This window comes from Nicotiana tomentosiformis, chromosome 9, assembly GCF_000390325.3.
Source record: "Nicotiana tomentosiformis chromosome 9, ASM39032v3, whole genome shotgun sequence".
In the NCBI taxonomy this organism is placed as follows: Eukaryota; Viridiplantae; Streptophyta; class Magnoliopsida; order Solanales; family Solanaceae; genus Nicotiana; species Nicotiana tomentosiformis.
In genome coordinates this window covers 40256635-40328723 of record NC_090820.1, presented here as the reverse complement: position 1 = coordinate 40328723, position 72089 = coordinate 40256635, and the positions used below count along the sequence as shown (strand labels likewise).

At 37.3% G+C, this 72089-nt stretch overlaps 3 protein-coding genes and 1 long non-coding RNA gene across 4 annotated transcripts; 1 reads left to right on the top strand and 3 right to left on the bottom strand.

Annotated features, from left to right (window-relative positions):
- Positions 1-1407: 1407 nt before the first annotated feature.
- LOC104088833 (protein FANTASTIC FOUR 1) lies at positions 1408-2433 on the top strand. The gene has a single exon (XM_009593575.4). It carries the CDS (start codon positions 1408-1410, stop codon positions 2431-2433), a length of 1026 nt encoding a protein of 341 aa, XP_009591870.1.
- Positions 2434-5452: 3019 nt separating this feature from the next.
- On the bottom strand, positions 5453-6246 carry LOC138899568 (uncharacterized). Its single transcript, XR_011411278.1, has 3 exons — positions 6177-6246; positions 5954-6085; positions 5453-5718 (listed from the first exon to the last, which is right to left on the bottom strand). It is a non-coding gene; the product is annotated as an uncharacterized lncRNA (long non-coding RNA).
- Positions 6247-33633: 27387 nt separating this feature from the next.
- LOC138898646 (uncharacterized) lies at positions 33634-33960 on the bottom strand. Its single transcript, XM_070184726.1, has one exon. It carries the CDS (start codon positions 33958-33960, stop codon positions 33634-33636), a length of 327 nt encoding a protein of 108 aa, XP_070040827.1.
- Positions 33961-36780: 2820 nt separating this feature from the next.
- LOC104090160 (mitogen-activated protein kinase kinase kinase NPK1) lies at positions 36781-44965 on the bottom strand. The gene is made up of 17 exons (XM_009595213.4): positions 44462-44965; positions 44299-44340; positions 43968-44033; positions 43776-43886; positions 43484-43564; positions 43307-43384; positions 43140-43222; positions 42256-42337; positions 42054-42154; positions 41793-41832; positions 41538-41597; positions 41407-41453; positions 41086-41308; positions 40762-40998; positions 40138-40472; positions 39988-40049; positions 36781-37314 (listed from the first exon to the last, which is right to left on the bottom strand). The coding sequence occupies exons 1-17, from the start codon at positions 44789-44791 to the stop codon at positions 37220-37222; spliced, it is 2073 nt and encodes a 690-aa protein (XP_009593508.1). The 5' UTR covers positions 44792-44965; the 3' UTR covers positions 36781-37219.
- Between the last annotated feature and the right edge of the window lie 27124 nt (positions 44966-72089).

The window sequence follows — 72089 nt, the reverse complement described above, 5'->3', positions numbered from 1 at the left end:
AGTGGAGCCCGACTCATTCCTATATTTATTTAATTAGAACAATATTGTACATGCATGTTGAGATCTGAATGAATTGTTGTCGATCATTCTAAAGATACTTTAAAAGGTCCTTTTTAATTATCCAGGCAACAGCTGCAAGCAAAATGAACTATGAAATAGCAAGAACAAAGAAATTAAATTTTGTGTTGCAGCAGATTTCCTAGTGCTTACTGTGGAAGTCGCACATAACAATTAAATTTCGACACTGCAAACGAAGAAAATATCGAAAATGATGCTAAAGCCTGAAGCAATTATTGAGTATATTTTTGAGATTTGTTGAATCAAATAACCCTGCACTAGCTATACTATAGTACTCAATATATAAACTAAGTATATTATAGTACTCAATATATAACCTAAGTCAAAAAAATTTCATCAAATCAACAAAAAGTCCAACAACACGGTTTGACTAGCATATGACGTAAACTACGTACCTTTTATATTTTGCTTCATTTATATTGTTCCTTGGCTTTCTGCTGTAGTCTGTTTCATATATTTATTATTTCTTAGATTCAATCATGCAAACTGAAGGGGATATTTTGGTGAATGCACACATGCGTAGAGAAATGAATGATATACACTTCACTTCCAAGAAATTGCAAGCTGGGCTGTGATCGATGTTTGATAATCTTCAGACATGAAACATAGATTTTGACTCTAATCTAAATAAGTATGAAACCTACATGAAGGAATGGTCCTTCTTCTTTATTCTATTTATTTATTTATTTTAAGAAAATGTAAAGTCAAAATTGTACAAGGGGTGCTGTCTTTTTCAAAAAATATACGGGAGAATCCTTTTGTTTTCTGGCTATTTGTAGCTTTCTTTAGGATAGACGGGGAAAATTACAAATTACTTTTGGTGTTATTTTAGGAGCAAATGATAAAATCGACGTGTCCTTGTTATAATAACGTAAATATATTTACGCACTTCGAAACATCCTCATGAATTTTCATTTTCTTCCTTTTTGGTACTATATGTAGCACATAATATAGGAAATACTACATAGGAATATTTTAATTTCATTCATTTGTGATTGTTTATTCTTTGTTCTTTCTCTTGTTTTTGACATCAATATATATACTAGTTGTACAATTCAAGTGGTGCAAAAAAGCACATGCCCCCACACCCCCAACATCCCCACCCCCTCTCCCCTGTCTGTGGAACTTTTTGAGCACTACAAATTCACATCGCCCCCTTCACTTATCCTTCATTCAATCTCCTATCTTCTCCTTCACTTCTTAATTCCCTCTCCCTTTCAAAACCAAAGAACTAAAAGAAAAACTCACAACTCCATATATATATATATATATATATATAGCTATCTCCTATTCAAGATTAATTCTTGATCATTTCCCAATCCCTCTAACATGTCAACCATAGTATATCAAGGTACTTTGCAGTCATGTTTTGAGTCCCAAATCATTGAAACAACAACCTTAAAGCTCAAAGTGCCAACCCCATCTACTATAGAATTTGGTAGAGGACCTTGTTTGATAGAAAACAATATAGAAAATCTTAAAGAAAAATGTCAAAACAAGCCCTCCTCTACAACAACTACTAGCAATCTTGATTTGGGTGGTAGTTGGAGTTCTATTCAAACTCTGTCCAACATTTCTAAAGAAGAAGGCAGCAATATTTATGTGCACCCTTTATCCAAGCGATCTTCATATTCGTCAAGACTTAGTGCAAAAAGCCTTGAATTATGCACTGAAAGTCTTGGAAGTGAAACTGGAAGTTGTAATATCATGGACAGCAGCATTTTCTCCTCTTCATTTTCTTCTTCTTCTTATTCAACAATTGAAAAGTCACCATCTTCAATTGAGTCATCGTCATCATCCACGTGGTCAAGAAACTGCAATAAAAGTCGTACTAAGAAGAAGAATTCTTGCACCAAATTTCCACCTCCTTTGACAACAATAAGAGGTTCGTATTCTCTACAGTTTAGACCCCACCGTGAAGATGGTAGGTTGATAATCAAAGCTGTTGAATCCCCACTTACACATACTTATCTTCAAGCTGAAAGAAGCAATGGCCGACTTAGGCTCTGTTTTTTCAAAGATGGAAATTCCCATTTTGACTCTGTCACGACCCTTGAAGAAAATGAAGAATTGGAAGTAACTGAAAATGACATGTTTGAAAATGATAATGAAGAAGAAGAAGAAGAAGAAGAAATGGAGGAAGAAAAATTAAAAGAAGAGGAAGAGGAGGAAGAAGAAGAAGAAGATAGTGACGTGTACAATGTAAAATTGGATATAGATGGAAATAATTTTGAAGTTGAGGGTGAAATGGGAATGGAGAAATGTCAAAGCTGGCTAAGTAGGTGCAAGGAAGGTGGCCAAGGCAATAAGGTTTTTTGTGATTGGAGGAAGCCCTTATGGGTGGCTACTTCCTAAATAAAACTTTTATTTTGAATCACTTAATTATAGTTTTTGACATTTCCATATATTTCATATGGTTTTGTTTTCCTAGTCCTTTTACTACCTGTCTTTTCTCCCCTTCTAAATCTAACGTTTCCGCGAAAGAGGACCATTCATTAATGGTTCTACCTGTATAAAACTGTCTTGTGCACTTATTAATTCGTATTTTCTTTGATTTTGTTAGAGGGGGCGAATTTTAATTATTATTATTATTATTAGAATACTCAAATTGGTGAAAAGCTTGATCAACACCTCAGGCAAATTAGTTATAGCCCAAAAAAAGAAGATTCGGTGTGATTCTTCACTTACTCAATTAGAAGTCCAGTGAAACACTCAAGTATCGATCACTTATGCTCATGAAAACGGTTGGCGATAGTCTTTTTTTTTTCTTAAAGAAAATATTATTATTGTTTGAAGAGCCAGACAAATGTTTACTCAAAATTTGATATCAAATATTAATTTTAAGTATAACAACTATAAAATATTAATTTTAAGTATAACAACTATAAAATATTATGAAGTACAATATTTTACTTAAATTTATAAATAGTTTAACTTTTGCACATTATACTCCACAATGTGTTTATTCAAGAGAGGAAATAATAAAGATGCCTTTTGGTTGGTCGTTATTATGGTTATTTGAACATGGCCTCTCAAAAGTTTCACAAACTCCTATAAAGTTATCTTGTCATCCTTATGTAGTAAAGTAAAAAAAACAAAACAAATACTAGAGATAACCAATGGTAGGCTATACAATTCCGAAGGGCACAAGAATGAGACAAGAATGATCACGTTAGATTGCTTAATTTAGAAGGGCATTAAAGATTCTGGTCATTAATTAGGTGCACATGCCCCGCTTCACTTATTTTGATACATCATTAGACTTTATGTGATTATAATCATAGTTATGAAATTTTTCTTCAGATGCTATAATCATTCCTTATCAAGAAAAGAGCCCGGAACCCAAATAGTATCTAATTAGACTCAAGCTACTAAATTATATAAAAAAAAATAGATATAACACATTAATTAAATGTACTATGTCCCTTTTTTTAACGGACGATATTAACATCCATCTCCCTCTTTCTTTCTTTTTGAAATACACATAGCGTATGAAAAGCATATAAATAAAATTTAATGTACTAAGAGATAAGGAGAGTGTTGGGTGGTGCAAATGTGGAATGGTTAAAGGCTAGTTTTAAAGTTGATTTTGGTCTTGAAGTCTAAGGTTTGGTTTTCTATTTCTTTTTCATTTTTTATTTCTTTTCATTATTTGGTTTAAGTATTTAGATATAAATACTTTAATATTTATAATTACTTTTGACTGTAATTAATGGTAGGTAAAAATTACTTTAATATTTTCCGTTGATGTTGGAAATAATGGTAGGGAAAAGTCAGTAAATGGATGCATAAATTGGGGGGTTTAGCCACCAGATCAGTGTAAGATTGCCGAATATCCATCCACCAAACATGACAAAATGTTAGAAAATGTCAAATCCAACGTAAAGAATAACATGTCTCATGTGAATTTCAATCCTGAAGTACTGTGCCTTAAATTGTATGCATCTTTTAACATGAGATGAATCATGAATGCGAGTATGCGACAATAAACTATGGTCAAAGATTTTGAACAATTTTTGTTTATATATTTATAGTGAATATTTCTATAGATAGACAAGACGTTTCTTAGATTAGTAAATTCAGCAATGTTTAAGAAATATGTGCCGCCAACATATAATTAAATGAATTCGATCTAAAGTAACTTTTGTTTGTTCCTTTTCTCTTCTTAACTCTAATAATAAAGTAACCTTTGCACTACGACAATTATGGCTGTTGTTTTAAAAGTTAAAGGAAAAGAAAGAGAAATAATTTTCTTATATTTGTTTGTCTGAAGGTTAAATAAATAAATAAAGTAAGATCTCCAACAACTTTTTACAAAAACGTCAATTCTTGTCCAAAATCTACTACTACCATTATCAGAACTTTCATGATTAAATTCAAAAGAAAAGAAAAACATCCGACAATTTTTCTTTTCCTTTCCTAACAACCAAACGGTAAAGCTAGGTGCAATGTCAAATTATCGAGGCAGACTGTCTAATTTATTATTGCATTTTGAGTTTTGAAGCTGGCCCGCATATTATAACTCGTGAAGAAAATGAGAATTGTTGCATAGTTTGTAAATAAATATGAAGTAGCACTACAACAAATTTCATTATCAGTGATTAATTATTCTGTCACCTAAAATTCATATTTCGTCACAGAATGCTTTTTGTGAAAAAAAAATTTTTGTCAAACTTTCGTCTCTAAAACACCGTCACTAATAGTATGCAACGACAACTTTATGTTTCGTCACTAAATAAAGTTATATTAACTACAAAATCTGTTTTTGCCTCCAAATACATAGTATTTATGATAAACTTGTTTGTCATAAAAAGTGTAAAATATTTGTAGTTAAAAGCATTGTGCCGTCGCTAAAAAGATCTTTAATACTAACGAATCTATTTTGTCACTAATTATCATTTTAATTGGTGACGATGTCAATTGTCTTAAAAGCTATGCATAATTTGTAGTTAAAAGAATGTGATTTTGTCACTAAATGGTTATGCTTTATGTACAAAAGAAAAGTTTCGTCTCTAAATAGATAAATTAGCGACAAATTTGTTTGTCCAAGGAAACAATTTCGTAGTTGAAAACTATTTTTATGTCTCGACAAATGATACTATTAGTGATAAGACTAATTTGTCATTATATATTGTCTTAATTAGTGACAATTTCAATTGTCATTAAATATTAAGTTAATTTGTAGTTAAAATATATTTATATTATTAATATGAAGGCCATTTCTGGAGAAATAATTTTTTGTTACTAAATGTTTTTTTGCGAGAAATTGCATATATATATTTATCGCTTTGTAATCGCACTATTCAACACTATAGTTAAATAGTTTGTTATTAGTTTCATGTCTATTCAGTTTTTTAAAATTAGCTTATGCAAATTTAAAACATCACAAAAATAAAATAGAAAACGTAATACCAAAAATTCATACAAAATCAGATACTAATACATCTATAATTATTGTAAGATAAACATGTGACTACAAATTCATTGAGTAAATAAAGTGAAATAACTAAAGCATAAAAAGTCTAATTGAAATACATGAACAATGGTAAACTAAAAAAGACAAGCATGTTGCTTCCTCATGTGCCAATGCAGCGTCCCTTATCTACAATCTTCCCAGACACTTTTTAGACCTTCATATACCTGTGTGTAAAGAAAAAAATTTATAAATACTTTTGATTTCATTATTTTAAATAAAATATATCTTCAAACAGAAGTCATAAAACTAACTTTAATTAGTGAATCAATAATAATAAAATAAGAAAGAGATAGTAACTTCTATACAAAATCGTTAACTATACAACATACCCTACATAAAAAAATTTGAAGAACAAAAAAAGTATTTTAGAAAAAAAAATCTATATCAATAGAAATTAACCTCCTCATCAAAAGAATATCAAGAATTCCTTCCTTAAGCCATAAATTAAGGCCCTCAATTATAACAAAAGACGATTTTCTCAGCAAAGGATTGTGGAGTTGCTCCTTGTGTTATTCAACTCCTGCATATAAACTAAAAAATAGAACATTGGTAAATGTTGTTAGAAAATTTTATTAGGTAGAGAAATTAAGAAAGTCAAAACCATAGAGAGGAGTTGGTTTACCTGGTTATAGAGGTCGGGGATGATGGCACCTGCGATAGTTGGATGTGGATGGGCATTAATTGGGATAACAGAAAGCAATTGGGAGAAAAAGAAGAAGAGGTAGAAAATAAATGGTACGAATTTCTCCTTCTTATTGGAGTCTATGTAGTTGTATTTGAGTTGGATACCTCAAACTTATCTAAGTAGGAGATTGTTCGTGGTTTATAGGGCGGGAATGGATGAGAGAGGGAATTTTACACGAAAATATTGGAGGGAAGATAAAATAATTGAAAGTTAAATTTTGTTATTTTATTTTCCCTCCAATATTTTCATGTAAAATTCCCATAATTATGACTTCCTTAAATATTGAGATAAATTATTTTTCGCGTTAATTCTTACCAAATATAATGATGGAATTATGGCCAATTATTTTGAAAAAATAATTCAAAGTTATACAAGAAGAAAGAGAAGGTTAAATAAAGAAGAAAATCTTGAAGGGTGGAAGAAGTAGCTTGTCACCATATGAGAATTTGAAATATAAACACTTTTGGTTATAGAACACTTACACACTTCAAAGTCATGAAAATCCCTTTTGAAATCGCCCAAATCTGAGATTTAAAACTAAAAAATGAGTAAAAATGGCGACTTTCGAATTTATGGGCTCTACCTAGTCATTTTCGCATCTGCGGATAAAAGTTTCGCATTTATGGACTCGCATTTACGATGCCAGGCTGCCAGATGAAGTTCTGCATCTGCGGACATTCCTCTCGCACATGCGACATCCGCTTTTGCGCAATATTGCCGCACCTGCGAAGACCCTAGGCCAGCCCAGTCTCGCATCTATGCAATTTTCGTCGCACCTGTGGCATCGCACCTGCGGCCAAGACCCTCGCAGGTGCGATTACATCAGAGGCAGAAAAATTTCAGAATTTGCTTAAATTCACAATTTGATCTGATTTCGATCCGAATCACACTCAGGGTACTCAGAACCCCCGTCTGAATATACCAACAAGTCCCGTAACATAATACGAACTTACTGAGGGTCCCATATCACGTCATACAATGCTGAAATTACAATTCACACCTCGATTCGAACTTTTGAGTTTTAAACTTTTCAATTTGCAAATCTTGTGCCAAAACATATTAAATGAATCTAGAATGACTTCAAATTTGGTACACAGAGTGTAAAGCACGAAGGGTATTGTCGTGCCATTTGTGAGTGTAAAAGCACGAAGGTTGTTGCCGTGCCAATTGTGAGTGTAAAAGTACGAAGGGTGATGCCGTGCCAAATGAGAGTAAAAGTACGAAGGGTGATGCTGTGCCAAATGAGAGTAAAAGCACGAAGGGTGGTGTCGTGCCATTTTTATATTATCAATTGCTCATTTTATTGTTGATACATTAATTGGCTGCTAAGTGACACTTCTCCTGCTGAAATTATTATATCCTTCCCTTTCGCATGTTCCCGCCCAATTTATAAATTATTATTTATTGTATTATTGTTACTTCGTATTTGTATATAATTGTACAAATTATTTATGTACGTGTCTTGTCATAGCCTCGTCACTATTTCGTCGAGGTTAGGCTTGATACTTACCAATACATGGGGTCGATTGTACCGATACTGCACTTTACACTTCTTGTGCAAATTTCAGAGTTGGTCCTAGCGGCGTACCGTAGATTTGCCCGGATACAGCTACCAGTGGAGACTTGAAGTATAACTGCACAACGTTCGCAGTTCTGAAGTCCCCTTCTATATTGTCTCAGATGTGTATTATATTTCAAACAACTTGAATTTTATTCAGACCTTTATTTGTATTTTTATAGAAACTCGTACACTTGTGACTCCAGTTCTAGGATAGTATTTAGACATTGTTATTAATATGGATTATTCACTACATTGCAGACCTTACTTCCGCATTTGTTTCCTTGGTATTAATTAATTTAAAATTTTATTAAAATGGCTAATTATATTCTATTGGCTTGCCCAACAAAGTAAAATGTTAGGCGTCATCACGATTTCGAATATGAAAATTTCGGATCGTGACAAAGGGGGGTTTGAGTTTCTCGAACTTGATAATTTTGATAAGATGGTTATTTCAATCACAAGTGAAATTAGTCGTAAAGAAGTAAGTATATGTATCATGCATGCATACACTTCAAATTTATAGTTAAATACGAAGTATGAGTTTTTGATTTTGAACTACACATTTTTTTGTAGCCAATTATTGCATGATTCAACTACAAAGTTAAGTCGTAGCCATTTAAAATTATATATTTTGTGACAAAATTTTATTGTGACTGAATTGTAAATTAAATAGAGACAATAAAATAATTGTCACTAATTGCTTGCACTATTAGTGACAAAAATTAAGGTCACAATTAAATATAAAATTTTATCGCTGAAGTTTACAATGTTTAACTACAAATTCTAATTCGTCACTATTACAATAATATATATTTTGTGACGAAAATTTTTCGTGTCCAAAAGTTAAATAGTTCTAAGACAAATAATGGTTCGTAACTAATTGAGTACATCATCAGTGACAAAATAATTTGTCATCAATAACTTTAAATTTGTGGCTAATATTACTCAATAAATGGCGCCAACTCATTTTTTGGTGGGAAACTTTAATGGACGAAACTTTGCTACGAATTTTTATGTTTCGTCACTAAAAGTATGTGATTCATATATTTAAAGACAAATTATTATTTTTGTCACGAACAATGAACAATTAGTGACAAATTTTGTATCGTAACTAATAATTTCGTAGCTAAATTTCACATTTGTTGTAGTGTAGGATTGTCCCACAACGAAATAAAAAATAATTGTGAAGACATTATATATTAAAAGCCTTAGTATTTTTTGTTTAGGTTTTAAATTTAAACAAACGTGTGTTATTCATGATATAAGATAAACGAAGGTCCCTTCGTGAAGCGGCTAAGTACATATGTATATGCCATACACAATGACTTTGTTATATTATCTCACTTGTGAGATTTTATTGCGTCGTTATTATTGTCGTAATTCTTTTATTATATCCTGAAAGGACTTATACATCTATATTTCTCAAATGGTACTATACGAATAATAACCCGGTTCATGCCTCAATTTTATTTTATTTTTAATTTTTTCTTTCCGTTTTTCTAAATTAGAATTAGTTAACCTTAAGACAACATAATGAGTGTCCCACCACATGAGGACCACTTATACAACTCATATAAAGCAACTACACATTTTTATATAACTCAACAAATTTCCAACATGATACAATGGTATAAATACTCAACATTTGAGTTGAGCATAATTACTAATTGTAAGTTAATAAAGTTTGAGGTCCTTTATTTAACTTTGAGAAACCCGCTATATTTCTTACTAGCCCCACAAGGCAAAATGACGAGTGCATCACTCTCTAAGGCAGGTAAAAAAGAATATATGTGTTTTTGGCGACCCAAATAGCAAAATTACAAATAATGAACATATATTTCTGTACTAACATAATTTAGACTATTGTATACTTAGAGCCCGTTTGGACATATGATTTTTTTTATTTTTTTTCGAAATCATTATTTGGCTATAAAATTTTCAATTTTTATTTGAAGATGAATTATAAAAAATTTCAAAAATTTGAAAAACTCCAAAAAGCGATTTTTTAATTTTTTCACTCAGATCACTCACAAAAATTCAAAAATATATAACTCAAAATTATATTCATGTCCAAACACAACTCTAGTTCTCAAATACCATTTTTTTTTTTTAATTTTACAATTCTTATGTCCAAACGCCCACTTAGTAATAGAGACAAGCTTAGTATCAAACATAAAAAGATTCCAATTATGGATCAGAAGAAAAATTGGAAGCACACGACTTTTTATCACCACTTTTCAAAGTTTCAAAGTTGTAGCAGGAAAAAACTGGTGCGAAATTTATGGAACTTTTTGTGAAATAAAAATGATATTTATATAAATATATATCCGGACAGATTTACTGTTTACTTTTCTTAAATGATATACATAAATTATATTATATATGTTAACTTACACATCCGCCTTTAAGTGATTATATGAGCTAACTATTTAAATGATTTATGTAATAAGAAAACAAGTGAATGCCGCCCCCTTATTTTCAAGAAATGGTAACATGACTGACCAAATATGATTGTCACATCATATCATCATCAAACTTTGACCTAGCTATCTATCTATCTGGCATAATTAATTTGAAAATCTAAGGAGTGATATAGTTGACCCTAGTTAATTCCTAACCCTACTCATTTATGTAACGCAGTTACCTAACTCCACACATGGGGCTCAACTTCTAGTTTTTGAGAATTTGTTGCGGCAAAACTTTAGGAGAAAAGTTGTTTGGTTGAAAACGTTTGTTTGAAAGTATTTAAGTTATAAGAAAACTGACGAACCGCATCAAATCGATAATTCAATAGTCAAATCGAGAAAAAATTTAATTATGGTTTGGTTTGGTTTGGTATTGGGAAACAAATCCCGAAAATATAATTTGATTTGGTTTTAACTAAAAAAAAGTCAAACAAAAATCAAACCAACCGGCATTATATGTATAGAAGTTTAAAATATATTTAATATGTCACACCCCTTTTCTACCCCCAAAAGATAAATGTGTTATTGATTGTGGATGGTGGGTTAAAGAGTTTCTCCAATTAAAGTGACAAACTTGAATATGGATTATTTTATTTACAGAGTCGCTACTTGAAATTGATTTTTTGGGTGTTCCAAGTCACCTTTTGTTTGAATCCCTAGTCAAAGAAAGATTTGACTCTTTTATTATTGGTCTGCAAAATAAAGTCCGGGTAAGAAATTCCGTTGACCGGGGAGAAGGTGTAAGGCATTCACCGAGTCCCGTGGTTCTAGCACGGTCGCTTTATTGACTAAAATTGGCTTGAATTAATTTTGGACAAACTGTGATTTATTGGTTTTCATGTTTTATCTATGTACGCTTTTATTTCTTGATTAGATTTATGAGCCAACATTTACCCCATTTAAGAACAAATAAGCACATACTTAAGACTTAAAATTTGAAGATGCCAAAATTTTAAAGCACTACGCATTTCACTTCTTACTCACTTGAATTTTAATTATCACGCTAGCCATCAATTAGTTAATTATATCAAATGCATAATTAATCACACTAAAACGAAGCCAACATGCTAATATTCTTCAAGGAACGATTCAAAGCCAACTAAAATAGGATGCTCAAAACTTGAAATATATAAAGATTATTCATGGTGTATATATTAAAAATAGTGATGCAATTAAGAGATGAACCTTAAGAAGAATCTGACTTTGAGAGGTTTACAGCAGGGGACTCCAAAAGTAAATAATAACTCCAAACAGGACCTTGACGAACTAGAAACTTCGTCGGACAAGGCGCAGACCTCGACCTCACAACAAACTTTGAACCCAACCTCTTCGAACCCAGCCAACAATGAACGGACGAGGTCAACACCTGTCAGGTTTTAAACGGTGGTTCAAGGTGATTCCAATGGAGGTTTCAAAACTGTTTAGTGCTGATTTCGAGGGTCAAAACGGGCAGCAATTTTGGTAGTTTCTCGCTACTATTGCTGCTGCGTTTTGTTGCGGTTTTTTGTGTGAAAAAGAGCTGTTTTGGGGTCATTTTCGCAGCTGTTTTGGGGGTAATTTCGGGCTGGAATTTGAACTGGTTTTATAGCCGAACTGCTCCTGCGTTTTTGTACATGTTGCAGCTGATTTTCAATTGATTAAATTAGCTTTAGGGACTGACTTTCATGACTGAAATATGGGCTCTTTGGGGGGGTGTTGAGGGTGGTTTAATGGAGGTAATGTTTAGGAAGAAGATTAATATGTGATGAGGAAGAAGAAGAAGTGGAAGATAGCTGATTTTTCTCCTACTCTTAGAGCTTTTTGGGTTTCCTCCTTTTTGTGTGTTATGTGTGTGTTTTATAGGTGAAAATGGGGTATGGAATTTGTGATAGGAGAGAGGCATGAGGGACAAGGAGTGGGGAACAATGAAGAAAGTAGGGAGCAAAGTGTGGGGGGACAAGTATGAAAGTGGAGTAGGGAACACGCATGTGGGATAAGCATGGGGGACAAGTATGTGGGACAAGCATGGGGGACAAAGAAAAGTTGAGTGAGAACACGTCTGGGAAGCGGTAAATATTCAAGCACGGTCAAAAATTAGGTGCTCACAGCATGCCCCTCTTTGCTTGGAAACATTAAAAGTTTTCAGGCAAAGATAAAGTGAGACGTGTGACTAAGTTTTGACCATATCATTATTCAAAAGAGGAAGAAAATAAAAGAAAAAGCTGCAACCGAGTCCTGGTTTTGGACAACCTACATATCTCGGGTTATAAGAGAATCAGGTCGCGTGTAGTTCAAGAAAAATGATGGAGTGATGAGTTCGAAAGTCGAGCTAGTTTCCGTCGATCCTCCGGTCTATGGTATTGCTATTACATCAGAATTGAAAGAAACTAAACAAGCCTATCAACTATGAGTTACAAAATTCCTATCTATAAGTCTTCTGAACCTTGATCTTGAGTCTTGACTGTTTGTTCATACAGACTCTGATCTGAACCTTGATGCTTGCTAGATGTAGGTGCTAGTTCATTCTTCTACGGCTTCTTCTGAGCAAGACAGGAAATGTGAAGCTCGTAACTCCAGTCATGTCTTGAGTAGTCCATATCCTTTCCATCTGCTTTTGCATTTGGATTCACTTCTTTTCCTTTTCTTTTCTTTATTCTGGATTGAGACTTTTTCTTTTGTTTATCTCGAACATTGTGCCTCGCGGTAAAACCTGCTCAGACATCACAACAAACAAACAAACAAAATTTTTCTGCCCCAGCTTTCACTAGGAAAAATTTGTGAGTTATTGTAACAAAATTCTAAACTACTTCTTTATTGAAAGAAATAAAAGAACAGGAATAGTGTACCCTGAAAAGGGCATGATCCCAAAAGAATGTCTCAACTAAGTATTGGTGTACCTTATGTCGGGAAAATATGGATAGGGAATGGGATACCCTATATTGGCAATGATATCACGGAGTGGTGTACCATGCATTTAAGCTCAAATCAACTAGGGAATGAAGTATCCTATATTGGAGAACACAGCTAGGGATTGGTGTAACCTAAACTGGTAAGGAGATCGGGGATTGGTGTACCCTATACTGAAAAAGAAATGTAACTAGGGGTTGGTGCCATTTATTACTGAAAAGGAAATGTAACCAGGGGTTGGCGCCATGTATTACTGGAAAAAAGAATGTTGAATCCCCTTGGTGAAAAAGTTCTACTTGGGTTAAACTATGAAAAACAAAACTGGACAAAGAGTACTTCTACCCGGAAATATGAGCTGGATCCCGGCGAAACGATTCTACCTGAGTTAAGCTACGTAAAACATTCTGAGCGAATAGTACTTTTACCCGGAACTATGAGCTGGATCCCCATAGGCGAAAAGGCTCTACCTGGGTTAAGCTACAAAAAACAACCTAGGCAAAGAGTACTTCTACGCGGAACTCTGAGCTGGATCCCCCTAGGCAAAAAGGTTCTACCTGGGTTAAACTACGAAAAATAACGTGGGCGAAAAGTTCTTCTACCCGAAACTATGAGCTGGATCCCCCTAGGTGAAAAGGTTCTACCTGGTTTAAGCTACAAAAATCAACCTGAGCGAAGAGTACTTCTACCCGGAACTATGTGCTGGATCCCCCTAGGCAAAAAGTTCTACCTGGGTTAAGCAACGAAAAACAACTTGGGAGAAAAGTACTTATACCCGGAACTGTGAGATGGATCCCCCTAGGCAAAAAGGTTCTACCTGGGTTAAGCTATGTAAAACAACATGAGCGAAGAGTACTTCTATCTGGAACTATAAGTTGGATCCCCCTAGGTGAAAAGGTTCAACCTGGGTTAAGCTACAAAAAACAACATGAGCGAAGAGTACTTCTACCCGGAACTATGTGCTGGATCCCCCTAGGCGAAAAAGGTTCTACCTGGTGAAAGCTACAAAAACCAATCCTGGGCGAATAATATTTTTACCCGGAAACTATGAGCTGCATCCCCATAGGCGAAAAGGTTCTACCTAGGTTAAGCTACAAAAACCAATCCTGGGCGAATAGTACTTCTACCCGAAAACATGAGCTGGATCCCCCTAGGCGAAAATGTTCTACCTGGGTTAAGCTACCTAAAACAGCCTCGGCGAAAAGTGCTTCTACCCGGAACTATGAGCTGGATCCCCCTAGGCGAAAAGGCTCTACCTGGTTTAAGTTACGAAAAACAACTTGGGCGAAAAGTACTTCTACCCAGAATTATTAGCTGGATCCCCCCTAGGCGAAAATGTTCTACCTGGGTTAAGCAACAAAAAACAGCCTGGGCGAAGAGTGCTTCTACCCGGAACTATGAGCTGAATCCCCCTAGATGAAAAGGTTCTACCCGGGTTAAGCTACGAAAATGAGAGGTATGAACAATAGTTATGCATGCTAAAAATAAAGGAAAGTGGAGATTTTGAGGAAACTTACCTTTGGTGACATTCGTCCTTTAGAAATCACCATTCTTCACTATTTTGTTCATGCTGCAAACAAAGAAAATTTTTGATTTTTGAAAATAGTGGTCAGTTTGTGGCCCTGATGTCTTTGGAAGCTTGGCTTTGTGCCCATCTTCTTTTGATGATGTTTTCAACCTGCCACTAGATGTTTCCTGAATACCACTAACATGTTTGGCCCCAGAGAGCCTTTGACTTTTCAAACTTTTACATGACGGTTGGTCGCGTGGGACTTAACCTTTTCAACTTTGTTTTGCCTTTGTGGAATTTCACTTTCGACTTCTTTCCTCCGAACTTTCAATTTCTGAGAATTGGGAACCTTTAGCTTTTCAAACTTTGCCAAAACGGTTAGCCACTTGGGACTTAACATATTCAACTTCATTTTGCCTTGTAGGCACTTTCAATTTGATTTCCTCTTTACAAGAGTTTTTGATTTCTAAGCATCACCCGCCATGGCCAGTCGGGGTCGACTTGATATCGCTGCCGAGTCTGGGTGCCTTTTTTGCATATTAGCTTGTATCAAACGAAAGCCTTGTAAAACAGTCTTGCTATCCCTTCTTTGCCTTAGTTTTGGAACAGAGTTAGACCAAAATGGATTCGAAGAAAAACCAACAATGGAATGGACAATGAATTTAGACAAGAGGTATCCCTTTCGGGGAAGGAAAGAATGACTTATCTGGAGTATATGCGGACTTCAATGAACATGACATGCCTTTTGGACTTGATGTCTGATCTGTGTAAACCGTCCGACTCTTAGAAATTTATCATAATTTTTGCCTCAAAACCTAGAAACCTTGCCCAGGATTATCAATACCAATGGCTGTGAAGATCCTCTTTTCGATCAGTAGTGCCCTTTGCGGGTTTTCACCAGCTAAACTCTCTCAATTCTCTTCTCACCATCACCTTATAGTGCCCTTTGCGGGTTTTCACTAACAAGACTCTCTCATTTTCATTTTCTTTGCTCGTCATCGCCCTATGGTGCCCGTGAGGGTTTTCACCAATAAGACTCTCTCATTTTATTTCTCTCATTTTGGTGGCATCATATCCAAGTGATTGTATCCTCCAAATCTTGAACATTCTCGTTGATTGATCGGAAGGACTTGAAAAGGATTTGGGTAAAAATGATTTGGACTGAATTACAACTTTGAAACCTCTCAGGTGAAACCGTCGCCGAACCATTATAACACCTGCCCCAGTTTCAACTTTTGGGGAAATGTAGATTTTTATTTTGGTGTGACTAAACCCCAGAGAGAGGCTACCTACGTATCCTTTCGAAATCAAGTCGAACGTAGTTCGATTAACATGAACTTGTTTGATTTTATTTTATTTTATTTTTTTTCATTTGTTTTTCTTTTTTTTTCTTCTTTTTATTTGTTTTTCTTCTTCTTCTTCTTCTTCTTTTTTAAAATAACATCTTCAGTTTCCAAAGAGGGTAATCAAAGAAAGGTAACCGGCTCAAAAGGGTTAGCAAAGGGTTGATGGTGTTTGGATAGCGAGAATGAAAGCCTTCATCATCCCAATCAGAGAACATTAATGCTATATAGAGGGTCAAACATAGTACCTTTTGACTGCATCCGCGTTGACGGATGTTTCAGGGACACTTTCTTTGTTGCTTCCCAGGTACAACGCTCTCTTTTGCAGTACTCTCATTACAATGTATGTACCTTTCCAATTTGGAGCCAATTTTCCTTTTGCTTCTTCATGAGTTGGGAGGATACGTCTTAGAATGAGTTGTCCTATTTTAAATTTATTGGGCCGTTGTTGTAGACACAGACCATTCTTTGTTGGCACAACTGCCCGTGGCAAATTGCGGCCAATCATTTTTCATCCATCAGTGTCAATTATTTCAATCGGTTCTTGACCCAATCTTTATCCTCAAACCCGACTTCAACAATGATCAAATCTCAACTTCGTTCCAATTTTCTATTTATTTTCTTACAAGCCTTGGCTTCAAAATATTTTGTTTCTTGATCTATTATTTCGGGGTCTGACAACGTTTTAGGATCTGGGCATGAAGTCCGCAAGGATGTCATGTCATTAAAATCTACATTAACAGAACTAAAAAGAGAATAAGAAAAGTGACAAGATTTAGAAAAGAAACATTCCCCGACAATGAAATATTAATTTCATTTGATTTTTTTTTAAAAGTTTTTAAGATAGAAGGGTTTACATCAGAAAGCAAAGCAGTGAAGTAAAAATATTCGGATTAGATCCTGAAATAATTCGGACGTAGAAAAGATAGCAAGACCGGCTACCGAGACTCCCATATGACAGAGAACTTTTCAGGTTTGGCGCCCGTTTTTAGGTTTCTCTTCTGTCTCGGCAATGGCTGCAATGGCCTTCAGTGCCAGATCAAATTCCTCATCTTCACAGATCATTCTGATTACTAGCCCATTGGTGTGAGTATGCAGAGAATTGTTCATCATATTAGGGGCCTCTTCATCCCTAAGCACTATTTTCTTGACATTATTGAGGTCTTCCTCTGCTCTCTTAAGAGTCTAACAGTCTTTTGTATCATGTCTGACTGTTCCAGAGTGGTATTCACATCTAGCATTAGCCTGGTGCGAATGTGACTCAGGGTTTGGCCGGTTCGGGGCTACTGGTCACAGTAGACCTAGCTTGACTAGCTTTTGGAATAAGATCGAGTATGATTCACCAATAGGGGTAATCCATCTCGGGAGGCTCTCTCTCTTCTTCTTCTTCTTCTTCTTCTTTTTTGATTTTTTTCTCTTTTTGTTGTTTTTCGCTCTTTGTTTTTCTCTATTATTTTTTGTCACTCTTTCTCTTTTTTTTTTCTTTTTTTTTCACTCAATGTTTTTTCGATTTTTTTTTTACTCAATTTATTTATGGCTATGATCGAATCCGATGGGGATTGCCTACGTATTATGACACCGCATGAATCAGATCATTACGTAGTTTAGGAATACCGGGAATAAAGTACATAAGTTAGTTCTTTTTTTTCTTTCTTTTGGAATGTTTGAAAAGAAGAATTCGTAAAGGAGAAAGAAAAATATATATTTTTTTGGATTTTGATTATTTTTATTTTTGGATTTTTTGGGAGAAAGACTTCTAAAGAAGGAAAAAACATATATTTGGATTTTGAATTTTTTTTTCCGGTGAGAATCAGACCCGTGTAGTTCGGTGGATCAGAAATAAAATAGATAAACTAACTCTTTTTCATGTACAATTAATCCGACAAAATTTCCAAACAAAGAAAATATTTAAAAATTTTTTTTTGATTATTTTTTTTTTGGAATTGGTGAAAGAAAAACTTCTAAAGTAAAAAAAAAAATTGAATTTTTTTTTTTGCTTGTTTTTTTAAAATTTCAGAAGAAAGATTTTTATTTTTTTTGGATTTTGGGAGAAAGACTTTAAAAAAAAGGAAGAAAATATTTTTGGACTTTTGGTCTAAAAAAAAAAGAAGCTTCTAAAGAAGTAATTAAAGGAAAATATCTTTTTGGATTTTTAAAAATTGGGGGCCGAAACCGATGAGGTTTGCCTACGTATCTCACATCCGGTGAGAATCAGACCCGCGTAGTTTGATTAAAATTGACTATGTAATTTTTTTTTATATGAAAATTAATCTTTAAGAACCATATGCACTAAACCACATCATTTTTTCTCTTTTCGTTCAACCGATATATGCTAAAGTCGGTCGAGAGGAAAGCCTCCCAAATAATGCAACAAGTAGCACATAACATGACATAATGGTCTCCACAAGGTACGTGTCCTAAAAGAGAACTTGGCCCATGAGTCGAGCACTGCTAAGTCAAATGCACATGATGCAAATAAAGCGTAGCCTACTAGGGATATTCATTGCTTGTGGCTTATTCTTCTAAGTTTGTAAATCCTAAAGGAGATGGTATCTAGACCTGGCTTACCCGGGCGGACAACCCGAGCCGAGTAGCGTCAAGTATTACCAATAGTAGAACAACACTGGCTAGCTAACCACTCTCCCGCCTAAACATGTGTGACTAAATCCTTCACCAGAAGCTGGTAGGCTAACTGGCTTTATCTCAAGACATAAATTTTATGATGCGGGTAGGCAAACACAACATAAGTAATTATCAGAAGACTCACTGGGATGCGAGAGAGGATACAATTTATATGTACAGTTCAACAATATCAAGACAGTAAAAAGTGAACAAGTAGCACATTAGTCCCAAATAAATAACAATATATACAAAAATTAATAAAGCCAAATAAAGTTAATCTACAAGCTCGAATTCTTGAAATCCCCAGCAGAGTCGCCAGAGCTGTCACACCGCTTTTCTACCCCCAAAAGATAAATGTATTATTGATTATGGATGGTGGGTTAAAGAGTTTCTCCAATTAAAGTGACAAACTTGAATAGGGATTATTTTATTTACAGAGTTGCCACTTGGAATTGATTTTTTGGGTTTTCCAAGTCACCTTTTGTTTGAATCCCTAGTCAAAGGAAGATTTGACTCTTTTATTATTGGTCTGCAAAATAAAGTCCGGGTAAGAAATTCCGTTGACCGGGGAGAAGGTGTAAGGCATTTCCCGAGTCCCGTGGTTCTAGCACGGTCGCTTTATTGACTAAAATTGGCTTGAATTAATTTTGGACAAACTGTGATTGATTGGTTTTCATGTTTTATCTATGTACGCTTTTATTTCTTAATTAGATTTATGAGCCAACATTTACCTCATTTAAGAACAAATAAGCAGATACTTAAGACTTAAAATTTGAAGATGCCAAAATTTTAAAGCACTACGCATTTCATTTCTTACTCACTTGAATTTTAATTATCACGCTAGCCATCAATTAGTTAATTATATCAAATGGATAATTAATCACACTAAAACGAAGCCAACATGTTAATATTCTTCAAGGAACGATTCAAAGCCAACTAAAATAGGATGCTCAAAACTTAAAATATATAAAGATCATTCATGGTGTATATATTAAAAATAGTGATGCAATTAAGAGATGAACCTTAAGAAGAATCTAACTTTGAGAGGTTTACAGCATGGGACTCCAAAAGTAAATAATAACTCCAAACAGGACCTTGACGAACTAGAAACTTCGTCGGACAAGGCGCAGACCTCGACCTCACAACAAACTTTGAACCTAACCTCTTCGAACTCAGCCAACAATGAACGGACGAGGTCAACACCTGTCGGGTTTTAAACGGTGGTTCAAGGTGATTCCAATGGAGGTTTCAAAACTGTTTAGTGCTGATTTCGAGGGTCAAAACGGGCAGCAATTTTGGTGGTTTCTCGCTACTATTGCTGCTGCTTTTTGTTGCGGTTTTTAGTGTGAAAAAGAGTTATTTCTGGGTCATTTTCGCATCTGTTTTGGGGGTAATTTCGGGCTGAAATTTGAACTGCTTTTATAACCGAACTGCTCCTGCATTTTTGTACATGTTGCAGCTGATTTTCAATTGATTAAATTAGCTTTAGGGACTGACTTTCATGACTGAAATATGGGCTCTTTGGGGGGTGTTGAGGGTGGTTTAATAGAGGTAATGTTTAGGAAGAAGATGAATATGTGATGAGGAAGAAGAAGTGGAACATAGCTGATTTTTCTCCTACTCTTAGAGCTTTTTGGGTTTCCTCCTTTTTGTGTGTTATGTGTGTGTTTTATAGCTGAAAATGGGGTATGAGATTTGTGATAGGAGACAAGCATGAGGGACAAGGAGTGAGGAACAATGAAGAAAGTAGGGAGCAAAGTGTGGGGGGATCAGCATGGGGGACAAGTATGAAAGTGGAGTAGGGAACAAGCGTGTGGGATAAGCATGGGGAACAAAGCATGAGGGACAAGTATGTGGGACAAGCTTGGGGGACAAAGAAAAGTTGAGTGGGGATACGTCTGGGAAGCGGTAAATATTCAAGTACGGTAAAAAATTAGGTGCTCACATAATACATAAAAATATTTATATGTACTTACTAAAAAAAATATTTATTATAGTGTAGTTTATAAATAATTTTAAACATTTTTATAGTTTTATCTTTTAACGTACTATTTCAACTTTAGACTTATAATTGTTGAATGCATCAATAAGTTTTATAGCCCATAAATATTAATAACTCAAATAAAACTCAAACCAAAATTAAATAAATACTAATGCTAACAAAAGACATTCAATTCAATAACAGGAATGACAATAATGTTGCATATCTATTTTTTATTTTTTCATGATTTAGATAAAATGCATAACTTATTTTTATATTATTTTAATGTTTAATCTTATAATTAATAGTATTTATTAGTTGTACTTATTTTAGCATGACTTAGTACTTTTAGATTATATTTATTTTTATATTATGACTTATAATTCATTAGTAATATTTATTTTATACGATTTTATTATCTTTATTCTTGAATATTTTAGTACAATGCCATGACTCATCTCATATTTTATGTTATTTCTTGAAATACCTTATATAGTTGTGCCTTAATAGGACTAACGAAATATTTGGAGTACAAATTCTATGCTTTATATTATGAAGACTTTAAAAGAGAAAAAACTCAAAATACCCCAAAAATTTGAGAAACCCAAGAAAAATCGAGATTAAAAAATCCGACTTTTGCTAGTTTGGTTTGGTCTTTAGATTTAATAATTCGATAAAATTAATTTTATTTGTTAATTGTCAAATAACCCAACTTATATACATCCCTAACATTGATAGTACTGCATACTGCAAAGAATCTTTTATATTATTATTGTAACTTAACTTGTATTAATATATTACATGTATCATTTATTCTAGGCTATCAACCAGTGCTATTTTTTTTATATAGAGTTGCACATGTATTTACTTTTTAAATAATCTGATACACGTAATTATTTAATTTTATAATCTGCCAGTGCGTAAAAGTTATATTGATTTTTTTAGAAAACAGTTGTGTTTAGATCATTAGGAGTTATTTTTTGGAGAACCAAATAAAAAAAATTGTTTTCTGGTTTTAGAGGACTTTTTTCAGAAATTTTATAAATTTAACACTTTGGCAGCACTAGATAGTCATGCCTCTTTTGAGAAATTTGATCAGTCTTACTGATCTCATTCTACTTATTTAATTAATTTTGAATGAATCAACAAATACAGATCTCCCCTAATAATTATTTGTTGCCTAGTCGATATTTACGTATGTTCAATTATTCGTTGCTTCTGTTCTTTCGGAATGTAGGAAAATCAACCGAGTCTAGAGCAAAATACCAATCCTAACCATAAACTTCATGAACCAACCAAAATATTCTGTCTAGTACCACTCATTAATCATGTAAAAGATGACTATTATATCACCGAAACATAGAAGGACGATTGGTAAGTTTTTCTAATTCACGTTGATTAAAATAATGCCATATTGTCTACTCCATTTGTTCCAAAAATGGACACTATTTTATTATTAGTCTATTTTAAATTTCCAATAAGAAATATTACCTTCATATAATTGGAATCAATTTAACTTAAACTTTTTATTTTTTTATTTAAAATTTTATAGTCACACAAATATTATTATATATTAAGAATTTAAAGTTTCGAAAGTAATATAATCACATTAATATTATATTATATTTTAAATTAAACTCTAAGCTAGTTTTAAAAGTTTTTCTTTCTTTATAAACTTCATATCAAATCAAATTAGTCTGTCATATATATATATATATATAAAATTAGTTTTTCTTAGGATGCATGGAGTACCAACTTTGGTTACCACGCAAGTTGCCATTAAAATATTGTACCTTAATTTAGAGATAAGAAAAGAAAAGGAATATGTAATGGTGGACCAATATTGACTGGCAAAATTAAAGGGACAAAGCTAGCTAGATCGAGTATCTTATCAATCCAACATATATGGCAAATAAAGCAGGTACATGTGATTGTCTGATTTTAGTGTATCATATCAAACACCTAAGATATATGTACCACTGACCGTACTATCTATCATCCATCTTGGACCAGCTAAATTAGGGTTTCCGCTGAGCTCTTCTTTTTATAGCGGCAGTGTACGGATATGTTTGTGCGAATCTCTATTAATTTTATAAAAGAATATGTTTTTTTTACCAGTATAAATATGAGGAGCCCTGTCCATCAAAATTTGATTATATAAATAAGAAGAAATCATCTTACTATTTTGTTTTCGTTGAGATTTCATAAACGTAAGACCTCATAGTTCTCGACTCGATCTCATTGCTCATTAGGCCACACGAAGTTTTGTTACAGCGTATGATTTGGATACTACCTTCTCCTGTTATAACCTAGTAAATATAAAACACTTGTCCACCCACATTTTATAACCCTACCTGACTTGTCAAAAGTACTTCATATATACCAATAATTTCTTATCTGAAATGGTTAGAAATAAATTAGTTAATAGTAGAAAATTTTGAATAGTTACACTTTTAAACGTAGAGGTAATATATTTCCTTTTATTAAACCAATTTATCCTTCTTTGACACTTAAAACGATTTTGATATATAAACAGTTGCATCTGTAACTTAGAAATAAATAAGCCAGATTTCCAAATTAAAGAAATGCAGCAAGTTTGAACTACAAATAATTTTTTCTAATTCATTTTCAACTTCAATTTTAAATACTCTTTTAAAACTTTTTTTTTAACTTAAATCAAATATTATCCGACATGAACCCAGCCACCACTCACCAGCCTCATTTAGAAAAGTGAAAATAGCAAGTTGGGTTGTCAGAATAGAAGGACGTTGTAATTCTGGGGTGTTTCCAAGGAATATATGGAAGATATTTGCATTTTCTCCAATCTCCCTCATGTTTGTGATTTATTGTTTCAACTCAAATCTTTTTGTAAAGTTCGTTCCTAGCTTCCAATCATTTTGTTTTATCAATAAATGAGAACTATTAGCATATATGAAACTTTTATTTTACTCAAATATCTTTTTTGTTAAAAAAAATATAAACAATTAGTTAACTGATGATCTAAATGGAATCATGATAAATCTGGAAATTGAATGGTAGCTCAATAGTGTAGTTATTATCTTGCATATAAAGGTGCCAGATTCATATTAATTCTAACCAAACTACTTCTTCTAAGCTTCACAAAATAGAAAAAATAAATAATGAAGCTAAGTAGCCGCTCACACAACTAATAAAACTAAAAATAACTGATAAATATATTATATATATATATTATATGAATATAATTATGTATAATCTAGATATATCGGTTAAAAAAATAACATAATAATTTTCCTTGGGAAAACATTACTAATAAGTAATAACTAATAGCAGAATTTTGTACAAGAGGAAGGCAGCGGCAAGTCGTGGAGTCACATAATCCACACAGTATACAGATAAGTTTAAGATAATTTTGGAGACATCCTTGGAATTATGCTAAAAACAAGACTATTCTTCCTAGCTAGCTAGATTTGCTTCCCTGAAAAATGGTAAAAAGATCATGTCGAAATTTAAAGCTGCAACTCAATCTGTCTATAATTAACTGGTGGTCCAGCACATCAACAAATTAAAGAAAAAGAATTTGATAATGACATTTGTCTCTAGAATAATTCATATACATTGGGTAGAAATGAATTTGATCACTAGCAAAAACGCGTGTATATTTAGAGTTTAATTAACAGCTTGTTTGGACAGTTATTACATATTATTTTTAATGTATCATATTGTATTATATTATATTATTTATTAATATAATATTTAAATAAATTATATTATTTTATGTTATTTCATAATATTACGTAACAATAATTTAAATAATAAGATTATGGGGTAGAATAATTATTTAAAAAGGTAAGATAAAGAGTAAAATCGAATTATAGTAAGAGCAGGATTTAAAAAAAAAGATAACGACGCGGTCACACCAAATCGGTATGTAAATTGGATTTAACAGTATGATACATTAAAATTTAAAAAATAATCAAAATAAATATTATATTTAAAGTAAAAATACGATACAATATAATAAGTAACAACCATCCAAACAAGTTGTCATGGTACTCGCACCATGTGCTTATATACTTTAATAATTACTAATAAGTTATGTAAATACGTATATCATTTAGCCATAATTAGTAATTAAGAGGTAAATGTATATTTGAAAGATGTATTTCTAACCTTCATTAGTTTAGTATAAATATAAGGTGTTAATAAATTTTTACTTGATCACATATAGGTAATAGGTCCACTGATTTTTATATGAAAGAGATAAATATGAAAAAAGAGCACAAAAGCGACTCACATTATTTCACACTTCGTTTTGTCCGATCTTGTTTTCTTTTATTTTGCTTTTCTAATTTTAGTAAAAAAAATGTCTTGGATTTTGATTGTATTTGCTAAAATCTCCTATGCGCTTATTGCACTTTATCTACTTTGTCGCAAAAAATAAGTACACAACTGGTTTTGAAAGTCAACAAACTTTTTAAATATTCTTAACCCTAAAAATTTGTGATTTATAGTAGCTTCTATAATAAATTTCGATTTAGTTTTTAAAAATAAGATATTATGTCTTAATTTATGTCACAAATCAAATTCTTTAATCCTCATATTCCGAAGCTCAATAAAAGATAATTGCTGGAAACTTAGGTCAAGATAGGTTTTCATTAAATTTGACTTATTAAGCCAGTGGTCACGTAATTTTTGTTTCAAATAAAGCTCAATACTTTCCTAACATACTGAACTTGTGGATTTATTTGGCTGCTTTACAAATCATAAACATTTGGTGACGATCTGAAAAAATAGATTACGTAGTTTCCACAAGCTTATGTGTTCAACACACTAGCTAAGACTTATCCACATACCAAAAAAGTTGTCAATTATTTTAATAATAAGGATTTTCTAAAAAGGTAAGTGCGTATTGTTCACCAAGAAAAAGGCAAACCACAATATATACTTACTAACTAAGCAACGCAAAAGAAGTACTAAAACCAAAAATATGTGGTCGGTGGCAATTTCCAAAAGAGTCCTAAAAGCTTTGATTATAATCAATCTTATTTCTTTCTTTACTTAAAAAGAAGAAATTTCAAAAAGCCAATTGCAATGAGACGTTTTGTTCAATAAAATATAATCCCTTTTCCCCCCTTACGTACCGCCATGCACCACACTTTTTCATACTTTGGTCTTCTCTCTTCAATTGGCTGCAATTTAGTCCATTAAAGAGTTGAAGCTGACATAAATTTAGAAATAGATATGTATGCCATCTGAGTTGCAATGAGGCATAGGTTGATCAATGATTGTAGTTTTCACTATAAACAATCCCTCTACCATTAAGCAGATATCTCAAGCTCTAGCTTGGGGAATGAAAACAAAATCCTAATGCAGAATATTTTCCTCTTTAGTAAGTCTTATGCAACGTAAATTCGAATTAGTCGAACTCCAATGCGATTCGTATCTAGGGACGGAACTAGAACGCGACCTACGGGTTCGGCTGAACCCAGTAAATTTTGTCTCAACTATGTATTTGTCTTAAGAAATTTATCGAATATATGTAATTTCTTAATTTAGAACTCACTAACTTAAACAAATTAGATTTCAGAGTCCATAAACTTCAAATTTCAACTCTGTCTCAGTTCGTATCTTAAGGACGATTCATATCTTAAGAAGTGCCACTTGTCATTATTCTCGGGCTTACTCCTTTAATATGTATGTTTTTTAAAGTTGCCACAAGGCACAATTAAATGGTAAACTTGAAAATGTTTATGGATTTCGACTTTTGGTTTGATTTCTCTCTGTTATTCTTCCCTAGAACTATAATTATTCATAAGAATTACTGATTCTTCTATGGAAGTAATAAGAAATATCGTTCACTTGACGTCTGTTATATGTAGTTATTAGATTTGTAATAATTTGTTTTCCATTACTTGAAGAAAACATAAAGGTGATGAGGCTGCAAATGGCAATATGAAAGATTCAATTTGTTGTCTTAAGGCTAACTACCCAACAATGGCATCACTATTAAAGTTCTAAGCTTTGTCATGAAAAGCACACATTTTACATTCTAAAGACACCAATAGTCACACTCCACACGACCTTTTAATGCACATATTAAATCATTTTCCTTCAGAAAGATGATGATGTATGCATTGTCTTATTCATAACTTGTCTTTTGGATAATACTTTTACTGAGAGTTTGCCTCTTACCCCACCACCCCAACCATGTTTGATCCCCCACCCACGCCTTTTTCGGGGTGCCACATCCATTCAACACATGTGATTATTAGGTCTCTATTTCATATTCTTGATTTTATATGTTTTGCTAATAGTTTTGTAGTATCATACTAGGGAGAAGATTTTGGCTATTTTTTTCAATTGTTTTTAAAACAATGTTTGTTCATGGAATATGATTAGTGTTTGAAAAAATTTCAAAGTTCCCAAATATTGGTTTAGACAGTTTTTTGGGTAAAAGTTTTTCTTCAACTCACAAAATTTTAACTTTTTTTCAAATAAAATGTATATCCAAACATAACTTTAACTTCCCAAAATTAGTTTCTAACACAACTTCAAAAACTCTTTTTCAAATTTCAATCAAATCTATGTCCAAACGCTAGTGTAGGTTATCGGTAACAATTAACAATATGGCAAAGAATGGTGGGTCCGTGGAATTGTTACAAAAAGACAAATCAAATCATGAATATTGAGATATAATTAAGCAAATAAAAGTATATTTTTTTTAGATAAGTTAATATTAGATGATATTGTTACAAATTCAATATGGTATTAGAGCACACATAGGTCATGGGTTCATGAAACGAATCAAAGCCTGCACTGAGATAAAATTAAGTAAATAAAAATGTGTTATATTTAATAAAAGTGTGTCATATTTAATAACTTAAAACTTACAATTCAACTATATTGTGCCATACTGTTGTAACATTTCACTAAACATCTCTGGGGGATTTTTGAACTCCATGTAAGTAAATGAACCTCCATTTGAAGTGTTCAGAACTTTCAATGCAATCAAATAATATGGCAGCTCAAGTATTAATCAGCTGATTGTCCCCTGAATAAATCTTCTCAATAATTGCTTTCATAATCTTTTACCTTTGAGTAGCAATAAAAGAAAATAGACAAGGCAATAAAGATTATATCTCTCACGAATTCGTGTCCACTAGAGTGTATGCTTATCCAATATTAGGCTTCAACTTTCTTGGAGCCACACAACACGTTTTCTTTTTGAGTACCTTTGTCATTTTTGGTGAACTATAGGACAAAAGAGAAGGATACGTTTTCAAATATTGAATTTGAAAGAATAGGGAGCAGACTCATCTTTTGTGTAAAGAAAATTAAGCAATAATACCATTTTCTTGGGGAAAAAGTGTGACATAAAAATAAAAGAAAATGAAAACGGACCTAATAATAACCTAAACTACGAGATTGGTATTGAGTGATGCTTGCAATTTCACACAGCATCAAGGTTTCAATCATATAAAAGATTGTCCACTTTTCTCTCTATATATGTATTTACCGGAAAAATCGGATAACGTTATATTTGTGTATGGTTCTAAGGATATGCGATACAATTCGATATAAATCGCGTAGAGAAATAAAAATATGAGTATTGTTGACTGTAAGAATGAAAATAACGAGCAAAAGGGGATAACTATCAATAAGAAGTGATCTTTCGTTCAGCCTCTTTTAGCTTACAAGGATTCGCCCTTTTATAGAAGAGGGTCATTACAAAAAATAATAAAATAAAATATATAATGGAAGGCCCATGATGAATTGTCTCTTCCTTGATTCCCGCCAAGATTCTCTCTCTTGGTGCGGTTGCAACGGCTCTTGTTTGTGAGCTCGATACTAGCTCGAACTCGTTACTGGGTCGGGCCTTTCGGTCTTGGATTGAGTTCGACCTTCGAGATGGGCGTCACGCATTTCCGACCTCGAAGCAGTGCCTTGCGGATCGATTCGGTCATGGACTCGATAGGATTATCGAGCCACCTCCTTGAGCGACCTTCGGGCTCGAGGCTCGTTAGTACCGACCTCAAAGCTCACTCCCAAAATCTCATTCCGACTTTTTAACACTTGAACTCGATCGAACATAGGAAGGCCAAAATCTATTTCGACTGTATACAAATAGTCCCCTCGTTTCTCGGAAAAGGATGTGACGAGAAACGATATGATTTCCCAGCAGCTCGATCAGATATATACTGATGTTTTTATCGATCCCGACCATGACGTATGTAATGCTCGATCATCTTATGCGTTTTTACAGTCCCCGACTTTATCGAGGATAACCGAATTTTTTCTTCCCTTGTGAGAATTGCTAGTTACCTTCGGTCCTTGGTGACCGGAGAAGATCAATCAGTGATAAATGCGATGGGGCCCGCCTGTCTTTTCAACGAGGCCCAATATGCTTTGAATCAGGTAACTTCTGATGGCGTTTTCGTCGCTTCTTTTACAGAGAGTTGTAGGTAATTCTAATGTTTCTCCTTTTGTTTGCAGGCTTCGATGTTGCATCACGAGGCTTTTCTCCGAATCAGGGAGGAGCATGATGCCAAGGTTCGGAGCCTCACTGAGAAGAGTGACTCGTGCAAGCTTCTTAGTGAAAAACCTTCAAGCAGATTTGACAGCGGCTCGGGAAGAGCATGAGGAGATGGCTGAGCAGGTATTCCGAATGCTCCATGATAGTGAAGATGAAAAAGAGATAACCACTAACGATCCGATTCTGCAGGTTCGGCAGAGGATCGAGCAGATTGGATGACTTAATTCCCAGGTAGATGCGCTGCTGGCCGAGGCGGAAGAATTTAAAAGGTGTATGGATAACATTGCCTCGAAAAAATGAAGCCGTCGAAGCTCAGTTGGAGCTGTTTAATGCCCAACTTTGATCTGTGAAAGAAAATGCTCTGGGGCTGATCGGAAAGATAAAAGAGCTTCAATATCGGTTGGATTTGGCCACTTTAGATAAAGCAGTTTTGGCCAAAGAACTCGAAGTGGCCAGATCTGACATGGTCGAGGCCAACAAAAGAGTCGATGCCAAAAGTGGCTTAGTTCAGGATCGATGTCGAAGTTAATCAAGCCAAAGCAGCGGGCATGGTCGAACATGCAAAGCGGCAGGCTCACAGAGAGGCTCTCGAAGGGGTCAAAGCACAGGGCTTTGATATTGGGGCCGAGATTGAAGTCGGATAACGTTATATTTGTGTATGGTTCTAAGGATATGCGATACAATTTGATATAAATCGCGTAGAGAAATAGAAATATGAGTATTGTTGACTGTAAGAATGAAAATAACGAGCAAAAGGGGATAACTATCAATAAGAAGTGATCTTTCGTTCAGCCTCCTTTAGCTTACAAGGATTCACCCTTTTATAGAAGAGGGTCATTATAAAAAATAATAAAATAAAACATATAGTGGAAGGCACATGATGACTTGTCTCTTCCTTGATTCCCGCAAATTTCTCTCTCTTGGTGCGGTTGCAACGACTCTTATTTGTGAGCTCGATATTGGCTCGAACTCGTTACTGGGTCGGGCCCTTCGGTCTTGGATTGAGTTCGACCTTCGAGATGGGCGTCGCGCATTTCCTACCTCGAAGTAGTGTCTTGCGGATCGATTCGGTCATGGGCTCGATAGGATTATCGAGCCGCCTCCTTGAGCGACCTTCGGGCTCGAGGCTCGTTAGTACCGACCTCAGAGCTCACTCCCAAAATCTCATTCCGAATTTTTAACACTCGAACTCGATCGAACGTAGGAAGGCCAAAATCTATTTCGACCGTATACAGATAGTCCCCTCGTTTCTCGGAAAAGGATGTGGCGAGAAACGATATGATTTCCCAGCAGCTCGATCAGATATACACTGATATTTTTATCGATCCCGACCATGACGTATGTAATGCTCGATCATCTTATGCGTCTTTACAGTCCCCGACTTTATCAAGGATACCTAAATTTTTTCTTCCCCTATGGGAATTGCCAGTTACCTCCGGTCCTTGGTGACCAGAGAAGATCAATTAGTGATGAATGCAGTGGGGCCCGCCTGTCTTTTCAACGAGGCCCAACATGCTTTGAATCAGGTAACTTCTGATGGCGTTTTCGTCGCTTCTTTTACACAGAGTTGTAGGTAATTCTAATGTTTCTCCTTTTGTTTGCAGGATTCGGTGTTGCATCACGAGGCTTTTCTCCGAATCAGGGAGGAGCATGATGCCGAGGTTCGGAGCCTCACTGAGAAGAGTGACTCGTGCAAGCTTCTTAGTGAAAAAACTTCAAGCAGATTTGACAGCGGCTCGGGAAGAGCATGAGGTGATGGCTGAGCAGGTATTCCGAATGCTCCATGATAGTGAAGATGAAAAAGAGATAACCACTAACGATCCGATTAAGCAGGTTCGGCAGAGGATCGAGCAGATTGGATAACTTAATTCACAGGTAGATGCGCTGCTGGCCGAGGCAAAAGAATTTAAACGGTGTATGGATAACCTTGCCTCGAAAAAATAAAGCCGTCGAAGCTTAGTTGGAGCTGTCTGATGCCCAACTTTGATCTGCGAAAGAAAATGCTTTGGGGCTGATCGAAAAGATAAAAGAGCTTCAGTATCGGTTGGATTTGGCCACTTTAGATAAAGCGGTTTTGGCCAAAGAACTCGAAGTGGCCAGATCTGAAATGGTCGAGGCCAACAAAAGAGTCGATGCCAAAAGTGGCTTAGTTCAGGATCGATGCCGAAGTTAATCAAGCCAAAGCAGCGGGCATGGTCGAACATGCAAAGTGGCAGGCTCGGAGAGAGGCTCTCGAAGGGGTCAAAGCTCAGGGCTTCGATATTGGGGCCGAGATTGAAGTCGCCAGGGCGGGGGAGAACAAAGCTCGGAGGTTGGCCTTTCCTGAGGAGGACTCCGATGAGTTGGGGGAGTGTAAAGATGAGGACGATACCGATAATACGGCCTCCGATGAGGATTGAGTCATTTAGGGACTTAGGTCGATCGTTGCGTTCTTGTGATACCGCTTTCGGTTTTTGTATAAAGACCTTCCTTTTGGGAGAGTAGCCGCCTCTGTACAATAAATTTGTAAATATAAATCTTTCTTCTTTTTGAAGAGAAATGGCCTTTCAAACTAAATAGATAGTTTAAATTTAAATCTCTGTTGCCTTCGGGCCTCGTGGGTAGTCCCCTTTGCTTTATCGGGCTCGAGCGTCCTTCAGCTTAAATAGTCAAGTGTTTGTTTTAATTCGAAGAAATGAGTAGTTTTGCTCGAAATAATGTAGCTCGTAGGCGTAATAGTCAAAGTAGCCCGTAGGCTTAATGGTCGAGTGAGTGATTGCTCGAACTCGAAATAAAGGTAGCCCGTAGGCTTGGCAGTCGAGTGGATGATTCAAACTCGATGCAATATAGCCCGTAGTCTTAATGGTCGAGTGAGTGATTGCTCGAACTCGAAATAAAGGTAGCCCGTAGGCTTGGCAGTCGAGCGAATGATTCGAACTCGATGCAATATAGCCCGTAGGCGTAATAGTCAAAGTAGCCCGTAGGCTTAATGGTCGAGTGAGTGATTGCTCGAACTCGAAATAAAGGTAGCCCGTAGGCTTGGTAGTCGAGTGAATGATTCGAACTCGATGCAATGTAGCCCGTAGGCGTAATAGTCAAAGTAGCCCGTAGGCTTAATGGTCGAGTGAGTGATTGCTCGAACTCGAAATAAAGGTAGTCCGTAGGCTTGGCAGTCGAGCGAATGATTCGAACTTGATGCAATATAGCCCGTAGGCGTAATAGTCAAAGTAGCATGTAGCTTAATGGTCGAGTGAGTGATTGCTCAAACTCGAAATAAAGGTAGCACGTAGGCTTAGCAGTCGAGTGAATGATTCGAACTCGATGCAATGTAGCCCATAGGCGTAATAGTCAAAGTAGCACATAGGTTTAATGGTCGAGTGAGTGATTGCTCGAACTCGAAATAAAGGTAGCCCGTAGGCTTGGCAGTCGAGTGAATGATTCGAACTTGATGCAATGTAGCCCATAGGCGTAATAGTCAAAGTAGCCCGTAGGCTTAATGGTCGAGTGAGTGATTGCTCGAACTCGAAATAAAGGTAGCCCGTAGACTTGGCAGTTAAGTAAATGATTCGAACTCAATGCAATGTAGCCCGTAGGCGTAATAGTCAAAGTAGCCCATAGGCTTAATGGTCGAGTGAGTGATTGCTCGAACTCAAAATAAAGGTAGCCCGTAGGCTTGGCAGTCGAGTGAATGATTCAAACTCGATGCAATGTAGCCCGTAGGCGTAATAGTCAAAGTAGCCCGTAGGCTTAATGGTCGAGTGAGCGATTGCTCGAACTTGAAATAAAGGTAGTCCATAGGCTTGAGAGTCGAGCGAATGATTCGAACTCGATGCAATATAGCCCGTAGGCGTAATAGTCAAAGTAGCTCGTAGGCTTAATGGTCGAGTGAGTGATTGCTCAAACTCAAAATAATGGTAGCCCGTAGGCTTGGCAGCCGAGTGAATGATTCGAACTTGATGCAATATAGCTCGTAGGCGTAATAGTCAAAATAGCCCGTAGGCTTAATGGTCGAGTGAGTGATTGCTCGAACTCAAAATAAAGTTAGATCGTAGGCTTGGCAGTCGAGTGAATGATTCGAACTCGATACAATGTAGCCCGTTGGCATAATGGTCGAGTGAGCGCTCGTTCGAACTCGATCCTGTTTGCATAATAAATCTTGAACATAGAATATCGGTAAAGAAGAGAGCTTTCTTTGCAAGTCATTATACATGGGTTCATGTTTTGCGTCAGAGCTCGGGCCAACTACATAAGCATGGTTCGGTTTGACCATTTGTCCCTTACAACGTTTCCCGTTGAGACACTATTTGTCATGAAATAACGAAGTAACTTCCTTTGCACTAAGCTTGATAATCATCACAGATGCGTTCAATGATAAAGCTCCCATATGTACGAGGTTGATTTTAAAGAGGCCTCGGATACTCAGCAGTAGTATCGTTTTCGCTATATGGCTGGTATCGATCTCTGGTCCACTTTTACTTTTTCGTAATGGACCTAGAAGTCAACTGGTCATCTTCGACTCTTATTTTGGATTGATATCAATTGTGCATATCGGTCAAAGTAATAGCTGGGTACTCGATCAGATTTTGCTTCAACCGCTGTGAAGCCATCGAGCTCCGCTCATTTAAACCTTGAGTGAAAGCTTGAACAGCCCAATCGTCTATGATTGGTGGCAGATCTATTCGTTCCATTTGAAAACGAGCTACGAACTCCTTTAGCATCTCGTTATCCTTTTGTATTATCTTGAACAAGTCCGACTTTCTGGTTTCGACCTTTATGGCTCTGGCATGTGCTTTTACGAAGCAATCTGCAAGCATAGCAAAAGAATTAATGGAGTTAGATGGTAAATTATGATACCATATCATTGCCCCCTTTGGCAGGGTTTCATCGAATTTTTTTAATAAGACAGATTCGATCTCATCATCTTCCAAATCATTGCCCTTGATAGCACACGTGTAAGAAGTGACGTGCTCATTGGGGTCGGTCGTTCCGTTATATTTGGGTATTTCGGGCATATGAAATTTTTTGGGGATTGGTTTTGGGGCTGCACTCGAGGGAAAAGGCTTTTGAATGAAAATTTTCGAATCTAGCCCTTTTATCGTTGGTGGAGCTCCCGGGATCTGGTCGACCCTGAAATTATATGTTTCTATTTTTTTATCGTTGGCTTCGACTCGTTTTGTGAGTTCCTCGAGCAATTTAGTAATTTCGGGAGTAGTCCCCGATTCTTGCTCATTTGACTTCTCTATGACTGGTTCCGTTCTGTGGGTGACTTCTCGAAGCGGATTGGGCTCTGGCCTGCTTTGTACCTGAGTTTGGCTCTGCAACTGAGCTATCGCTATTTACTGGGCTTGTAACATCTCGAAGATCATCCGTAAACTGACTCCGATCTCCTCCATGTTATGGGTGTCTCGAGCTATGGATCGAGTACCGCCCTGAGTTCTTCTTTCCGGTTCGGAACGCTGATTCGCCTCTAGAGCTATTTGTGAATTGACATCCAATGGTACTTCGGCTCGAATTTCGGGTGCTTCGATTCGAGCCTCAGTGCCATCATCGAGTGGCCTTCCGGCCCGGGTGCCAAGTTGTTGGTTTCATCTTGAAGGCCAGCTTCGTGGTCGATAGGTGAAGCCATTGCTGATTAGATGTTGCAAACTGGCGTGTACTTTAGATTTATACCAAACGATCACTGTTACCCTTAGCCCCACGGTGGGCGCCAAACTATTTACCGAAAAAATCGGATAACGTTATATTTGTGTATGGTTCTAAGGATATGCAATACAATTCGATATAAATCGCGTAGAGAAATGAAAATATGAGTATTGTTGACTGTATGAATGAAAATAACCAGCAAAAGGGGATAACAATCAATAAGAAGTGATCTTTCGTTCAGCCTCCTTTAGCTTACAAGGATTCCCCCTTTTATAGAAGAGGGTCATTACAAAAAACAATAAAATAAAACATATAGTGGAAGGCCTATGATGACTTGTCTCTTCCTTGATTCCCGCCAAGATTCTATCTCTTGGTGCGGTTGCAACGGTTCTTGTTTGTGAGCTCGATACTGGCTCGAACTCGTTACTGGGTCGGGCCCTTCGGTCTTGGATTGAGTTCGACCTTCGAGATGGGAGTCGCGCATTTCCGACCTCGAAGCAGTGCCTTGCGGATCGATTCGGTCACGGGCTCGATAGGATTATCGAGCCACCTCCTCAAGCGACCTTCGGGCTCGAGGCTCGTTAGTACCGACCTTAGAGCTCACTCCCAAAATCTCATTCTAGCTTTTTAACACTCGAACTCGATCGAACATAAGAAGACCGAAATCTATTTCGACCGTATACAATATGTCCTCCATTATTCACTGTCCACCATCACATAAAAATAAAATAAAAAGAAAGAACGAAAAATTATCAGCTACAGTACAATTACCAAAATCTTAAGAATGAGACACAGAATATTCTTCCACTTGTGAACTTTCAAGAAGAAGATCGATTCTTGTGATCTCTCCATAAACCCAAGATATTTTTCTTAGACCATCCCAAATCTAAGTCTTTTCCACAAAAAAGGTTCTTTATATTTGCAAAAAGAGGTAAAAGACATGTCCAACTCATCCATCTCAAAATTTTGCTCTCTTCACTTTAATCATTATTTCTTTCATTTTAATCTTTCACAAAATCTAAACCTCAGCTACTTCATTCAAATAATTCATGCAAAGCTATGCACCTTGCTGCCTTTTCCATCACAAGAAGATTACCTTTTTTGTGCATAATCTTAAAGCTAAAGAAAAAATGTGAACAGCCTTAGTTTACTCACCAACCAAATCCCTTTACTTTTGCTCCATGAAATATGCTTTGTTAGATCTTTGTCTGGAAACATATAGAATGCTAAGATCTTGATGAGTTGATTCGTCATCTTAATGGGTAAACCTCTGCCAAGACATGTTAAATCGTGTTTGGTGATTTGGAAACCTTTTTTTGGAAACAAACATGGGACGGCGCTGAGAAAAATGTTTTCTTTGACTTCTTCACCAATATTTGAAGTAATCCCACTAATTTAGGAACATAAACTTATCTATTCCTCACAGGAACTGCTGAGACAAAACAAATTTCAGATGCGACTTTAGATGTTGATTTCTTAATCTTTTAAAGAAATTCACATATTCAGTCTATGTAGACAATACAATAAATAATAAGTGGTTAAAAATATTGAAAAGTTTAGAAAATCATTAAGGAGAAATTGTTTTGACTCCCCAATATAGTGACAAAGTAACATATTTCAATTGACAATCTAATGATTTCAGTAAGCATAACTCCACAAGTTAATAGTAGCTGTTATAAGAACATTTTCGCAGTCATCAACATTTTTCAATATGACCATATTCTGTAAAGATTACTGATTTTATTTTCTTCAGGTCTTGTCCAATGTGCTTTATTATTGTATCTTGCTCTGGCATTAGAACATCAGAACTGCTATTTCAACATGCATTTCTCAGTCACAGATGATCTGACTTAATGTTAATGGTCCAACACTACTACAGGCGTTCCCAGTACGATGTGAAGTTTCATATGTTTTCACATTCATTACTTTTAGCTCGCAGGCGAACAACTCATGTAGTCAGACAATATAAGCAACTTACGATTTTAGAGATTAAAAAAGTGCTTAGAACCAGCAATTGACATTTAAAGATTCATTCAACAGAGGTATAAGAGGCTACAGCAGGATGCAAATTTGTAGGTTGTAACAGGGTAAAATACATTAATATATCACATTTTACAAACAATTCAGCAGATGCCAACTCAACTTTTCTCAGCGTTTTAATATTGACAACTACCATGAGAGAGCACTTATCTAGGTGATAAAAAAGCCTGCATTTTTCTTACAATGCTCTCAGGAGATTGATCAAAATGTATACAATGCGAATTATTGACATTTTATAATATGATTAACAGGTTGATAGATATTCCTGTAGTAACAGCTCACTCTATCTGACAGGCGCTGATATTCCTGTAGTAACGGGTCAAGAAAACCTCACGTTCGTATACCTGCCCAAGACATCTAACTCTCTGTTCTGGTGTTGCAGGATCATTAATTATGTTCTTCAAACTGACTTTAGTTTAAGGACACAAGTACATACATTTATCTTCCAGGAGATGCAAACCTTGATTTACTTCTACATCGATTTAGAATTGGATCCATTGGTGGTGATAAGTTGACTGCCTGACGCATAATCTCTGCAGTACAAGATTTTCAACATCACAAAAAAATCATATAAATCAACCAGAATTAACTCAAAAGACCTTTAACAATAGCATAAAAGCATTTCCAGGAAAACATATTTAAATAGATAGAGTTAGACTTCCTCGGAAATATTAATGCAAGATCGGAAAGAATTTGACCATTTCCAGACTATAGTCGCCAGTTAGCAATTGCAGCAATGTTTAAATCAATCACTTCATATGTTGACATGAACAGGGGCAACATGTGAAAAAAAATTATACTCTCTCAGAAAAGTGGCATTGTTTTACCCACTTCATCCCATTTTATTTGACCTGGGTTAACTTTCAGAAAGTTTAATTGAAAACAAATGAATTATTATATTGAGTTTGGTAGGCATAGCTCAAAGTTACTGTCTGAGAGGCAAATCTTGCCGTTTTAAGCAAGAATTCATATATGACAAGCAACTTAGGTCAAATAAAATCCCATAGGAGTATAAAACATGGAAAACTCCGATGACAAGGCACTTATCAATCACATAACTACAAGTTACTAATTGCTCCTCGCAATCTTTTCTGAATCAGTAAGGAAGGACAGCAGGAAGTACAGGATAAGAGAAGATTAAAAGAAGTTAAGATGACTACCACAACTTTAATCACCTATAGCAACCGTTAATCAGATCACTGTGGAGGAACAGAAGTACATGGTAAGATACAATGACACGGAAGAGGTTCAACAAATCGGAGGCTCAGAGCCATGCACGTCATTCCGCATGACATTGAGCCTTATAGATCTTTAGCTGATCTTGGAAAATTGGGGTTAATTTTGGGCGAATAACTTGGATTAGTACAATACAATAAGCCTTCAAAAAGTTCACCCTAGATAATCTCCTTTTCTTTTCATTAGTCAGAGAATATCATTACTCCATAAACACAAAGTTGGTGTCAAGTATTATGCACAAGATCTGTATGAGACTTTTCTTGAGTCATTTTCCCCCAAGTTGGACCAATTACCCACAAAATTTATTCTTCTCACACCAAAAATAACTTTGGAATAAAAAGGATCTCTTAATGCTTTTACGTTTTTCTAATTACTATAAAACACACTTCTATTCTTATCGTTCCAATGTTCCATAGACTCCAAAATAGAATATAGATTGCTTCATAATAATGAGAAAGAAGTACAAAGCATTAAGAGACCTTTTTCATCCCATCAACTTTGTCAATATTAATTTTTAATAAAGTAATAGTTTTCTTGATTTTCGCCAAACTCCAGTATACAAGAAGTGTACAAAAAACTTTTTTCATATTATTCTTAATGTATCACGCAATGGTACTCTTGTAACCAATCTAAGATGGATTTTGCAAGGAATAAAGGTGCCTGATCCCCCCCAACCACAAAAAATGAGAAGATAGCCAAACTTTCTATGTAACCTCCGTTTCAAAAGGAATGAAAAGGGGGTTTCGAAATAGAGGGGTCAACCTTCTAATTGTCGGTCTCAATTCCGACATTAGTTTTTATTTTTTATCTTTTTAAAAATAAAATTAACAATAGGTCAAAAATACTACTCCCTCCATCCCATGTGATAGCGTTTGACTAGCCATGGAATTTAATAAATTAAAGAAGACTTTCGACATGTAAGCCAAATATATGCAAAGTACCATGTTAAACGAGTAGCGGTGAGAGTTCCACGTGTCTTTTCATTTTAAATAAGTAGAAGTGAGGATCCCAACAAGGCATGTCATTAAGAGTAAAATGGGGATGCTGGAATTTAATAGTGTCCAGAAAGATAAAGATGTTACTATTTTGGACAAACTAAAAAGGAAGTGCATTACATAAAATGGGACAAGAGGAAGTATAACTAACAATTTTTTAAAATTTAATGGAAAGTTTGTGGTCAAAGAATATGCCATATAAAGTGAAACAAAGGGAGTACTAATCACCTATTCCTACCAAAATAATGCAATTACATTAGTGCTCCTGCATACGCACCACTCTTCCATTTTTTCACAACTTCTCAAATTAGAACCATGTTCACTCAACATATTCTTACCAAAGTTCTACAAAGACATTGTCAAAAGGATGTGTGAAAGGAATATTGACGAGCCTTGAGGCTGTGATCGAGTCAATCTGAAACTTTCTACAAGTTGAGATACAAAAAGCAACTTGCAAATCGGACTGTATTGAAAACACGATGTCCTAGCTAATACAACTCACTGAAGCAATTGAAGAGTTAGAAGTCTGAAATCTCTAATGACTAGCAAACAAACTATGACTTAGAAAAAGAAATAAGAAACCGGCAAATACATGCACTCCTAGTATTATTATCTCCATTCCATCTTCTTCTTTTTTGACAAGTGTCTCTTATCCAAATTAATCATTCGGTTTCCTTTTTCTTCCCAATTTACTTTATCTGACGCCACTTGTTCACCTTTTCATTTCTACACTGTTTTACTGTAATTTGATGTTTTATTCAGACTCTATTTGCTTAAATTCTACTATAGTCAATAATGTATTCTACATTGAGAGGCATGGAACAATAAAGCTAAAAGAAGTCAAAAATCAGCTGAATGGTGGAAGCTTCAACAGATATGGACTGCCTGTCCATATTAAGAAAAAATCCTCAAGCAATACTCGTCAAAATTAATTTAGTTATAAATCTTAACCAAGAAACAAAGGGTCCAACTTGCCTCGTTTCCTTTGCAACTCTTCATCAAGCTCTTCTTTCCACCTTCTTTGCCTCTCAGAGAAGCTTGCAGAAATAGCAGATAATTCAGTCTCAATACACGAAGAAACTGAATTTAGTCAAGAAGGAAGAATAGCACAAATGCATTATCTACCTTGAATTAACTGCTTCACGTTGAGAACCAAGAAGATCTTTCCATTCATTATGCCTCGGCGACTGAACTTCCTGAATAGCTTCATCATTTGGGCCACCAATATTTGATATTCGCTTGGAATGAGTCACTGGGCTGGGAGCACAAGCACCTTCAATGGCAGTAGAAAGCCTTCTGCTAAGCATACGTTTTGGTGACTTGCTTTTTGGTGGTAAGTTTATGTTACTTGGAACATTTTCCTTGTTCCCAATGCCAACAGGACTCGGTGTGCTGGAAACATTCAAGGAATTGTAGAATCCTTCATATAGTGGTGTTTGCAGCTTCTTCAAGTCCATTGCCTACATCAGTTTACCAATGAATAGAGATAAGAGTGGAATTCCACTAAGGGGGACCCACAAGTTTAGAAATTTAACTGAGATAACATTATGGTTGGTTGCACTGTAAGAAAATAACATATATCAGAGATAAGACTTTAAGGAGGAGCATGTGATATTCCCTCTAAGGAGGAACGACAAGTTTAAAATTTCAAGTAGTTACTTTATCATATCAAAAAAATTCAAGTCTGTGATAGGATATGGTTGGTGATACCGTATGAAAATTTCACACTGGTGAATGGTGAATAGCTACCTTTTCATCAAGGAATGCCCTAATTTTAGACTCTGTCAACTCATCATCATCCTCGGCTGCAGATTGCCCACTTGGAAATGTGAAAGCAAGATCCTCCTTGTATGACATGATGGGACTATTAGTGGGCTTAATAGTTGCTTGATCATAATGCAGGTTTGCTTGACTTTTCGTTAACTCGGGACTTTCATCAAATTTGCATGGCCAATCATTATCAGGTTCACACATAGGGTTAAAACTCTACATTCAAAAACAAAAGAAGATGTACATGTTGTTTTCTCATTCATAATAACAAATTCTATACATAATGACAAAAGGAAACTGCACCTTATAATTAGCAGGAGAATGCAAATCTGAACTGCACTTCACAGATGCACCAAACATAAAATCATCATTATCCATCTGGCACATGTCATCATCAGAGCTTCCTAGTTTCCAGAGTGACTCTTTCCCTAAGGAATTCTCGGGATACACAGTGGAGCACCTCACAGTGCTAACACCACAAACATCTTTCAAACCATTGCAGGAAGCTCTCATATCAGGAATGATTCTGCAGCATCATAAGATCCTTAGCTTTTATTAAGATAGAGTCCATGAGTGATGAAAATAACCTTCAGATATCTAAACATAGGAAAAATAAATGCTTACGAGGTCCTAACATCCATCCTTTGCGCTGCCATGTTTTCGGGGTTTCCCTGTTGATTGTCATATTAAACTTTGTTTTAACAAAAGTATGATGAGGATTACAGAATGATGGAAAAGTTTAGACAATTTCTAACCATAAAGGATGAGCGAAGAAAAGGGCGAGCTTCCTGATGTTCTCCCGTAACAAATGGATGCTGCACACAGTTACCAAAGACAAAGGTTCCATCAATGACAAGTTTTTTATGTTTTGTACTGTTGCTAACCAGTAGGCTTTCCATAGGTCACTTTTATACATACTAGTAATATATAAAGCCTCAGTCACCCCAACGAACAACAGATAATGTCAATCCAACAAAAATTCAGAATTGAAGGACCAATTTCATGAATACCTGAAGCAAATTTGATGCAGAATGCCTCAGGTGCGGTTCCCTGCCAGAACATCAAGTCAAAAAGCAAGAATAAGGACACGAAGGAAGACAGGTAATAATTAATAACTTGAGCATCTCTTTGCATATGCTGCCATGGAAATAATCCAGCTTTATGTCGAATTCCCTAGGAATTTCCCCAAGAAAGGGAATGCATAAAGTTTAGATAGGGAATTACTGATAAGGTGGCAGTAGGGGGAAGTCAAGCAGAAAATTCAGACATACTTCTGCAAACATTTTAATAGGAAGTCCTTTGCTTCAGCAGAAAGATGCTCTGGGATGGGAGGATGGGATTTAGTTGTCCCTATATGGAAGAGAGCAGCAACCTGAAATAGTAATGTGTCAGGCACGAAGGTAACAATAATATAGAAATTTTCATGTCAACTCACAATGTAATTAATAAAAGTTAATTGAAACCCATGCCTACCTCCTGATACTGCTGGCTCCAAGGAGGTTTTCCAGTAGCCATTTCGATAATAGTACATCCGACACTCCATATGTCAGCAGAGCTATCATGTTTAGTAGAACGCAATTAATGTAGGGATGTGTAGAGCAGGAAAGGGACCAAACACCCATTCAGAAGAAAAGGCATTGTTTCAGGAGACACAGTGCTTCTCCAGACACTAGGACATTTGGGCACTAAAGGAGAAATTTAAAATTGTACTGTAAACTTGAATTTTATCAATTTTGAGTTACAAGGTTAAGTAAAAATTTCGTAACGACACAAAAGATGATTATTTGGTTGAAGGATCTCAATGTTTCTTTCCAGTGTTGTAAAGAGGGTCATGCATTACCATCCGTCTTTTGCAAATTTTCCCTACTTCTGCAATTTGGGAAAATAAACATTGAAGCTATTAACAATAGAGGAGAACGGGTGAATTGTAACTGACGTATTCTGTTGGTGATAATTCATGTGCTATTATAGAAATCATATGCAAATTTGTCTCTGCAACATTTATTTGGAGTGAAAATTTTTCTCAACATTATTTTGACAAAATTAAACTGGATTTAATTCATTAATACTAACTAGTTAAGGAAAAATAGGTCGAATGTGTTTGAATTAGTTTTCGGTAGGATCAGATTGTTCAACAATCCAATCATGTGAGTACCAATTCAATCCTACTTAGGTGCTCTACTCTAAAGCTACTAGATGAAATTCCCACCATATGTATATATTGACACATGAGGGCACTGCTTTGTGGGTGTACAAGTAACCAGTTGTAAAAACTATATACTACAAGATTACAGACGGTCCTCTCAACAGTCCACACACCACAACTTGGAGATTATATATGAAATAATTCTACTCACAAGCTATGGCCAGTCTGCAGAATGACTTCGGGAGCCATCCAGTATGGAGTACCCTTCATTGACTTGGCACCAGTCATAGTAGCCTGAAGCAGTCAAGAGTCAGCTATAAAAGAATACTCCAACCAACAATACCAAAATAATAAGACAGATGCCAAAAAAGTCCATACCAATTCAACAACCTTCTTGGATGCACCGAAATCAGCAAGTTTAATGCAACCTTTATTGTCAACAAGTATGTTTGCTCCCTAAATGAAAAAGATATTTCACCAAATAAAAAGAGCCATGGAGAGAGCATGCAGGAAAACGAGCTAAATCTCATGAGAATAGTTGGAGAAAAAAACTACCTTAATATCTCTGTGCATAATTCCATTCTTATGCAAGTATTCCAGCCCTAATAACAATTGCTTGGTGTACATTCTTATAACCTAATTCAGCACCCATAATGAGATTAATTCAGAAGGTTAGGAAGCCACGGTCTGTGCTGATAAGCAAATTTCAGTTGGCAGTTGCAGAAAATTAAGTCCATTGCGACAAACAAGAAGAGGTAGAAGTGGCAACAGATAGTTTCTCGAAAATGTAGTGAGAAAAAACAAAAACACCAGTACTTAACGTTTTCCTAAAGCAGACAGCACTTACAGATTCAGGGAAGGATCCAAATTTTCCCAAAAGTGACGAGATTGAGCCACCAGGAACAAATTCCAACAATATATTTAATGATCCTGCCTCTCTTGCAGTTCCCAAATATCTCTGAGGAAAAAAAAAAAGCACAGTCAGAAGAACTCTATCCACAACCTTATAATATTCAATATACAACAGAATTGCGCTCACCACTATGTTGGGATGGGAGAGATTCTTCAATAGATTCACTTCTTCCTCAAGCTCTCTAACATGAGCCTGTTAATTACAAATACAGATCAGCTAATTGAAAGACAAAAGAAAAGAAAAAACTAGGAACCTTGGCATAGAACTAAACAAATTTTGGTTCTTTATGAGGCAAATTGATCATAGTAAACAACTGCTGCTACTACTACTCAATCCCAAATTAACTAAAGTCATTTATAAGAATCCTCTATACACTGGTAAAACAATTTATCTTTTAGGAAAACTGATCAAACTAAGTGAATAAAATGAAGCAATCAGCTAAATAAAAACCGCTTACTTGTGCTCGCTCTCTTGAAGCACCATTCATCGCAATCGAAACCTGCAATTGAAGAAAACCAAACAAAAAATATTCAAAAATCACAAATCTCTTTAAAAATTGAAATTTATTATATGAACAACATTACTAAACAACTGAAATAGCAAAATAACGAAAACTTCACCTCCTTTATAGCTAGTAACTCTCCGGAATCAACATTCATCCCCATATAAACCCTACCAAAAGCACCACATCCAATCATTTCACCTTTCCTCCACCGGATTGGCGGAGTATTATCTTTCCGAGCCTTCGCGGGCGGCTCAGCTTTAGAAATAGACGGAAGAGCAGGAACATGAGCTTTGGAGAAGATTCCAATACTTGATTTGCGAATGCTCGAACCTAGTTTCTCAACGAAGCCTCCGAATCCACTGCCGACACCGCCAGCGCCGGTATCGAAGTCTCCGGACTGCTTGAAAACCAGAGATCGGCGAACGGAGCCGATGAAATCCTGCATTGGAGAGAGATTTGGAGGAGCAAAGAGTGAAGTTGTGTGCGTTAGGGTTCAGTGAATCGCATTTGATCGTTGGGAGTGAGAGATGAGAAGAGGGAAAGGTGATTGGGGGGTGGGGGGATTTATTTTCAAAAATAAAATAAAGCTTCTTTTTTTGAATTTGTGCTCTCACTGTTCTTGGAGTTTGTGGATGTGTCCATCTGTATTTATTTAAGTTTATTTACGCTTTTACCCAACCTAACGGCATTTCCATTCGGGCGGAGACTCTCTCACTAATTTTTTCTTTTTGTTTTTACTAATTTTTTATGTGGCACATTTAAAAAGCTGATAAGATGAAAGGAAGACTAGATTATAAATAAATAAATTGGGGCTTCCAAATAAACAACTAAATTATTGAAAAAATCTCTAACTCTATCTTTTTTGTTTATCATCTTCCTCTTTCTTTCTTTTTTCCTAGTTATTTGAACTGTAAGTGGAAATAAGAGGAACAAGATGAGAGCAATGAGTGCTTAAAGAAAGGGTTATGTTGCTTTTATTGTTGTTGTTTAGCTGAAATAACCTTAAACAACTTGTGGGTTTCGATAAGAATTTAGGTAATTAGGTTGTTGTTTACCCGTATATTTATTATGTGCAATCGAACTGATTTGATCCAAAGTAAATAAATAAGATTAAAAGTAAGACTTAGTAATTAGAATTGAGGAAGATGACAAGTCTCGCTACGAGAATAGTGTCTTCGACGACACAAACGAGAATAATATAAAAAAGCAAATAAGATTGTTTAATTGAGAGCAAAAATAAAATACATCATACGTTTTGCCAAGAATTTTGTGCCCTACAATGGCTGCTAAGACTGTTATTTATAACTATACTTAGGGAAACAAGATCCTAGGATCAAACCTTACTTAAATGACAATAAAGAAGCCATTGTTGAATATGCAATGGCAGGCTATGAATACAAATTTTCTATGCAATGGCTGCCCATTTAATGTTAAAGAATATTATTCATCGAATTCTATCCGATAACAAATATTTGATATACTCCTGTTTATCATGTTCCCTTCGAGGTCTATCAAATGCCAGTTGTAGTTGTCGTCCCAGGTACTCGTTGTTAATTGATTCGCCTTTTGCCTGCCATCGGTTCCACGTGTCATGTTATTATTCAACCATTTATTATAAACTAATTTTACCCCCCACACAGATAATCCCCATGCTTTTCGGTGACATATCCTGATGTCACCAGGAAGTTGGTGAAGATCCTTTTCTTAGCGGGAAATCTCCTGAATGGTCTCTGATGCTTAAAGGGACGCACGTCTTCTCGCATTTAACACCCCAAACACGTGTTTGCCCACGATTCAATAATATTTTCGTCGGTTCTCGAAGGAATCATGACCATAATTTTGCTGTCTATATCTTAACTTCTACTCATCATTTTACCTCTTTCACTTCCAAAATTTCCATAAGTTTATCTTCTTCTCTGCATTCAATTTCCTCTTGCTTAGAAAACTTTCATCCTTCCTAAAAAAATTACTGGCCTCTTACTATCATGGCTCTTCTACTACATCTTTTAGAAACTCTGATCTTCTCTTCGGTGGAGGCCTGAAGAGAAACAAAGACAAAGAAGGTGACGTTGATTCCGAGCCTCCCACTGTAAACACCATCATACCCAAACACCTGAGTATCATCTATAATTTCCAAGAGAAGCTTCCATCCGCGTCTCCACGGACTTGGGCCGTTAGTGGGTACCCCTACTCTATTCGTCCTTCCAGTATTCCTGCTGCGAGGGAGGACTGCAACTGTGCAAACCTTGTCATCCTTACTACGGATATGATAGAGTTAGTTACCTTCACCAAGAAAGATTTTACGTATGCTTATACATATCCCTTCACCTTGAGTCCATTTTCCTTGGGAACGAGTGCAGGGCTCGACCCCATGATTTTAGAGTTTTGCCACCGGTACCAGGTCTGTTTGGCACAAGTAGGCCCATCTATATGGCGAACGGTGGCTTGCATACGCTAGTTGTGCACAGAGACTGGGAAAACCCTAACCCTGGCACACATGATGAATCTCTTCTCCCCCAAACTTTTCCATGGGGGAGTAATAAATTTCATCAAATGTGGCCACCACGCCCTTCTTACTAATGTGGATGATGACAGTGACCGTGGATGGATGGAGCGGTTTGTCATCATTGCTACTAGGGATATCATCCCGGCCATAGCTCAGTCCTTTCATGAATCATGGAACTGTTTTCGTAAGTTTGTTATTTATTCATCTCTTTCCTTCGTAAAATGACCATTAACCGTTATTGTTGACCTCCTTGTTTCTGTTATTTCAGCTACCCAGTGGGAGCCACCAAGAGTTCAAGGTCTGGACCAGTGGGTTCAGAAGATTCTGGATATTACAATACCAGAATCCCGCCGGTGGAAGGAAATGGCCCCAAATATGGGTGGAAGTCCAAGAACCATGGTAAATCGAGCTCTCTTTCCTTGTTTCTTTGTTATGAACATAGGTAATTTTGCTAATTCCATGTTTTTCTTGATTCAGGACTCCCGTAGGGCTGTCACCTACCCAGAGGTTGATGTTTTGGCTGACCCCGAGGAGGCTGCGAGGGTGCTAAAAAGTGCCCTTATTTGAAGCAATGCTTGCGGATCTACTTCCAATGGAGGTGCTTCCTCTAGGAGTCCCCAGCCAGAGAACAAGCAACCAAAAAGGCAACGTTCTTCATCGGCTGGGGATAAAAACAGGAAAATAAAGACCACAACAATCGAGCCGATCACAATAGTTGTTGTGGAAGATGGAGAAGCCAGTGATGAAGTGGCTCCCCTCCAAAGAAGAAAAATAACTCCATCAGTTCAACCGGATGCTCAGCCGGGAGAGCTTCAAAATCCGACCGCAAATGTGGTCCAAGCGCTTTGGGGCGAGATGGATATAGTGGAGGATGACGATTCTCACTTTCCAACTCCCGTTGTTGTCCCCAGTCTAAGGAGCTCAGACCCCGAGCCTCTACTGCCTTAGAACATTGAGCAACTAATAATCAGTGATGCTCCTGTTGCAGCTGCTTCTCAACCTTCAATGCCAACAACTTCACGCCCATCTACACAGCTACACCTTTTCTACCACCGCCATTGTGTCTTCTCCACCTGCAACAAACGCTCGAGAGAGGAACGCTTCTCCTCCCCGGTCTCCTAACCATGGGAATTTGGGGCACAATTACTCACCCCTTCCCCAGATCCCCAAGGGAGGAGGAGTGCTACTCTTTCGGTTTTGAAGGAGTGTCATCTGCTATCCAGGCCGGTAGATCTTGCCAACTACTTGAAGACGTTGTTTTCAGAGAATGATAGGAAGAAATACGATCCCTTTCGGGGGAGTGTTTGTAGAATAATGCAATGCATAATGTGGCAGCGGTATTGTACTTGCTTTCTTATCATTTGTTTTCTACTTTTTTGTTGTAACAGGATTTCTAAGCTTGATATTATTTTTACAGGCCAATTTCCTTACTTCAGAGGGACTGCAGAAATTGATTCTCGATAAGCAAGGACTCGCCTTTAAATGAGATGAATTGTTGGCCGAAAGGGACCAACTTGCTGCCTCTCCCAGTATTAGAGGCAAAAGTGGTTGAGGCAACGAGTTTGAGGCTTGTTTGTGTATGTGATAACATTGGTTTATAATAAATGGTCGAATGATAGCGTGACACATGGAACCGAAGGCAGGTAAAAGGTGAATCAATTAACAACCAGTACCGGAGACGATGGCTACAACTATCATCGGATAGATCCCGAAGGGAACATGGTCAATAGGAGCAGATCGAATATTTTTTATCGGATAATATTCAATAAAGAATATTTTTAACATTAAATGGGTAGCCGTTGCAGAGAATATTTGCATTCATGGCTTGCCGTTGCATATTCATCAATGGCTCCTTTATTGTCATTTAAGTAGGGGTTGATCCTAGGATCTTGTTTCCCTATGTATATTTATAAATATCAGTCTTAGCAGCCATTGTAGGACACGAAATTCTTGGCAAAACTTATGTTGTATTCCATTTTCTCTCAATTAAACAATCTTATTTGCTTTTTTATATTATTCTCGTTTCTATCCTCGGAGACGTTGTTCTCGGAGCTAGGATTGTCATCTTCCTCAATTCTAATCGCTAAGTCTTGCTTTTAATCTTATTTATTTACCATTTTGGATAAAAATCAGTTGTTTGTCTATAAACCACGTAACAAATTCAATTGTACTATTTTACGGATAAATAATTTGGCACCTGCCGTGTGGCTTAGATAATTGCATAATTGCATAATTGCTTTGATTTTCACGTTTGTTACTAACTTGTTTGAATTTTTCCTTAGCAAGAAATTGAAAATGGTAGCTAATGATGTCAACATCGTACGCAACGTTGAGGGACACAAAAATCTACCTTAACATGGGGATTCAATCAGCGACACCCATAACGAACGGGATGAGGCAACCCAGTTTGTGTAGGGCAGTACCCACGGCATGTACAGGAGCCAACTCTCAATGAAGCGGAAGAGGAACACGTTGCGGAAACAATGAGAATCCTAAGAGAGAAACAGAAAGACCTCATGCACCACCTCTCAAGTCAGGATCAGGTAATGATAGAGTTGAAGCAAGTGTTATCAGGCGCTTCCAACAACACAAACAGAAGGGGACCGGTTCCTCTCGGCGTTCTTGCAAATCAAACCGCTCAAAGAGTTAATAATAATACCCCAAGAGGTGAGGTTAGTTTCGACGATATCAGGGGGGACCGGTACTAGATCTGGTAACGATAACGGGAATGACTCCTTCGAAATTGAGCTCATGAGATTTATGATGGAAATAAACGAACGGATGGATCAAAACTTGAAAGAGCTTCACACTTGAATGGTTCAGATTTTGGGCGCACTGCCAACTTTGAAATGCCCAAATTCAAAAAATACACTTAGTTGTCGTTTAAACCGAGCGCATCACCAGAGTTAATTCCGAAAAGGTTCAAAATTCCAGACATACCAAAATATGATGCGACTTCGGATCTGCAGGAGTACATCACAACCTACACCATGGTTGTAAAGGGGAACGATCTGGCTCAACATGAGATCGAATCGGTCTTGCTGAAGAAGTTTGGTGAAACCCTCACAAAGGGATCCCTAGCATGGTATTCACTCTTACCCGAGCAATCAATTGAATCTTTTGAAATTCTTATAGATTCATTCATAAAGGCCCATGCCGGGGAAAGGAAGGTTCAAGCCCTGAAGGCATACATATTCAGGATCGCGCAAGGTGAGTCTGAATTGCTGTGGGAGTTTGTGATCAGGTCCTAAAAAGAAAGGATGTTTTTACCGGCCGTACCAAGAAAGTGGGTAGCTGAGGCATTCATAAAGGGTTTGAACCCAAGGAGCTCTGACGCCTCCCTAAAGGTTAAGGAAAGCCAGCTCGAATTCCAAGAGACCACATGGGCAGATGTCCATAATCGTTATGTGTCAAAAATAAGGATAGAAGACGATCAACTTGGGTTCCCGACATCAACCAAGGGACGGGACCGAGACAAGAGCCAGGATAAGTTCAAAGGTGATTACGATACAGACCGGTGATCTTCTAAATGTCATTTCTTGCCATACGAGAGAACCGAAGGAGGCTGTAGCAAAGGGTTCCGATCCTCGGATAGGTTCGCTCCCAATAGAAGAACTGGTCGTGGCCGGAACAACAGAGGTATCAGGGGCCCAAGATTCCACATATCCTAGGTTGTCTGATTATAATTTCAATAGCAACATAGTGGAGTTGGTATCAACAATGAGGAAAATCAAAGAAGCACGATTCCCAAAGCTAATCAGATCCAATCCCAACCAGATAAATCCAATCTTATGGTGTGAATATCATGGGACTCACAACCACAGAACTGGGGACTAACGACATATGCGTGAAGAGGTGGTGATGTTGTTGAAGAACGACCATATTAGGGAATTCTTGAGCGACAAAGTCAAGAACAATTAGAGTCGTAGACGGGACAATGTGAAGCCTTCGAAGATAGTAGAAGACCCTCCCTAGTTGACTATCAACATGATTTTTGGACGGAATGAAATTAATGGCGTAACCTTCTCGACGGCCAAGAAAACAAAGATATCAGTGACTCACAACAAGAGACTTCGGGAAGTCATAGAAGATAACATCACCTTCACGGAGGAAGACACCGACAGACTTTTTTTGCCACATAATGACGCCCTAGTAATTTCTCTCAGTGTCTTAGATTTCTAGATTATATGTTTTGGTTGACCTTGGAATCTCAGCGAACATTATTCAGTGGAGAGTGATGGAACAAGCAAAGTTAACCGGAAGCATCATTCCAGAACAAAACTCTTTGCTGAGTTCAATTTGGCAAGTGTGACAATCCGAGGAGAGATCATGTTGCCCACGAATGACGAAGGGGTAACCAAGACCACCTTATTTGAAGTGGTAGACGGTGACATGGGTTACAACGTAATCTTCGAAAGGTCGTGGATACATGAGTTAAAGGTTGTGCCATCAATATATTATCAACTGTTGAAATTCCCAACCCTGGAAGGAATCAAGCAGATAAAAGGAGATCAACTGGCAGCAAGAGAGATGAACACAATGTTGATTTCCAGCAGCAAAGGGAAGGATCCCATCAAATAGTAATTACCGGAACTGACGTCTTCTCCATTACCAAATGAAGATGATAAAGGCGAGGATTCGTCGGAATCCCACCAGGTGCCAAGATACTTTCAGGTACCGGAGGAGACAGATGTAACCAAGTCCACTGCAAAAGAATTTGAGCAAGTGGCTTTGTTCGAAGAATTCTTGGAAAGTAAGTTTCACTTGGGAACATGACTCAATCCCGAACTCAGGTCAGGATTTATTTATTTCCTTAAAGCTAACATTGATTGTTTTGTATGGACATACTCGGATATAACAAGTATCCCATTAGAGTTGGTCGTGCACAAGCTAATCCTAGACTTAAAGTTTCCAACGGTAAGGCAAAAAAAATGCCCAATAACTAAGGTCAGAAAAAGGTTTGTTAAAGAAGAGGTAACCCGATGACTCGACATCGGTTCAATCCGGGTGGTAAAATATCCAGAATGGTTAGCTAATGTAGTTGTAGTTTCAAAGAAGAATAACAAGTTCAGAATGTGCGTAGATTATAAGGACTTAAATAAGGCGTGTCCTAAAGACTCATTCTCATTGCCAAACATTGATCAAATGATTGATGCAACGACTGGGCATGAGTTAATGAGTTTCCTTGATGCCTACTCCGGGTACAATCAGATCAATATGAACCCGGAGGACCAGGAATAAACTTCTTTAATAACAAATTTTGGCACATATTGTTAAAATGTGGTGTCATTCGGGCTTAAAAACGCCGGAGCCACTTATCAATGACTCGTTACTAAGATGTTTGAAAAATAAATAGGCAAAACAGTGGAAGCATATATCTATGACATGATAGTCAAGTCTTTGAATGCGGATGATCATTTAAAACACCTCTAAGAAACCTTCGATAGCTTGAGGAGGCATAACATGAAACTCAACCTGAAAAAATATGCGTTCGGGGTTGGCTCTGGTAAGTTCTTAGGGTTCATGGTCTCACAGAGAGGGATCGAGGTAAATCCCAATAAAATCAAAGCCATCGAAGATATCTCGGACCAGCTAACGAGCACAAAAGAAGTACAGAGGCTAACCGGAAGATTGGCCGCTTTAAGCAGGTACATCTCTGATTCTCGGAAAATTGTCACCTTTTCTTCTCACTTCTGAAGAAGAAGAACAATTTCAAATGGACTCCGGAATGCCAGCAGACCTTGAAAGACTTGAAACGATACCTATCAAGTCCCCCGCTACTATCAAAGCCATGGAAAGGTGAAAAAGAAAAACTATTGATATATCTAGCGGTCTTGGAAGTAGCGGTAAGTGTCGTTTTAGTTTGAGAGGACGAAGGTATGCAAGTTACTGTCTAATATATTAGTAGAATATTTTCAGAAGTGGAGACTCGCTATCCGCACCTCGAAAAGCTGGCCTTAGCTCTTGTAGTCGCCTCTCGAAAGCTTAGGCCTTATTTTCAGTGCCACTCAATAGCCGTTGTGACAAACTTCCCCTTGCAGAATGTTCTTCACAAGCCTGAGTTATCATGCTAGTTGGCTAATGGGCAGTCGAAATTAGTGAATTCAACATTGAGTACAAGCCCAGGACTACAATAAAGTCATAGGTTTTGGCCGACTTCGTGGCTAATTTTAGTCCCGGGTTAATGCCCTTATATGCTAAAGATGCAGCACTGGTGTCGGAAACAACATTAGGAATTTGGACCTTGTTTATGGATGGAGCTTCCAATGTAAATAGAACGGGCTCGCGGTAATTTTAGTCACACCCTTGGGAGAAACCCTAATGAAGGCCATTAAGATTGTTCTGTTAACTAACAATGAAGCCGAGTATGAGGCTTTTATTGCAGGAGTAGAACTGGACCGGGGACTTGGCTCCGAGGTCATCAGATTAAATGTGATTCCCAGATGGTTGTAAACCAAGTATATGGAATTTTTTATACAATGGCGTAACGCATGCAACGGTATGTAAACAAGGTTCAAGAAATGCTTGCACGATTTAGGGAATGGTCGATCATACACATTCCGAGAGAAGAGAACGTGGAAGCACAAATATTGGCTAATTTGGGGTCGTCCATGGAGATGAAAGGATCGGACTCTGGTACTGTTGTTCAACTTCTACATTCGGCACTGGATGTGGATGGTTATTGTGAAGTCAATACAACCAACTTAGTCTGGGACTAGAGGAATGAGTTCGTCGAATATCTTCGGCATGACAAATTGCCTGAAGACCCTAAGGCATCCCGGGGACTACGCACTAAAGCGAATTGTTACTGCCTCATGTATGGGCAATTATACAGAAGATTGTACCATGGCCCATTGGCCCGATGTCTGGGAGCCTCAAAGGCGGACTACGTGATGAGAGAAGTCCATAAAGGAATTTGCGGGAACCATTCCGGTGCAGATTCATTGGTACTAAAGTTGGTTAGGGCAGGATACTATTGATCCTGGATGGAACAAGAAGCAAAGACGTTCATTCAAAAATGCGAGAAATTCCAACGTTATGCAGAGTTGGTACACCAACCGGCGGAACTCTTGCATTCAATATTGTCCCCGTGGCCATTCATGAAATGGGGGATGTATATAGTTGGCCCAATACCACATGTACCTGAAAGGTAATATTCCTTTTAATTTTAATCGATTACTTCTCTAAATGGGTTGAAGCATGTCCTTACCAAAAGATCGATGAACGCAAAGTGGTCGACTTCCTATGGGAATACATAATCTACTGATTCGGAATACCGAAGGAGATTGCCTGCGATAATGGACCATAGTTCATAGGCTCAAAGGTCACAAAACTTCTGGAAAATTTGAAAATCAAGAGAATTACATCCTCACCATACCATCCGAGTGCTAATGGACAAGCGGAGTCGACCAATAAGATAATTATCCTAAATCTCAAAAAGAGATCGGAAGCTGCTAAAGGTAAATGGTCCGAAGAGTTACCAGGTGTACTGTGGGCATACCGGATGACAACAAAATCGAGCACATGCAAAACACCTTTCTTTCTGATATATGGCGCGGAAGCTCTGATATGGGTGGAATTAAGGGAGCCAACTTTACTGTTTTCCCAAGCAAACAAAAATGCAAACAACAAGGCGTTGCTGGTGAAACTGGATTTGCTCAGTGAACACAAGGACTTAGAATGCATGATGATGGTGGCTCAAAAGCAAAGGATGGAAAGATACTACAATCCGAGGGCCAATCTCCGCACTTCAAAGTAGGAGACCTAGTCTTGAGAAAGGTGGACTCAAAGCACTTGGTAAATCAATGCTGGGAAGCTGGGTCCAGCCTAGGAAAGTCCCTACCGAGTTTTAGCTATCACCGGTAAAGGTTCGTACGAGCTAGAAAATCAAGATTGAGTTAAATTGCCTAGAAATTGGAATGTGAATTACATGAAAAGGTATTACTGCTGGTGGATCTTACCAATACGAAAAGTATGTGCTGCACTCTTTTTTCCTTCGACTAGTTTTTGTTCCCAATCAGTTTTTTCTGACAAGGCTTTTAACGAGGCAGCTACGAAAAACATACTACGAAGGAAGTTCCATCGACAAGATTAACACCTTTAAATTACAAGTAATTGAAATGATAAACCGCTATGGGATGGTTAAATAATCTTTGGCTCGATGGCAAGTTCCTAATGGGAAGCAAAACATGTAATCGATCCAAATACTATTTAACCGTTCACGAGTTGTTTCCACCAATGAAACAAGACCTCTAGTGTTCTAATTTGCATACTTTGTATTCGAACACTGGGGGGAATAGTATAATATACTACAACAGGAATGCCACAGGAATCAGAGACTGCGAGAACCAGGAATAATAATGTCTCATCGGGACCGGGGACTGCATGACTAGCCCCGTAGAAATAAGTTGTACAAGTTAGCCACATGTATTGGTAGTTTCTTTTTTCCTTTAGCAAATGAATGCTTATGTACTTTTAAAGATAAAGGAATAAAATAAAGCCCTTTTATTTTTATCTTGTTTCTTGTCCAAACGCTGAATTGATTTTATCATTTGAAAGTTAACAAAAAACTTCAAATGTTTGTGCTGGAATGAACATGAGACATCCTCTTCAAGAGCACCGTAAATATAAGAGGGTCCTCTCTAATGAAACCCTCATAGTAAAGAGTTGGTTCCGAAAGCATTCATGCTCGGAAGCTATCAAATGAAAGTATGCCTAAAGTATTAACTAATTCAATGCAAAGAAAATGTATCTTGCACAACACTTAAGCAAAATTCTTCTTTATTTATCAAAAATGCCAAACTCGATGAAAATTTTGGCATAATTACAAAGTACAAAAGAGAACGAAAAAGGGAAAACTACAAAAGGAAATGATCTAAGCAATATCCCCACTGGAGCCCGGGGGGATAGAGGCATTTGCGTCCTACCCGACAGAAGAGGGTGGATCAGTTGTCGGTTCGGAGACTGGACCTTCATCTTCATTCTCTCTAGTTTCATGCTCGGTTCTCGATACTCAAAACTAGTGCTCAAAGAGTCGGTTGCAACGGGTTGAGTAGGGAGACATTCTCGAGAAGTTAGCTCCAGTTCTCGGCCTTGGCGATGTAATCATCAATATCGACGATGTCCATTTTGGCCTCTTCCAAGGTTTTCTCCTCATATGATACATATCATACGTCTTTTTAGATACGAGGGAATACTCTTGGTATAGTATATTTGCCTTAACACTATCAACCTCGACCTTCAACCTGAAGGCCATCCCTTTCGGATCTCATAGTACCGAGGCTATAATCAAGATCGTGAGTTGTAGATAGATGAATCCAGTTTTTCTACATCATCTTCTTAAATCTCTCCTCTATCCTGACCCTCTTCTCCTCGGTGGCATTGGCCTCCTCGATTTTGGATCTCAAGGTTGCCTTCAAGTTATTCACTTGTTCCTCAGAGGCAGACTTGCGCTCGACAGAAACAAGCACAACATCTTGAAGCTCAACCCACTTAGCCTTAGCCTCTTGAAATTGTTCATGTAACTGCGTGGCTTCTTGGATGTGGGCCTTCACTTCCTATTCTCTTTGCTGCAAACGGTCCTCAAGCTCGCTTGCCTCAGCAGCTTTTGCCTCTAATACCGGGATACACGCAACAAGTTGGTCCTTTTCGGCCAATAATTGATCTCGTTTGGAGGCTACCTATTTATTGAGAATCAATTTCTGTAGCCATTCGGAAGCAAGGAAGTTGGCTTGTAAAAGAATATAAAGGTCAGAAATCCCGTTACAATAGAGGAGTAGAAAACAAATGATAAGAAAGCAAGTACAGTACCGCCGCCGCATTATGCATTACATTATTCAACAACACTCCCCCGAAAGGGAGCGCATTTTCTTCCTATCTTTCTCTGAAGCTAGCAGCTTCAGGTAGTTTAAAAGATCCACTGGACTGGACAACAGATGACACTTCTTCGAAACCGAATGAGTAGTACTCCTCCTCCCTCGGGGATCTGGTGAAGGGGTTGAGTAATTGTACCCCAAATTCCTATGGTCGGGAGACCAAGAAGGAGAAACATTCCTCTCTTGAGCGTCTGTTACCGGTGGAGAAGACACAATAGGCATTGGTGGAGAAGGTGCAGCTGGTATAGAGGAGCGTGAATTTGTTGGCGTGAATGTTGTGAAGCAGATGTAGCAGGAGCAACGCTGATTATTGGTTGCCCAATGTTCAAAGGTAGAAGAGGCTCGGGGTCCGAGCTCCTTGGACCTGGGATAGGAACGGGTGTTGGAAAGCGAGAATCGACATCCTTCACTATATAAATCTCCCTCCAAAATGCTTGGACCTCATCTTCGATCGAGTTTTGAAGCTCTCCGGCTGAGCATCCGGTTGAGATGATTAAGTTATTTTTGGCTTCTCTATCTTCCACCACAATTACTGTAATTAGCTCAATTTTTGTGGTCTTTATTTTTCTTATTTTTATCCCTATCCGAGGAAGAACGTCGCCTTTTTGGTTGCTTGTTCTCTAGTTGGGGACTCCGAGAGGAAGCACCTCCACTGGAAGCAGATCCGCGGGCACTTTGTAGCACCCTTGTGGCCTCCTCGTGGTCAGCCAAAACATCAACCTCGGAGCAGGTGACAGATCCATGTGGGAGTCCTGAATCAAGAAAAACATGGAGTTAGTAAAATTACATGTGTTCATAACAAATACAAAAGGAAAGAGGACTCGGTTTACCATGGTTCTTGACCTTCCACCCATATTTGAGTGCTATTTCCTTCCACCAGTGGGATTCTAGTGTTGTAATATCCAGAATCTTTTGAACCCACTGGTCCAGGCCTTGAACCCTTGGTGGATCCCACCGGGTAGCTGAAGCAATGGAACCAAGGAGGTCAACAATAATGGTTAACGGTCTTTTTATAAAGGAAAGAGATGAATAAATCGCAAACTTACAAAGGTTCCATGATTCAAGAAATGTCGGAGTTGTGGCCGGGATGATATCCCTGGTAGCAATGATGACAAATTACTTTATTCATCCACGGACATTATCATCATACACGCTGGTAAGAAGGGCGTGGTGGCCACATTTGCAGAAATTTATTACTCCCCCACATAAAAATTTTGGGGAGTAGAGATTCATCATGTGTGCTAGGGTTAGGGTTTTCCTATTCTCTATGCACAACTAGCATCGGCAAGCCATTGTTTTCCATATAGATTGGCCTACTTATGCCATGTAGACCTGGTACCAGTGGAAAAATTCCAAAATCAGGGGGTCGAGCCTTGCACTCGTCCCAATGAAAACAGACTCAAGGTGAAGGATTACATATAGACATATGTAAAACCTTTCTTGGTGAAGGTAACCCGCTCTATCATATCCGAAACAAGGATGACAAGGTTTGGGTAGTTGTAGTCATCCCTTACAGCAGGAATACTGGAAGGGCGAATATTTGAGGGGTACCTACTAACTGCCCAAGTCCGTGAAGATGTGAATGTAAGCTTCTCTTGGAAATCATTAATGATACTCGAGTGTTTCGGCATACTGGTGTTTACAGTGGGAGGCTCAGAATCAACGTCAGCTTTTTTGTCTTGATTTTTCTTTAGGCCTCCACCGAAGAGAAGATCGGAGTTTCTAAAAGAAGTAGTAGAATAATCCATGATAGTAAAAGGGTAGTAAAAGTTTTAGGGAGGATGGAAGTTTTCTAAGCATAAGGAGATTGAATGCAGAGAGAGATAAACTTATGGAAATTTTGGAAGTTAAAAAGGTAAAATGATGAGTAGAAGTTAAGATATAGACATAAAAAATAATGGTCATGATTAACTCGAGAACTCGTAAAAATATTGTTGAATCGTGAGGCAACACGTGTTTGGGGTATTAAATGCGAGAAGACGTGCATCCTTTCAAGCGTCAGAGACTATTTAGGAGATTTTCCGCCAAGAAAGGGATCTTCACCAACTTCCTGGTGACATCAGGATATGTCACCGAATAGCAGGGGACTATTTGTATGGGATAAAATTGGCTTATAATAAATGGTTGAATTATAGCATGACACGTGGAACCAAAATGCAGGCAAAAGGAGAATCATTAACAACTAGTACCGGGGACGACGACTACAACTGACATCGGATAGACTCCAATGGGAACATGGTCAAGGGGAGCATATCGAATATTTTCCATCAGATAGAATTCAATGAAGAATATTATTTAATATTTAATGGACAGTTGTTGCAGAGAATATTTGTATTCATAGACTGTTGTTGCATATTTATCAATGAATCTGTTATTGTCATTTAAGTAGGGCTTGATCCTAGGATCTTATTTCGCTAAGTATAATTATAAATAGCAGTCTTAGCAGCCATTGTAGGACACAAAATTCTTTGCAAAACATATGTTGTATTCCATTTTTTCTCTCAATTAAACAATTCTATTTGCTTTTTTATATTATTCTCATTTCTGTCCTCTGAGACGTTGTTCTCGGAGCCAGGCTTTTCATCTTCCTCAATTCTAATAGCTAAGTCTTACTTTTAATCTTATTTATTTATCATTTTTTGATCAAATCAGTTCACTTATTTATAAACAACACAAATTCAATTGTACCATTATACAAGTAAACAATTTGCATAAAAGCAAACAAGAAGTGATGGCCCACAAGCAACAAGCCACACAGTCTGCTTCTAAGAACTCTCAATCTTCAAATCCATAGAACAAATGAATCACCACGGTCGATCCCAACTCCACCACTCGAATGATTAACACATCTCTCATACACAATAAACCCAAGAGGAATACTTCTAAAATTTCCCCCCGCCACGTGGCAAAAATCTGAACATCAATTGTCGTTCAACTAGGCGAGTACCATAATACCAATGAAGCATTCGAAGTCAGAACATAGTGCGCTTTCTGAAATGCGCACCCTTCAGGCATTACCAAGTAGTAATAGCATTCATCTAAACATTTGAAGCTGTCTATGTTGTTCAAAGTTCATGACATTCCCTCCAAAACTAAACCACCACCTTGTACATGCGAATCTCAATCCCACATGACACACCACATCTATCATGCCATCATGTGAAAAGTATGAGAATGGCATTATCAACTCTGAGTCATAAGTAGGATGCATACCCAAATAGTCAGAAACCTTCCACTTGATTCCATCCAGAAGAAAGTTACAACATGCAACATACCCCTAATTCATGTATATAATATACACCTTAAATTGTGGCAGAAATCATCGAGAACACTTTGAAACTCATTTGCACATAACCAAGCCACTAGAATTGAATCTCTATAACTCAACCAAGCTACGCAGGTCACTAAACCCAAGATTATTACCACAAAACACCTGTAGAAACTCACCACATCATAAGTACCCAAAGAACCGATCATATTCATTAGTGTGCTGATTCAACCTACTACCAAGCTGTCCTATTTCTCCGAGTTCCTCCCCAGTAACCCTCAAGTTGAAACTTCTCCTTGCCTAAATACCACGATCCATACCCAAAGCTTTCACAAGAGATCCTAATATAAAACCACACCGCCCTAAGGCCCATAAGCCATTGTACTACCTCTTAGCACCCCAAAAGTACCACAACTGAGACACACACTCTAAAGAGACCTTCTGTGAATTTAAAGTTGTTCCTTTTACCTTTCTGATACTGAGATATAGAATCCATAATGATACAGAAATACTGCAAGTCCCGACACCTTCTAATTCAGCCATATACAAATCCGAGGAAATCCTCCAAATGCTACATATGAATCTTAAACTCTTTAGAACCTTCTCGAGAGTTATTCTCTCTACTCAAATCTTAATTGTACCGCCCAAACGGGCCGAACGACCAGTGGCCCATTAGCATAATAACACCCAAATAAGTAATCTATATCCTTAAGAAACCTAGTGAATCCCTTTTTCTTAGTACATTACATCTATCACTAACAACCCTAAACTATTCCCAAGACTTCCATATATCCATAAGGTGTAATACATCATGCATCCAAAAATTTCCTTGCTTAGGTCATCCTCAAAACCAACCTCTGCAAGTCACAACCGATCCACAAGTATGCCTCAGACCAAACCCAATACAACACATAACCATGTAATCAAATAGTCAATGGCAGACTCCCCCACTTGGCTCAAATCCATAGAACAAAACATCTGGTAACTCACAATACTCATACTATATTACTTTCATAATCCTGCAGTTATTTTTCAACTAAATTCTTCACAAGCTTATGCAACACAAACCATAAAATAGGTTGCGGACTATAATGATGTGGCCAAAATTATCCAGATGGTGGTACGCATTATGGTTAGATCATTGTGGATCTTTGGAGGGCTATTTATCCATTTGGGGATGACCGGAGTTGATTTGGGGGCCCATTGGTAGGCCCGAGAAGGATGTGTATTCTACACCGGGTCAGATTTATTGGCTCTGAACTGTTAGAGTTGAGGGGTGTGTCATTCAGTTAGAGTTGAGCTTGTTCGTGTTCTGATATGTTCTATGTATTACTCTTCTATGCTACAAGGGTTTGTGATTTATTGGTTATATGCACACATGATAAGGTTCTGTTTGGGCCTTGTAGCGGAATTCGAGCGAGATGGTGATTTGGGGTGTGGAATGGTTGATTGCGCCTTGTTATAGTCTTTTTAGGCGATGGTATTTTGTGTTATTTTATTCTCCAAGGTTATGGTCATGCACTTCATGTACTTGATATCGAATTGCGTGTAGTTGTTGCTTTTGAGCATTGTGGCTTGAGGTATTTCATATGGACCGTGTTTGGATGGGGTCACGTATTGCAGCAGGGTTATATTGGGATACGATCCTTAGTGGTAGATTCGTGTGTCTTGGTCCTACTATGTGTGATGGATTCATAGCATTGCGTTGTGGTGGTACTTATTGAGCTTGCCAGATGGTTCTCTCATTTGAGTCATTTTCCATGTTTGAGCACACTTGAATTGTTGCTTGTTGGTACACAGATTGCACGCTTTATGGCTTTAGGTTGTATTGGTATGGCATGTTAATACAATAGTTGTGTTTGACGAGATGGGGTCATTGGACCTAGAATGGGTACTATCAGATTTGATTACAGTATGTTTGGAAAAATAATATCAGAAGTCGGCTTGGAATTTGGCTTTGATTCTTATCAGACGAGAGGAGATCCATGACTTGTTGATCTGATGAGTGGTTATGAGTTTTTGTGTGTTTCTTTCATCATCAGCAGTGTATGAAGGTTTTGAATGAAGTTTTAATTGATATGAGGTTCATTACTGGTATCAGGTTTGTCATTGAGAAGCTACTGTGATCGAAGTTATTGCTACGAGTATGCGCGTTATGTGGTATTTCATGTGATTATAACTTGGGGTTATGGTTATGGAGTGATACAGCTTGTTCAGACTCATACAATGTGTAGATGTGAGATTCGGGTCTTGTAAGGAATTTCGGATGTTCGAAATTGGGTTCCAAGGTTTATGGGCCAAGGTTAAAGGAAGAATCTTCAGTTATGTTGTGTTGTCAGGCTTACATGGATTGGGGTGACGTGATATCTCCCCCCGAGTATGTGCATGGTAAGGTTACACAGTGATTTGACGGCTTTGGAATGACTATAGGCACGTTCGAGGACGAACGTATATTTAAGTAGTGGAGAATGTAACGACCCAACCGATTGTTTTGAGCATTTGCATTCCGTTCAACTATTTGAAGTCTTGAGTAGCTTCATATGATGTATTATAACTTGTGTGAATTTTCGGTTTGGTCTTCCAGTGTTTCGGGATTGATTTGGAAGAATGATTCTCAACTAGGAAGCTTTAAGTTGGAAGAGTTGACCAAGTTTAACTTTTGTGTATTTGACTCTAGATCGGAGTTTTAATGATTCTTTTAGGACCGGATGGTATTTTGGACTTGGGCGTATGGCCGTATTTGCATTTGGTTGTTTCTAGAAGGTTTCAGCACTAATTGGCAAAAGTTGGCAATTCGAAGGTTTGAAATGTTCATAAGTTTAACCGGGTGTTGACTTTGATGATACCAGGTTCGGATTGTGATTTCGGTAATTGGAATAACTTCGTAATATCATTTAGGACTTGTGTACAAAATTTGAGGTCATTCAGAGTTGATTTGATATGGTTCGTCACGAGTTTTGGAAGTTAAAAGTTCAAAATTTATTAAGTTCGATTTGAGGTGCGATTCGTGGTTTTGATGTTGTTATGTATGATTTGAGTCCTCGAGTAGGTTCGTGTTATGTTTTGGCACTTGTTGTTATGTTCGGACGGTGTTCTGAGGGGCTCGGGCGTGTTCTTCGCGATCGTGTTCACGTGATTGGAAATCTGGAGCTGGGCACTTTCTTCACCGCGGACGCGATTGGAAGGCCGCATTCACGTAGTTTTGTGTTGGTTACAGTACGCGTTCGAGTATGAGTCATCGTGTTCACATAGAGCTGAGAGCTGGTGATTTCTCCTCCGTGTTCGTGTGGGTCTGTCCGCGTTCATGTAGAGTTGGCATCTGTGGGCATCGTGTTCACGCGAGTAGGCTTGCGAATGCATAGAGTGTTTCAGGGTAGTGTGATTGTTCTTCTTCGCGATTGCGATGGTATTTCCGCTATCGCATTTCATAAATCTGTCCAGTGATTATAAGTACTCTATTTTTGAAGGTTTCAGACATTTTAGCATATTTTGAGCTATGGAGTTCGGATTGAGGCGATATTTTAGGCGATTTTAACCACATGGATTGGGAAAAGTGTTTTATACTCAGTATTGATTTATTCCATGATTCCATCTTCATTTTTGGCATTTGATTGATGATTTCAAAAGTGTAATTGAGGGTGTTTTGTCTAAACTTTTCTAAAGTGAATTTTGAGTTTTGAACATCGATTCAGAGTCGGATTTAAGTGAAATTAATATGGCTGGATTCGTAATTGAAAGGGTTGTCAGATTTTGTGAGTTTCGTTATGTTACGGGGTGCAAGATCGGGTTTGACATTTTGGTTGACTTTGGACTTTTGATTAAAGATTCAACCTTTTTCGATTGGATTTATTTCCTTTGGAATTATTTGATATCTTTAAGTTGCTTTTGGCTAGTTTTGAGCCGTTCGGAGGTCGATACGCGCGGGATGGTATTTCTATAGTATTATTTGGCTTGCTCGATATTGTATTTGCCTTGTTCGAGGTAAGTAACATATCTAAACTTGGATTTGAGGGTATTCAATCCTGGAACTATGTTATACGAGATGCATTGAGGCGACACACATGCTAGGTGATGAGCGTGTGGGCGTGCGCCGGGGAAATAATGATGTTAGTTGGCTATTAGACTATGACCGGAATTGTTTTGTTGTTATATTTGTTGCATCCATGTTCTCCCTACTTGTTTGATTATATGAGCCTTGAATCATGTTAGAAATCATGTTTAGGCTATGTGCTTATTCGGTTGAGACCTAATGAGGCTATTTCTAGTATTTGAAGTTATATGCTCTAACTGTAATTATATACTCAGTCATGATTCTTTATTTTCATATCATATCTCAGTGTCTGTTCATCATTCATTATTAGATCACATGTTATCATTGGTTGGGCTGAGTTGTATGAGATATGTGAGCCCGTAAGACTGGAGAGATTAATGATTGAGTTGGGGCCTGAGAATCGTGTTGTGAGTGATACCGTGGATCGGGTTACACGTAGCAGTAGACCACATTGGCTTTATATCTATTATTATTAATATGGATTGGGTTGCACGCCGCAACATGCCTTATATGCTTTATTATTATTATTATTATTATTATTATTATTATTATTATTATTATTATTGAGTTTCTCGCCGCAGCAGGCCATATTGGCTTTATATTAGTCCTTGGGCAGGATCCGCCCCTCCGGAATCTGACATACTAGCAGTGAGTGCAGATGTCGTATAGTGCTGTGTGATTGTGTGTGAGGAGTGGGAGTTTGAGACATGCAGATTGAGTATGCTGAGAGTGTGAGTAACTGGGATTATCACCGTAAAATCATTCATTTGACATGCATACTTGGCATGTAGGCATATAGATACATTTTCCTCATGCTATATGGTTGTTAGTTTACAGATATGTATAGTGTAGTCGTGTCCCACATTAGAAGAGGAGTAATATCTCCTTGTAGTATATAGCTATAAATAGGGACCCCTTGTATTGTATTTATCATCCAATATCAATAACATATTTTTTTCCCATGCTTTCTCACATGGTATCAGAGCATTAGTGAGAAATTCGTCATTGTGCATCATTCCAATGACTTATGGGAAGAAAGACCTCTTCGCCGTGTAATTTTCCGGCGACTTAGAAGGTTGTCCGTAAGCAAATCACTTTCTATTAGTGTTGTACAAAAACCAACACCACCACAAGACTTCTCAGGCTCCGGTGACCAAACCCCAGTCAACCCAACTAGAAAACACATATCCACGCGCCTGGAAAAGAAAAAATTTCCGACGAGATCTGACCTACGCGTCGGCGCATGAGCACTGTTCCGACCAGATTTTGAAAAAGTTCCAGTTGAACAGTAGGATCGCCTAGTAATTTCGATCCTACCCTCACTAGTTTTGTTTTGTTCCGACCACTTTGATTTTTTCCGTCAGCTGCAGTAGATTCCGGCGAGCTACAGTATTCCAGCGTGAACAGTATTTTCGATGCAGAGCAATGTTCTGTTTTCCTGCTGTAAACAGTGTTTTTCAAGCTATTTCTTCAATTTTGTCACAAGAGTTACTTATTTTCACTATTTCAAGTTAACCCTACTACTACAAATTGTAGCGACATGGGAACCGATGCTTTGAATAGTCAGATGGTTTCTTTAGTAGATTATATTGAGTTCTTTCAGTACAAAGAATGTAAACAGACATCTCGTAGAGACATGGGAGTCGATGCTTTGAATAGTCAGATAGTTTCTTTAGCATATTATATTGAGTTCTTTCAGTACAAAACATGTAAGCAGACATCTTCTGAGATAGCTTCTGTTGTTCAAACAGGTAATAGCGTAACTTGTTTCTCCCAATCTTCATCATCTGAGTCTTGGGTCATTGATTCAGGTGCATCAGATCATATTTTCGGTAACAAATCTCTTTTCACTACTATTTCGTATTCTCAATCTCTTCCAAAAGTCACAATGGCCAATGGGTCTCCAACCATGGCAGCTGCAATAGGTCAAGGAAGCCCGCTTCCTTCATTACCTTTAGATTCAGTCCTTTATGTTCCCAATAGTCTTTTTAATCTCATAGTTGTTAGTCGCTTACACAAATAACCTAAATGCGTTGTTTTATTTCTTGATGACCATGTTTTTATACAGGAACACAGTACAGGGCGGATCATTGGTACCTGGAGTGAATCAAACGGACTTTATTACCTTATCCTTGCTAAATCACATGGACTCACATCTTGTCTTCCTACTACAACTTGTCCTATTACTGATTCACCAAATTTATTACATAAACGGTTGGGACATCCCAGTTTGTCAAAACTTCAGAAAATTATATCTGGTTTATCTCGCTTGTCAGCTATAGAGTGTGAGTTATGTCAGCTCGGTAAGCATACTCGCTCCCATTTCCCTCGGCGTCTTGATAATCGATTAGAGTCACCTTTTACTTTAGTCCATTAAGATGTTTGGGGTCCTAGTTGGGTCAGTTCCACCTTGGAATTCCCCTACTTTGTCAGTTTCATTGATGATTATTCCAGGTGCACTTGGATATTTTTGATAAAAAAAATCGATCTGAGATGTTTTCTATTTTCCAGACCTTCCACGCTGAAATTCAAAATCAATTTGGGGTTTCTATTCGCATATTTCGTAGTGATAATGCTCGAGAGTATGTCTTCCCCATTTCAGTAGTTTATGAAATCTCATGGAATTATTTATCAAACATCTTGTTCGTACACATCTCAACAAAATGGGATAGGTGAAATAAATAATAGACATCTTATTGAAACTACTCGTACCCTACTCATACAATCTCATGCTCCGTTGTATTTTTTTGGGGGGGGGGGATGTAGTTCTTACATCTTGATATATTATTAATTGTATGTCATCTTTAGCTATCCAGAACCAAGTTCCATTCTCTGACATGTTTCCCCACTTACCTTTGTTCTCTCTTCCACCCCGTATCTTTGGAAGCATTTGTTTTGTCCATAACCTTACTCCAGGAATAGCTAAGCTAGCTCCTCGTGCTCTTAAGTGCGTATTTATGGGTTTTTCGAGAACACAAAAGAGGTATCGATGCTACTCTCTTGACCTTCAGCAGTACCTTATGTCTGCGGATGTTACCTTCTTTGAAACCCAATCATACTCCACCACCTACAACTCCAGTTGTAGCTCCACCACCTATAGCTCTAGTTCCACTACCTAGAGCTCCAGTTCCACCACCTACAGCTCCAGTTCCACCACCTACAACTCCATTTGTAGATCCACCACCTATAGCTCCAGTTACACTACCTACAACTCCAGTTCCACCACCTACAACTCCAGTTCCACCACCTATAGCTCCAGTTCCTCCACATAATCCAGTTCAACTTTCTGCAGTTCCACCATTCTTGGCTTATCATCATCGTCCACATCCAGCATCAGACCCAGGTGATTCATGCCTCGCATCAGATTTTGCACCTACTGCGGACTTGTCTCCTCTTAGTCAACCAATTTCACTCTGCAAAGGTGTACGATCCACACTTAATCCTAATCCCCACTATGTCGGTTTAAGTTATCATCTCATGTCGTCACCTCATTATGCTTTTATATCTTCTTTGTCCACTGTTTCTATCCCTAAGTCTACAAGTGAGGCACTATCTCATCCAGGATGGTGACATGCTATGATTAACGAGATGTCTGCTTTACATGCTAGTGGTACTTGGGAGATTGTTCCTCTTCTTGTAGGTAAGTCTACTGTTGGTTGTCGTTAGGTTTATACAGTCAAAGTTAGCCCGGATGGCCAGGTTGATCGACTTAAGGCTCGTCTTGTTGTAAAAGGATATACTCACATTTTTGGGCTTGATTATAGTGATACTTTCTCTCCCGTGGCTAAAGTAGCATCTGTTCATCTCTTTTTGTCCATGACTGTTGTACGTTATTGGCCTCTTTATCAGTTAGACATTAAGAATGCTTTTCTCCACGGTGATCTTGAGGAAGAAGTTTATATGGAGCAACCACATGGTTTTGTTGCTCAGAGGGAGTTTAATGGTTGTGTATGCAGATTGCGCATGTGTTTGAAACAGTCCCCTAGAGCTTGGTTTGGTAAGTTCAGCACAATTATTCAAGAGTTCGGCATGACTCATAGTTAGGCTGATCACTTTGTGTTTTATCGGCATTCTACTCCTAATCTGTATATTTATCTAGTGGTTTATGTTGATGATATTGTTATTACTGGCAATGATCAGGATGGTATTACTAATCTGAAGCAACATCTCTTTCAACACTTTCATACTAAGGATCTGGGTAGATTGAAGTATTTTCTAGGTATTGAGGTCACTCAGTATAGCTCATGTATTGTTATTTCACAGCAGAAGTATGCCTTAGACATTCTTGAGGAGACTAGAATGATGGGTTGTAGACCTATTGACTCTCCTATGAATCTGAATGCTAAGCTTCTGCCTGGACAGGGGGAGCCTCTTAGAGACCCTATGAGATATAGGAGGTTGTTGGCAAATTTAATTACCTCACAGTGACTAGACCTGACATTTCTTTTCCGATGGATGTTGTAAGTCAGTTTATGGATTCTCCTTGTGATAGTCACTGGGATGCAGTTGTTTGCATTTTTCGGTATATAAAGTCAGTTCCAGGCAAAGGATTACTATTCAAGGATTGAGGCCACAAGCAGATTGTTGGGTACACAAATGCTGATTGGGCAGGATCATCTTTTGATAGACGTTCTACGTCTAGATATTGTGTTCTAGTAGGAGGTAACTTGGTCTCGTGGAAGAGAAAGAAATAGAATGTATTTTCTTGATCTAGCGCCGAAGCCGAATATCGGGCCATGGCTATGGCGACGTGTGAGTTAGTTTGGGTCAATTAGTTGCTCAAGGAGTTAAAGTTCGGAGAAATCAGCAAGATGGAACTAGTGTGTGATAATCAACCTGCTCTTCATATTGCGTCAAATCCGGTGTCCCATGAGAGGACTAAATACATTGAGATCGACTGTCACTTTGTCAGAGAAAAAATACTTTCAGGAGATCTTGTTACAAAGTTTGTAAAGTCGAATGATCAACTAGCAAATATTTTCACTAAGTCTCTTACTGGTTCTCGTAACAAGCTCGGTACATATGATGTGTATGCATCGGCTTGAGGGGGAGTGTTAGTTTACAAATATGTATAGTGTAGTCTTGTCTCACATTGGAAGATGAGTAATATCTCCTTGTAGTGTATAGCTATAAATATGGACCTCTTGTATTGTATTTATCATCCAATATCAATAACATATTTTCTCCCGTTCTTTCTCACAATGGTATTGTGATATTCATGATTTGACATGTAGGCATTGAGATGTATATTCCACATGCTAGATGGTATATGGTAATTGATGACTTGACATGCATATTGATATGCAAGCATAGAGATGTACTTTCCTCATGTTATCTGATAATGAAATATCTTATTTGTTGCTAAAAATTTAGAAAAACCACAGTTTTCTGATATACCCTCATATTTTGGTGATTTCTGTGAAAGATTTGGGTTTTAATGTTATACCTGAAAAACATGTCTATTTTTCATAACCGTTAATGAGTTGAGCATAATATCTTTGAGTTAGTACTTGTACTGTTTTTATTATATTGTTACGAGTTGTTCTTGTCTATTGGTGTTGGACCCTGACCATTTTTTGATCTCGTCACTACTTTCAACCTAAGGTTGGGTTTGTACCTTATTGAGTACATATGGTCGGTTGTACTCTTACTACACTTCTGCACCTTACGTACAGATTTTGGAGCTGATGTTGCTGTGTATGACGGAAGCTGGCATTGAAGATGTACCTGCGTTCCAGTTATAACTGCCTCTTATTCTTGATAGCTTTAGATTTATAAATCTATTTATGTATATTTCGAACAAATGATGTATTTATTTCATACTATATAACTACCTCTTGTTATGATGTATTTATTTCATACTATATTTCGAACAGATGATGTATTGTACTACCAATCCTTGAATTGTTGTATAAAAGTTCAGTTATTTCATAATTTACCTTCTCAGTAAATCTCATTTGAATTGGATTATTGTTAATTGACATACCTAGCGGGTCAAGTTAGGTGCCATTATGACTAGTGGATTTTGGGTCATGACACTTAATTTGTAGGCAAAATCCCAAATTTTATTTTAGAATTCCATATTTTAGATGTAACAATCAATAGGAAATTAAGATATATGATCAATCAAAGAGAAATTGCTTACACTCAAGACTATGGTGAAATCCATTTCCAAAATTGCCTCTTCCCGATCTCCAAAACTCAAGATAGTGACAAATAAGTAAATTCCAAACTTTTGGACATAAAATACCTCTTACAACATTTCATTCATCGCGATCGCAACCCTAACGATGTATAAAGCTCCATCGCCTCACATCTCTTCTATGTGAATGCTACATACTTAATGTGATCGCGAAGGTCCACTGACCAGCCCTGTATGGGAACGCGACACTTCTCACGTGATCGCAATGCACGTCATCCTCCAGACTACTCCTTCTACGTAATCGCATGGTCTACCATGCGATTGTGATTCACCACATAGCTCCACTTTGTGATTACAATGCCTCTTCACCTGATCGCATAACACAAGACCTTCTACCTCCACATTCCTTCTCCATGATTGCGAGATACCCCTCCGCGATCGCGATTCATTGCAACGCACCAGAAAATTAACAATTCCAACTTGGTCTGAAATGGTTCGAAACAATCCCGAAACTTACTTGAGCCCCTCGGGACCTCGTCCAAACATACTAACTAGTCCCTATACCTTTCACGAATTTATCCAAAGTCTAAAGATACAAATAACAACATCAAAATTAAGAATCCCGTATCAACTCAAAATCTTCTAACTTTCTCAAGTTCAAAATTTCAACTTTCGGATAGTAGAGTCCGATCAACCTCGGGCTACCCGAGGCCCGAACCAAACATACGTATAAGTTCATAATCATCAAACGAACCTGTTGGAACCTTAAATCACCAATCTGGAGTCGCTTACCCAAAGTAAACCCTTGGTCAACTCTTCCACTTAAAACTTCCAAATTAAGAATTACTCTTCCAAACCACTCCTGAACCTCTCAAAAATTAAAATCAACCATACTCGCAAGTCATAATACATCATATGAAGCTACTCAATATCTCAAATCACATAACAGAATGTTAGAATTTATAAAAACTAGTCGGGTCATTACAGTAACATTCAAATTATTTGAAATAAAGTACTACGATTGTTGCAATATTTTCTACCCCCGTTTAATTTTTTTAACGTGAATTTTATTGTATAAAGTCCTTTACTAATATAATAATTTATTAATTATCGTAAAACTCATTGTACATCGAACTAATGGTTTAATATGGTTTATACTATAGGTCTTGTCTCTCTTGTGACTAGTATTTTGCACTTCAATAATTTCAATATTGTTAAGTTTTATTTCAAAAGAATATTAAGAATATAATATGATTGATACAGGAGCGTGCAACAAAATTAGCTAATATATCATATGTATATGACGAAATGGCTTCGTGGCCACTTAAGCTTATACCTGTTTGCAAAGTCGGTAGTCTGTAACGACCCGACCGGTCGTTTTGAGAGTTATAATCCCGTTTTCCCCATTCCTACTTCTTTTTGTTTTATTCAGCTATATTATGTTATATCGGATTAGTTGGTTTGAGTCCGGAAGGAACTCGAAGTAAAATGAGACACTTAGTCTCATAATTGAAAATTTTAAGTTAGAAAAGTGGACCGGATATGTACCTATATGTAAACGACCTCGGATTTGAATTTTAATAATTCCAATAGTTCCATATGATAATTTTGGGCTTAAGAGCGTGTCCGGAATATTATTTGGAAGTCCGTAGAGGAATTAGGCTTGAAATGCCGAAAGTTTTATTTTTGAGAAGTTTGATCGGGGGGTTGACTTTTTGTTATCGGGGTCGGAATCCGATTCTGAAAATTGGAATACCTCTGTTATGTCATTTAGGACTTGTGTGCAAAATTTGAGGTCAATCGGACGTGATTTGATAGGTTCCGGAGTTGTTTGTAGAAATTAGAAATTTTAAAGTTCATTAAGCTTGAATTGGGGTGTAATTCATGGTTTAGTGTTGTTT

Coding starts and splice junctions, on each gene's coding strand:
- LOC138898646 (XM_070184726.1), bottom strand. CDS start 33,960: ATGATATGGTATCATAATTTACCATCTAACTCCATTAATTCTTTTGCT.
- LOC104088833 (XM_009593575.4), top strand. CDS start 1,408: ATGTCAACCATAGTATATCAAGGTACTTTGCAGTCATGTTTTGAGTCC.
- LOC104090160 (XM_009595213.4), bottom strand. CDS start 44,791: ATGCAGGATTTCATCGGCTCCGTTCGCCGATCTCTGGTTTTCAAGCAG. Junction 41,833..42,053: donor CTATTAAAATGTTTGCAGAA/GTATGTCTGAAT, acceptor ATGTTCTGGCAG/GGAACCGCACCTGAGGCATT. Junction 37,315..39,987: donor AGAGTTGCAAAGGAAACGAG/GCAAGTTGGACC, acceptor CTTGTACTGCAG/AGATTATGCGTCAGGCAGTC.